The sequence below is a fragment of the Pinus tabuliformis genome, chromosome Q, assembly GCF_031772625.1.
Source record: "Pinus tabuliformis cultivar Carrire ecotype Pingquan chromosome Q, CPIR1, whole genome shotgun sequence".
Lineage (NCBI taxonomy): Eukaryota > Viridiplantae > Streptophyta > Pinopsida > Pinales > Pinaceae > Pinus > Pinus tabuliformis.
This window is the reverse complement of record NC_142296.1, coordinates 1,015,017,276-1,015,089,364: the sequence shown is the minus strand read 5'-3', so window position 1 is coordinate 1,015,089,364 and position 72,089 is coordinate 1,015,017,276. Positions and strand designations below refer to the sequence as shown.

General features: G+C 39.3%; 1 protein-coding gene across 1 annotated transcript; it reads right to left on the bottom strand.

Annotated features, from left to right (window-relative positions):
- Positions 1-44,099: 44,099 nt before the first annotated feature.
- On the bottom strand, positions 44,100-52,563 carry LOC149222942 (putative arabinosyltransferase ARAD1). The gene is made up of 3 exons (XM_089387724.1): positions 52,398-52,563; positions 44,894-45,918; positions 44,100-44,689 (listed from the first exon to the last, which is right to left on the bottom strand). The coding sequence occupies exons 1-3, from the start codon at positions 52,561-52,563 to the stop codon at positions 44,135-44,137; spliced, it is 1,746 nt and encodes a 581-aa protein (XP_089243850.1). The 3' UTR covers positions 44,100-44,134.
- Between the last annotated feature and the right edge of the window lie 19,526 nt (positions 52,564-72,089).

Genomic DNA, 72,089 nt, shown 5'->3' with positions numbered 1-72,089 from the left:
CTAATGAAATGACCGGTGTGGGCACTTCATCCACACGACACTTTCGCATTATCTTTCCTGCTAATATTTGCGCTGCAAACTGTACCGCCTGGTATTTTATGGAGCAGATAGAATATCGGGGCGACATGGAAAATTTTAGGCGCTAATATTTGTAGGTGGGCTAATTTTCCATGATTTTTCCATAAAAAACATTTTCCAATTTCCATTTTTTATAAAAGTGATTCGCCCAAGTTTTTCAATATAAAATAACTTTACATTAAAAATCGCCAACATTATATAGAGACTATATATAAAATTATTATAAATTTTAATAATTTTACAAATATATCAATAAACATTTTATAGTTTTCATATTAGGGACTAGTGTGATTCGCCAATATTTTTAAATTTCAAGATAATTTTCCATCCTTAAAATTTCCCCTACTGGGTGATTTCTTTACAAGCCTGAACTCACTCTTCATGCGATTTGCGAGTTGCTTTTCCTTGCTTTTTCTCGCAAACTCCTTTACCTGGTCCGCTCCTTTATATGGTAGCTTAGTAATCTGATGGATTAACATATCCGTGATGGGGATGGGCTCAACTAGCCATAAAAAACCATCATGCACTAATGCCAGCAACTAGCACACACACATCGTATTGATGTTGGAGCAATGAAAATGGGGTATGAATACCATGTGCAATAGTCCCGTCAACTGATCTACTCTGACCCATTTCATCGTTTCCAACTTCATGACCCCTGTCTCTTCATAGTATATGCGGGACATATACTGATTTGTTGCTAAATGCGAGAATTTCTCTTGACCGGTAAGGTCCTAGTCTTCCATCTTTAACACTAGCATGCAAGCTAAAAGCGCACCCTCAATTACAACGTCATCTAGGAGTAGTGGCGTAGAAATTGTAAATTTTCTAGAATCAGGGTCTTTGGTCACCTTCTTCTATCCTCTTCACGGAGGCACATATGACGGAAGCATAGTGATTGGTTCAACATCCTTCGCATCCAACTCCTCAATCCCCTAGCAGAGTTCCTTTTCTTCTAGATCTAGAGAAACAAAAGATTTCTTTTGCTTGTCCATTTTTACCTTTTGCCACACCTCTTGTGGATTCTTTCATGGTGTTTGGCACACTAGTTCTATGGCTGACTTCTTTTTCTTTGGCTTGGAAGCAAACTACTTTGGCCTAGCTAACCTTGGCATCCTAGGCACAGCTGGTGTAGATTCTATGCCCGCAGCATCTGGAGCTAGGGCATCAGACGCCTTGGCCTCAAAACTCATAGGCTCAGATATCCTCTCCAAAAAAACTCAACGAAATGTTTCATAATAATGAGCTAGCCCTGGGTGCTTGATCAAAACCTCCCAATCTTCTCGGTGCATGCAAGAAATTCATAGACAAAAATGTGTTTCTTTACAGACCAACAAGACATACTTATAGTGATTTTTGGAGTCAAATCCAACCTTTCCCTCCATAAATTTGTCATAAATGTGACTTTGGCAGTAGATCTTCAAAGATTTTTGCATTAATTGTCACCTAACCAATCCTCCTAATGGGATTTTCTCACTGCAATCAGCTACAGTGACTATAACGACTATTTTTGGGTTGGGCTACATGACACCTTACTCCATGGCATAACGTCCTAAACACAACTTCGTCTATTACACCCTTGTCAATCTTCATGTAGCATGTTTGTTGTCTTGTCCCCCTAGTCAAGTAGTGTAGTTTGTAGTCCCACTCTCTCTTGCAATTGCGTGGAGCACTAAGACTATCCTCCATTCATATAGTCATTACGTAGGGGCAGGATCCCCCATATATAGCTTCAGTCGACTCCCATTCACTTTTCTTGGAAAAGGTTCACCATTCAGCTTCGTGAGCTGAACTGCACCATCCTCTGTAATTTCCTTGACAATATACAGTCCTAACCAATGCATCTGGAATTTACCTAGAAATTTGGTGAAATGTCTATCGTATAACAACAAAAAATCATTTATCTTGAAAGTGTGAATCTTGATATGGTGATCATGCCAAGCTTTTTGTCTTCCTTCTACACTTGTTGGTGGAATCCCACCAAAAATCGGTCCTCCTCTAACTCCATTAGCTGTGCGAGATATTCCTCCAAGGCCTCGTGATCCACCATGCATGTCAAATCTTTTATGCACAAACTAGGTACAATGTACTCCATAGGCATCACCGCTTCGACCCCATAGACCAATCTAAATGGTGTTTTCCCTATCAACTTCTTACAGGTTGTCCAATAGGCCCATAGTACTGTAGGTACACACACATCTGAGTCATTCCATTGTGCGTTACATACCTTTGTCAATGTGTTCTCCAAAATTTTGTTAAAATTTTCAACTATCCCATTTTCTAATGGGTGATATGGTGTGCTCTTCAGATGATAGATCTAAAATTCATCTATCATCACGCTAATCATTTCATTCAGAAAGTGCCTTCCCCTATCACTCATTAATACTTTCGGGCATCCAAACCATGTTAAGACAAATTCAAATAAGAACTTTGCTACAGTAGCCACTTTACAATCCTTCACTGGTTGTGCTTCCGCCCATTTGGTTAAATATTATATGGCAGTGATAATGTAGTGCGCACCCATTTTCTTTCCGAGTAGCTGAATTAGCCCAATAAAATTGCTCACCCACTTCTCAAATTCCTACAAAGATACCTGATGATGTAGTGGTAGTTCATCCCTCTGCGATGGTCTACTAATCTTTGACATGCATCACATCCCTTACAATATGCTTTGGAATCCTTGTGCAATGTTGGCCACCATAATCCCACGTGCAAAATCTTCTGCTTAGTTGCTTTCCCTACATAATGGCCTCTTGCAGCTCCCCCATGAGCTTTAGTGAGAATACAATCACGCTCAAATTCCAGCACATGTCTCCGCAATATTTTGTCTACCCCCATTTTGTACAAATGTCTTGCAATGACCGAAAAATCTGTTGTGCGAACTACTAGTTCTTTCTTTTGTTGAGTTGTATATCCTTCAGGTGCCATCCCTGTAGTTAAGAATTGAATAATGTGAGCAAAATGGTCATCTGCTACACGTACTATAAAGAGCTACACGTCTCTCAACCCTTCCTCCAAAGTACTAGGTTCTTTTCTTGTTTCAATCCTTGACAGACATAGGCTTGTTGACCAGGTAATTTAAGGTAGAATTATCTGTATACATCTTGAAATCTCCCCCTAATAGATAATTCTTGAATTTCTGCAGTACATAGACCATGGCCAACCCCTCGCACTCTCTCATTGTATAATTTTTTTCAGCCTTTGATAACTTCCTACTGTGAAGGCTATAGGATGGTCCAGGTCGCCTTTTCCTGCCTGTGTTAGTACTGCACCCAATGCAATGCAAGAAGCATTCAAATGTACATGAAATTCCTTCTTTTAATCGAGAAATACCAAGATAGGCGCAGTCACCATATTTTATTTTAACACATCTAAGTTGCGCTGAAATTCCTCATCCCGAAAGAATGTTGCATCCTTATTCAATAGTTTTTCCATGGGCGCGGTAATTTGAGCATAGGCTTTAATGAATTTTCTATAGTATCTAGTGTGCCCTAGTGTCACAAGCAGTTGCTTGATGTTCCTAGGGACCTCTAAGTTAACAATTACAGTGATCTATGTGGGGTCCACCATCAATTCTTTCTTACACATGATGTGACCTAGCAAGATCCCAAAAGGAACACAGAATATACATTTTTTCAAATTCGGTGAAATCTGGTATCTTCAACATGTATCCAACATAAGGCACATACTTGCTACATGGCATTTTACCAATCCAAACACATCTAGTCATTGAATTATACTTCTAGAAACTTATGACTGAATTCTTTGAACGCTGCTATGACTACGCGAGAAAATATTGCAGGCACATTCTTTAATCCAAAATGCATAATAGTGTACTGAAAGCAACCCCACTCTGTCGCAAAGGTGGTTTTTCTTTGATCCTCTGGTGCGATATTAATTTGATGATAACCAAAAATCCCATCCGTAAAGTAATAAACCTCCTACCCTCCAAAATTGTCTAACACTTCAGATGTAAATGGGGTTGGAAATAGATCATGGAAACATACATCATTCAGCTTCTGCAGATCTACGCAGATCCTTATTTCACCCTTTTGTTTCTCTTCTTGGACTACCATCGAGCTCACCTAATCAGACTCTTTAATATGTTATATAATGCCAACATCTAGCATTTTATCCAGCTCTTTGCGAACCTTCCCCTTATAATTAGGATTAAGGCAATAAGGCCTCTGTTTGACAGGCTTCACATCCGGCTTTAATGTGAAACACATAACCCAAATCACCAAGTATGCCCTTTAAATCTGAAAACTTAGTGGGGAAGAGATACTGGTACTCGTGGTCCTTCTATTATGCGATGCCATTCTGTTTCTAGAATATTGATATTCCTTGGGTATTCTTCCTCCTCTTTAGCGGTCCAATGTGTGGCGCAGCTAGGTGCTCCAATGCGTGGTGCAACTGGGAGCTCCAATCAGGTTGGGTCCATTCCATAGGTTCCTTCGGCATCTTGAAGATAACCACTTTAATCTCTTGAAGTGATTCATCGATGCTTTCAAACCCGTCCTCGAAGATGAAATTCAATAAGAAAATTTCTCTCAATACATCCCATTTTGTAGTGCCGTGGCGGAGCTCTGTTTCAAGGTACCAGTTCATGGGGAATGTATCTAAGGTATGACAAAATATATGTACCCATTATGGTTGTGGTTCCATCCCCCACGCCTTAGTCCACTTCACCAAGTCATCGCACGAATCATCCTTCCCACTATACTTCTCAGCCATTCTTGTATTAGCATACCCAAATCGTAACTTCATCATTCGTGTTTGATCCCTCCATCTAGAAAAACTTTCCTTATGCATACCCCACCATCATGTAGGTGCAGCGCCAATTCCAATGCTTGAAAATAGTGGTCCTCAGGGACTTCACACTAAATTCATTTAAAAAGATATCTACATCAGTCAAACCATCATAATAAGGTATCTTTCTTACCTTTGACGAAACACATCGCAATGACTTCATCATCATATCGCAGCACAATGTGGATACTTCATGTAAAAAAATTTGTTAATGCTCTAATTCCTCATCTGAGTCAAAAGTGAATGAACTCTTCTGGTCCCATGCAATCTGTCTATCTATTGTTGGATTGATCCAATTCTGATCTCACAGTCTTATCTTATATATTTGATTCGGCCCATCGTCACTTTCTACATAATCGTGGACAAGTTCGGTACTCCTTCCGCAAGATCCAGTGGCACCACAACCCTAGGTGACTTCTTGTCAAAGTTCATTTTCCTCTTCATCAAATTAATGACCCTATTCATATCAATAGCCCAGTTGATTCCTAGGAGCACAGGGTAGGGATTACTGCCATTGACAATTTCTATAACTTCGAAGTTTGCTAATGCACTCGCACCTTTAATATCAACAGTCACTTCATACAATCATCCCATCAGGATGATTTGCTGCTAATTCGCCATTCAAAGCTCAATCGGAGACCACTACAGTGTAGGTCTCCATGTCCTTTCCCATGTCTGTTTTAGCAAAACATTCACATCAGACCCCAGATCCAATATTACCTGGTCCATTTTGTAATAGCCAATCTATGCTATTAGACTCATCTCATGTCCTGTTCATGCCTTATGGTTACCAATATTTCTTACCAAACATTTTTCATCAAGGATATTTTCTTTATTGGCACATTTATTTATTAATTCTTACAGTACTTCCATAGCCTTTCTGTCACGTAGTAACTTCATACAGGTGTTCAAAAAAGTAGTGATTACAGAAGGATCAACCCAATGTGTTACACTGGTCTCTGGTGTCTTTTCCTGGCTTCTTGAGGTGGAGGCCTCAACGAATATCTTCTTTTCTTCCATGAATGTCTCCTTAGAACGATTAAGGTCAAAGATTAATTCTTTCTTAGGAGATTTGTGGACCCATCTGTCTTCCTCAGACTACTTACCTTTATCTGCATTGATCATCATACCACTTCTTAGTACAATATTAATGCTCAGATCTTCCTCGCAAGGATCATCCCTCATCATTTTTAAATTCTACGTAGGTTGTTGAGGCTGTGTTTTCTCCTCTTTCATTTTAGCTATTAGAACCAGACAGTCTTCTATGGCATGGTCGAATTATCTACAATATTGACATGAAGGGTGTGCAGGATTTGGGTAATCTCGCGTAAAGTGGCCCGACTCTCCACAGTTGTAGTAGATAACCTGGCCACGACCTCTACCAGGTCCTACTCCTCCTCCTCCTAATCAAACTTGAAAACCCCCGCACACTCCTCCTGTGCCTTGATCTAGAGGTCGAGTTTCTACTTGCATAGGGTAAGTAGGGGTTCCTTCCATTATTAACTCATCACTTCGATAATGGCGCTCATCATGGACCACAGATTTATAGAAATTGCAAACAGTTGTTGGGGTGTCTGAACGAACTTATAAAGTAAGTGGCAGTTATTCGTCACATGTTGCCTAGTAACTTGATAAATGGCACACCATAGTGCAGTTCCTGTGTTCAGCTCGGCTGGGGCTTCTAGCTTCAGGGGGACTAGCCCCCCTCCGATAAGATAATTCGTGTATACTGGACAATGATCTTTATTGTGACCATGTCCCTTCCACTTCAACCACCAAACCTCTGCACACGCTTCTGGCTTAGTCTCTTTCTCTTTCTTTAGACTCTGTAATTCTAGGTGCAGGCTCTCTAACTATGAGTGGATCTATTGTACCCCCAGGTTCGTATCTAGAATAGGTGATGTGTGAAGCCTCATCACAATACCAAAGGATTTTGCTTGCATTTCTATCTTTTGCTGTGATAGAGGTATTCTTAAATGTGGCAAAAGTGATGTTATAAACCAGTCACAATGTTGGGTATCTAAGATTTTCATATTAGCTTGCCTGATCTGACACTTCAACCTCTGATCAAAGTCCCAAGGAATCTCATCAACTCTCATTCGGATATCCTTAAATTCAATTAATGACTACTCCTAAGGTTTAGGATTACTAAATTCTTTGTTCAGAGTTGTCTAAGTCTCTGCTAACAATGCCTGAGGATTATCATGCAATACTTAATGTACCAAGTTAGCGCGCAATCCTACAAGGCAGTAAGCAGTTGCACCTTCCTTATATTATCATCGATGATTTGTTTCATTGTCCATATAGTGTTCACAACAAACTAGAATTTCTTTGGATATTCACTTCCTATTCCTTTGAATATCGACATCTTCATTGTGTTTTCCATGATGAAGGGTGGAGGTGGAGGTGGAGGTGTAGGTGAAGGTGTATGCGGTGGAGGTGTAGGTGGACGTAGAGTGGATGGATGATGTGTCTTTGAGAAGCCTTGCTCAATCAACTGTACCACACTATGCGACGTACCTTGGTTGGTTTCTTCATCATTGCTTAAAGGGGGTTCAATAAATGGACTATACTCTGGACCTGATCTATCACTTCTAAATAATCTTCCAATTCACGTAGCTCCGAATGTTAAGGTAATGGAATTACCCGCTTTTCACATAATAGCATTTTAATCCAAGTATTCAATGACCTTAAGTACTTACCTCACGGTCCTTTGAATAATATTTGCTATACCTAACTGATGTGTCAACTGCAAATTCAGTAACAAATCCTCCCAGAATTCGATCAAGCCAATGATCAATATCCCGCGCAATCTTTTTTTTATATGCCTCTAGTCATCGCACCAATTCAAGAGTCCACACTATAGGACTATCGAGCTTCCACCTCTCTTGACTGTCTGCCAATTTAGCCAACCACTCATATAATTCGCATGGAAAACTGCAAAAGAAAATTTGGTGTACCTCTGTATATAGATATCTATTCAACCAATCTGCCTTCGACAAGTGTCGATTCCTGTTTTATTGAGCTGCAAACTAATGAATCTTCTGATCTAACCACTTTTCGATCTCTTTCTTAGTCGGATTCCAATGATACGACATCATTCATCTCTTAGGTATATCCAAATCCTGGCAATAGACCCATTTGTTGGCTTAAGGGGTCCTAACCCAGGTTCAAAGTTAGTTGTGCCAACCAACAAAACCCTACATTGCTGGCCCTTTTGGCAGCAACCTACGTAGCGTAGGCCACAATCTCACCTAAAGCAATATTGGGGGATGCAAGAACCAAGTTTCCGCATCCAGAGACTAGTGTGATGTCTTTCAATGCCTTAGATCTACCTCCGCACATATCTAACCTTATGATATAGTTAAAACTCCTCATTTGGCCCTAGATACCTTCAATTCTTTGCGAGACCAACCAATTGTATGTCTGCTACTTTTACGCAATTGAACATGTCTTCTAGGGCTTCAGAGATCTAGATCTATCGTCACGTATACCTATCTTAATTATCTGAAACTAACCCAAAATAGATTTAGATCTTCGTGAATATCATTAAATCATCTTGTTAAGCATAAACATGTTCAATTAACCCGATTCGCGTAGAGTAAACACATTGAATTAGAGAAACAACAGTGGAAGTGAGATAACAATTAAATAGATAGGTGCAAGCATTTTCAACCTATTGTAACAGCTACAATGACCCTCCAAAATTTTGACTTAACTTGGTTTTGGAGCCTCGCTACCAACCTTCCTCAACAGCATGTCTTGCCTTATCAAGTACACAAGCTTCACTGATTTTCTAGCATACTTCTAGCCTGTGCATGATAGCTTGTTGTATCCCCCTCACAGGTTGTTTTTCTAGACTTGGTATAACTACAGGCCGAGCATCTCCCTCAAGAAATTGCACAATTCTGGAGGAGAAAAATCCTTCCCTCCAGAAATTGCACAATCATGTCTGGTAGCCTGTTGGGCTCCAGAATTGCACAAATCTACCCGTCACCATTCACTGGAAAAATTGTGCAATCTAGCCAAGAAAGAATGCTCAACGCAAAAATTGCGCAATTCTGGGAAGCAATCAACTGCTCAGCCCAAAAGTTTTGCTATCCTTCTAGGAAAAGAACCTAGCTCCCTCCTAGAAATGCGCAAATTTTCCCCTCAATTGAAAAGGTTGTTGCATGTGCCATTGAGTTGATTAGTTCCACCCAAGACCGAGAAAACTTGACTTGCATGCATAGGCTGCTTTTTCCCATAATAGCAAAAGAAACATGAAAAAGGCATCCCTTGATTCAGGGATCTATTTTTAGCAGCTGGAGGTTACATGCAATGGTCATTTCAGAAATCTCTCGCCAAGTGTCGCTTTTCCTAGATTTGTGGCATGCATGCCACAACCTCGATTGTATCAAAAATCATCAACCGGACATTGCAAAGCTCATTCCTCACATCGACCTTGCACCTCTGACATCCCACATTGCATCTAGGAGTCGATGACACATTCAGCTCATTTGTTTCAGGGTAAGCCTTCTTTTCACGTATCGCACTGCATTTCTATCACTTTTTGTGTTTCGCTTCATGTGAGTGTCATCTGCTTGATTTTAGTAAGCACTTGCTGTCATTTTGATGTATGCTAGCTTGTAGAAGCACCGTTTCAGTTTTCATTTGCATCTCACTACTGTTGCATGCATGAAATTGGTTTTGCATGTACGGTCATCATTGTGGTGACTCGCTTCACACACATGCATGATTTCCCATTTTCTGAATCCTGCACTTGCTATTTGCATGTATGATCATTCACTTGTTTGCACTCATCTCATCGTGCATTCAGACTTCTCATGTTTTCAACCCCCACCATCCAGTTTGGGCTTCCTTGGTTTGGACTGTGCCTTACCCAGCTAGAACTACACATTTCCGAAAGTGAAGGCTCTGCCTTCCCTCCAGAAACTATGCAAGTCTGGCCCCGCACTGGCCTCTAGGATTGTATTTCACAATTCTTGGAGGCAGTATCTTGTTGGCCCCAAAAACTACGCAATGTAGTTTGCTGGTTGCATGTCACTGCTGACTGGAATTATGCATTGTGCAGTTTCGGTCCTCAGCGGGCCAGGCTAGACTATGCCTTGTGTAGTTTTGGCAGTTGGTCTCCCAACCTCCCGATGGACATTGTGCAACGTTCACGTCCAATCACACATGTATGTTGCAAGTCAGAACTCAATTTTGTTGTGGTTTTCAACTGACAGATTTCTTTCTAGGAGTGTTGCTATGTCTCTAGGCATCATATGTTTTCATCTATCTCTCATCAACACAAGTACAATGGCTTCTAGGAGAGCAGAGTCAAAGAAATTGTTAAGAGTGCAAGTGGGGATGCAGTCAACCAAGTGTCTATGAACTTGCCTATCCTTGAAGACATCAAGTTTTTCATGGACAAGGATATCAAGATCAATGGCAACAACATCACAACGAGCAGCACCATCAATAGCAATAGAAGGTAGCACACCCATGCACGAATAATGCAAGAGGAAATTTGTTGACAACATAGAGGCAGAGCAAAGATGCCCATTCAAAGAAGATCCACTCATGGCGAACGAAGCTTTGGAGATTGAGGATATGTGATGACGGTGCGACATGAAGATTGCGCGAAGGTAGAAAATGGAACAGAGAAGGAGTCTCATGTGCTGAAGAAACAACTCAAGGAAGAACAGGAGCTGCATATATGAGAGAATGGGTTGTGGCAGGAACATGTATAGCAGGGTGCGCAACATGCACAGGTAGATGAAATTGTTCCCATACAAGTTATAGATCCATCCCAGCAGTTAGCACAGAGTAGACAAGGTGAGTAGTGTTGTTGATCGCACGCAAGGGAATTCAATAGCATGGATTTCATTGTCACACAGATGCGATCCCACCCATTTGGCACACTCACTAAGGCAAAGACAAGAAGCAAGTCCAACTGGAGCTGAACATGTATTTTGACAAGTTGATGTGCACGATCACTAGCACATGCTTGGAGATCAATGTAGACACTATGCATCAACATGTTTTCGGTCCAGTCGCACCCAGGACAACCATGTGCATGATATCAGACGAGTGGGACGAAGGAGCCATATCAGTGTACCTGGATGCAATGGAGAAAGCAGTCAGTCAACCTCCTCACAGCCCGAACTATGCCTTGCGTAGTTTTGGCAGTTGGTCTCCTGACCTCCCGACGGACATTGTGAAACGTTCACGTCCAATCACACATGTATGTTGCAAGTCAATCCTCAATTTTGTTTTGGTTTTCAACTGACATATTTCTTGCTAGGAGTGTTGCTATGTCTCTAGGCATCATATGTTTTCATCTATCTCTCATCAACACAAGTACAATGGCTTCTAGGAGAGCAGAGTCAAAGACACTGTTAAGAGTGCAAGTGGGGATGCAGTCGACCAAGTGTCTATGAACTTGCCTATCCTTGAAGACATCAAGTTTTTCATGGACAATGATATCAAGATCAATGGCAATGACATTACAATGAGCAGCACTATCAGTAGCAATAGAAGGCAGCACACCCGTGCACGACTAATGCAAGAGGAAGGTTGTTGACAACATAGAGGCAGAGGAAAGATGCCCATTCAAAGAAGATCCACTCATGGCGAAAGAAGCTTTGGAGATTTAGGATATGTGGTGACGGCGCGACATGAATATCGTGCGAAGGTAGAAAATGGAACATAGAAGGAGTTGCATGTGCTGAAGCAACAACTCAAGGAAGAACAGGAGCTACATATATGAGAGAATGGGTTGTGGCAGGAACATGTATAGCAGGGTGCGCAACATGCACAGGCAGATGAAATTGTTCTCATACAAGTTATAAATCCATCCCAGTATTTAGCATGGAGTAGACAAGGTGAGTAGTGTTGTTGATCGCATGTAAGGGAATTCAATAGCATGGATGTCATTGTGCACATGCATGCGATCCCACCCATTTGGCACACTCACCAAGGCGAAGACAAGAAGCAAGTCCAACTAGAGCTAAACATGTATTTTGACAAGTTTATGTGCACGACCACTAGAACATGCTTGGAGATCAGTGCAGACACTATGCATCAACATGTTTTCGATTCGGTCACACCCAAGACAACCATGTGCATGATATCAGATGATTGGGACGAAGGAGCCATATCAGTGTACCTGGATGCAACGAAGGAAAGAGTTTGTTTGAGAAATATGTCATCATTGAGCACACAGACGCCATAATGGACGACCAAGCTTGGCATTAGTTTGCCACCGTTGACCATCACAAGGATGTCAAAGAGTTGGTCTCACTAACGATCCGAGTGTTAGTGATGTCCTGCATGACTTGCTCAAGCCATTTTGTCTCACATGGGTACATGTGCAAAATGTATGTAATGCCTTGTGAAGTGGAAGTTCATGTGTTAATAGTTGGATGCAATAGTCATAGAGTAGATAAAGAGTCATGAGGGTAGATGAACTATCACAAAGGGTGTGATGTAGGTAATGTTCCCTCTACGGATAGAGGCAATCCCTCTAGCCCTAGAGTGGGTCTAGTCACAACAAAACAAATACAACAGCTAATTTCCTTAAATATTCATCATTGAAAGAAATTATCTTATGTCGGTGTTTGATGCAGTCTTCGTTATGCTACTCCAGCTATCGTTCCCTTCTCCTTGATGAGCGATTCACCTGAAACAACTTAAGAGAACAACAAAACATGTCATAGAGCACAACAATGAACTATTTACTTACAGAGTCAAGGAACCATAAGCTATCAAATATATTTCATACAAGATATAGGAAGTAACCATTGATTGTATTAGTATGAGCAAAAGTAAAGCTTACAACCATGCCTTGATGTCACAAGCTTCCTTGAAGGGTCTAGTCAGTATGTCTCCAAAAGCATTCACTCTCAAGGGTCTCCCAAAAAGGCTGATGACTCTCTCTCTCACCCAAAAGCACTAGTATAAGGCTAAGGCAATCATAACCAAGCTTCCTTCTTATAAAACCATTTCAAACTAACAATCCACAACCAGTTGCTAGACTATCGGCGATTCACACTACAAACTATCAATCCAACACCAAGAACTAACTAATTTTCTCACACGCAAAAACTGCTAAGAACTCCCAACTAGCTGATCGTAGCCATGGAGGATGCTTTTATAAGAGGAGGAGCCTCCATAAATGAGGGGATATGAAGCTTATCTTCATGGGAGGTTACTCAAAAGGCAGAACCACCATCTCAAATGAGGAAAGGCGAACTTCCTTGACCCAACACCCAGTTCCAAAACCACCCACAAGCATTCTGTTTGAACTAATTCACCATATCTGGATCGTCGCAAGTCAAACACTAGGAATCAGAGACGACATTGCGGGGCAACAATGTATTTAGAGCTATCATCACAATAAGGACATTTAGGCCTTGTGACGAGCCCTAAAATCTGACCGTCGCAGAGAACAAATGTACCCCTGCAACAACGTCACAATGTTCTAGTTCATTATAGGAAATCATCGCAGGCAGAATGAGGTTTACTTGCGACGATCCTGAAACATGGGTAAAAGGGTCAATCTTCAGGATTAAAGAGAATTTGTTGATTTTCTTGAATGATTGGGAAGATGTGGACACATTTATGTGAGGTATGACACAGAGAAGATGTCACTCAGGGACTGACTTTATCCAAGATCAGGGGATACAAGGTCACTGACAAATTATTGTGTAACAAAGGGGAATGTCAAGGGCCATCCCTCCCTTTGCGATAAATAGTCCCTTATAACTCATTGTATGGGCTTTTGGTCAACCAAGCTTCTGATAGAAGTATCTTAGAGAGTGCTTGAACAAAATTGTAACGAGCCTTGGCTTCTCCACTATGTAGAGCTAGTATATCTCTTTGGAGGAGTAGGTGGTTTTGACTGTAACATTCCATTGTCAAAACTAGTGGTTGGACATGGATGTATTATATGACTGGAACTTACAATTATTAATATAATAGAGCCAACACTTTTCATGCATATGTCTTATTTTATTCCATCTATATTCTTTACTCTAAATGATATATGTATCTGTTTTCTTACGCATGCATGTATGGACTATGGTGTATAAGTATGTATGAATCTTACTGAAATGTTTTGTTGGTTTATCCATCACTTTGGATTGTTAGCTAACCTGCTTTCCAGTTTGTGATGCATCTTCGCTCGTGTGTCACGTTCCAAGTTGCATTCTATCATAGGTTTCCAAGGGGTGCGCTCACCCCACTTTCCATGTGTTAGAACCATTCATGCACCTTCCTTGACTCACCGTAGCTGTCACACCCTTGCTACCAACAAGGAAATATTACTTTCCTCTGTGAAAACCATGGTCAAGGCAATACCGTATGAGCCACCGTTGGGACTCCTACACCAAATGGTCTGTTGTCTAATTGGGACTTCTTACCAGGCAGATCCCTTGACATGTTGGTGGGTCGAGCACCGCCAACATTTCTGGCACTAGAAGGAGGGCTAGTTTACAAGCTGTGGCCTCTCATCCTGTTTTGAACCTTTGTACATCTATCATGGATTCTTGCACTCTCAACACTCCATGATGTTTTTCGCATGCCAAACCTGTCCACATCATGAGGGAGTTTTTTGATCTCTTGTCTATATACACGTATGATGGTGAAGGCAAAGTGGCTTGGCTTGTGTTCTTACATGACTTCCTTGCCATGCTTGATGAGGAAGATGGATGTTGTGACAAACAGGCCAGTCTGTTCCTTGCATACACACTTCATGAATCCCCACATCGGTGGCTGTGTAGCCTACCGGCTGACAGCGTGCACTCACTTGAGAACTTTTGTGATCTCATTGAATATACTTTCCATCATTTTGATCCAGAAAATATTGACCACAAACTTTTACAACAACAGAAGGCTCCGCATGAATCACCTAATGCCTTTTGGCAGCCCTTCTGTGTTTTGCAGTTTCAAGCTCCGAGAAGCCAGATGAAGTTTCTATATCTCATTGACAGAAACAAGTATTGCCTTATCAAATATATCAATCCCAAGAAGGAATATGTTCCCAAGCCTCGCTCGCCATAGTTCAGTGATGTAGCTGCACAATCACAAATGGATACAGTCACTGTCACAAGTGACTATCTGTCATCCCCTCATCAAACAGCTCCACCACTGTAGAGTGATGCAGGAGAACATACACACACATCAGTTCAACTATCACATCTTCTCAACATTACTTCGCTTAATTTTTGTGTAGATTTGGTTGTGATTATGTCGTGTTGTCATATGCATTATGTACCACAACCTCCGTCTTCATACTCTAATGATCCTCTGGATGATATTTCCTTGTGTTCTTCCATTCTAGACTCTACACTTGTTGTGAATGAGGATCAGGCCATTCGTGGAGTTGTTGTTGTAGAACCAACTTTCTTTGTCATTCATGAAGAGTATGACTAGGAGCTTGAGTATCAACACTTGATGAAGGATGGCTCCCTTTTGTCTGAACCTTCTCTGTTATTTCTTGACATCTTTGGCGAACCTTCCATCCATGATTTCGCATGTGTACCTTCATCTATGGATGCACTCTTTATTGATCACTCGTAGGAAACACTGGATGTCAGTCCATCATCCGACAATGGAGAGGATAAATTATTCATTGAAAATCCACTTGACTTTTCATCTTCCATTTCTAGAAACACAGAGGATGAATTTGTCCGCTTCTCATCTACCCCTATGTTTGATTCAATAGATCATGAGGATGTCGATGAAATTGTTGCTTTTTTTATCGTAGCTATCGTGATCCATTTACTCTCGTATTCGATCACGATCATGATTCTATCACAATTGATTTTTTAAAGCCACCTGTTTATGATGATATATCTGACGATGAAGTTGAAACACCACAGATTGTCGTGGCACTTCAGCCCAAGACGATGGTTATGTCAGGCCCTCGCTGTCATGATGTTGGTTTTGCTTCCGACCAGGAAATTGTTCAATCACCCGAGGCTCCTCATCACTCATCTGTATGCATTGAAGATCAATCTCATACACAGATCATATTTCCTCCACTTGCACTGCATGATCCCATCACTCATGCATTGGAGGAATCTTACATGATCCCATCACTCATGCATTGGAGGAATCTTACATTGCAAGCACATGTGCATGATGCAAGTTGTCTTTGTTTCTTTTGTTTGCTTGCATGTCATAGTCAAGAGTATGAGTATGCTTCATAGTATCACATAGTGTCGCACAACACTGGGATAATTCCATAGACTACATTTCATGTACTTGCACTCACTTATGTTTTGTGGACACATTTAAGCTTGAAGTGTGTTTTTCTTCATGGTTATATATTTCTTGTTTGTTGGTTTACAAAACCAAGTTTCTCGCAGACCAAGCCTTCACCAACATGGGTCAACCAATGCACCAGTGGCTGCATTGGAAATATCACTTCACATGATCAAGCCCATCCACCATTAGCTTAGGAGTAGGATTAGTGTTTTCTTTCACTTTGTTTGCTTGCATTCTTGTTTGCTTACTTAATTTGCATGTTTGTTTGTTTTTTTGCTTGTTTTATTACTCTCGTTTCTTTTAATTTTGCTTCTTCTTTGCTTTTTTGTTTGTTTTCTTGTTTTGTTCATAGGTTAGTTTCACATGAAACTGTGAGAAACTCTCGAAACAAGCTATGTAAAGTACAAGAGGTCTTGTGTAGCTATCACTACTTGGTTATCTGATGTCCTGCCTCTATATGAAGAACTTGTTACTTTTGGTCCATTATATGTCGATGGAAAATACATACTGTTCGAAGTGAACCTTGGTGAAAACACAACTCTTGCACGCTAACTAGTGTCACATACACTAGTCAATTATTTTTGGGCTAACCCTTGGCAGCTCAGTCAAGTAGAGTAAGGTGAGGGGGAAAACTGGAACAAGCACGTCAGAGGTATATATAAACTACTTATATGAAGGAACAATCTCTTCTGCTCTCAATAAGTCAAGATCCCTCTTTCGATTCTGAAATGAATAAGTGTTATGCACAGTTATGAAAATGAAAAAGTTAAAAGTGAAAATTTTCGAAAAAATGAACAAGGCAAAAGAAGAGAAAGGCTTCATGTGTAGAGAGGTGATACAAGTAACTCCACTGGGGTAGTGACCAGGCTCACTGGCCGCAGAGAGATGCTTGTGTTCCTGCGCGACTTTGTCGGGGTACTGTTCAGGCCTGTTGGTAGCGGAGCAACACCAGAGATGAAACTAAGACTTTGACAACTATATTGGTTGTGCACCAATATACCCCTCAACCCTAATCAAAAAAATTGTGTTGACTTGGCTTGGAATGTGTGTCGACCAACAAAGAGCTTGGCAGATGCTACATCTTACAATCAAGAAAGTGTGTAAACCAAGATGAACTGAGAACTGAACAATACTTCCGGAGGTGTTATACTTTCTTTTCATGAACAAGGTCCATTTAGAGAGCTGGAGTTCTACCAGTGTGTCACCAAGTGTTGTAGTGGCTACAACCACCATCCAAAATTTTTCTTTAGCTTCATTTTGGAGCCTCCCTACCAACCTTGCTCAGCAACATGTCTTTCCTTGTCAAGTACACAAGATTTAGCAATTTTCTAGCAGAATTCCAGCCTGTGTATGATAGCTTGTTGCATCCCCCTCATAGGTTGCTTCTTCGGACTTGGTCCAGCTATAGGCTAAGAGTCTCCCTCAAGAAATTACTCAATTCTGGAGGGGAACCAGCCTTCCCTCCAGGAATTGTGTAATCCTCTCTGGCAGCCTGTTGGGCTCCAGAATTGCGCAAATCTTCCTGTCACCCTGATGAGCACCAGTATTGTAGCAAGAATGTTGCAACTCGTGGGGCTACCAAATTTACTTTATCAACCCGGGGTTCATACAATCTTGGAGGTGACAGTGTTGTATACACAAGCAGATGTGATGGGTCCACTCTTTGTCATTGCTAATCTGGCAATAGACCACTATGGTTTCTCAAACCAACCTTCTATTGATTCAGAAGAAGCTTGATTACCAATGACGAAAAGGTAAATTTTCACTAACTGAAATCTTGTCTACCATAGTAAGGAAACACTGAAATCAAATTCTTAAACACACCACTCATCTAACTAATTTCTAAGAGGGTTTGCCTCAAAATAATGATAAGTTAACATGTATGTAATCCTAGTGTCCTAGGCATGCAATCTGAAATAACCAAACACTCTATTGTTGTGCATGTAAATGAACATAATAACTCTTTTTCCCTTTTGTCCTTTTTGCATGAAAAAATATGAATGCTAAATCCTCTTGGTGATGTGGCAGGTAGGTTAGAGATGGTGGTGAAAGGTCAAATGGCTTGGGAGGAAAGTAGGGGTTTTCTCCTATATTCCTAGATTCTTTTTCAGAATTCAGCCTTAAAACAGGCCACTACAGGTCATCTTATAGGATGTCTTAATTCTTCCTACAGGATGTTCTAATGCTCCTACAAGATCCCCTGTATTCCTACAAGATCCAACCGAGAGAAATAGGATTGATTTGGAAGGTGGTGTAGGGCTTAGGGAAGCTGAATGGTGGGAGAAATAAGGCAAGGGAGTGACTAAGACGTCTTTAGAACTCAAAACAAAGTTTGTAAGATGGTTGGATTTGCTCAACAAACCTGGAAAGTTGTTCTTAGGGAAGGATGAATTGTTTAAGGGACTTAGTTGAACAGTTAATGATCATGGATGTATGAGGTTAGGATGGGGTTGCTAGTCATGAGATCTCCCTGTACCATTGGAACTCCTTCACTGCATCAATCATTGTATTTATCCATGAATCATGTGAAATAAGAAAGATTTTCAATCAACTAAAGAAAACAGAATTTTGTTATCTAGTTTCTTGGCTCATGCATGGAAATACTTGCAGAATAATGTGAAACACAATGAGATCTAATACAAGGTTGAAGATATCAAATATGTCTATTGAATCCTATTCTTGAAAACTAAAAATATGTTGGCCCAAGTAGCAGAAAACCCTAAAATCCATGAGAAATTAGAATTCGGTCTTTTTAGGGATGCATAGGAGTTCTTTCCTCAAACCATGGTCCCTGAAGGGAGGAATGAGGCTAATTACACCTGCTAATATATTTTTGGTGTTCATTTATCTTTCTAAGATACTGCTAAAGTAAGACACAAATGGAAGCAAACTAATCCAAATTCACAACTACTTGCAATGAAATAATACTGAAACCAATTCAACCATTAATCTATGAAATCAACTAAGCATACAAGTACAATAAGAGGATCCTTTGTTGCTAGGGTTGGGCCCTAACCCAAGAGCTTCAGTGCTCTCTTTCAATTTAGTGCTAGATCAAGCAAATGGTCATTCTCATTATCATATCATAAAAATTACATAACAATGTCTTCCACAAGTCTTGAACTCGAAAATTCTTAGTGCTATTACATAAAAAATCCAAATCCTAATGATGCTCTAGCCTTCTTATTTATACAACTGAAGTCTCCAACAACCTCCTTAAATATAGGGAGGCCTGGCTCCCAAACTCTGGATGAACTGGCTCCTAACTGTCACTGGCTTGGCTACCTTTTGACCTTCATGACTTGGCTGCTTGCAACTCCCAGATAGTGTGATTTGATGGAGGAATATTCAAATGACCAAGATTGAATGAGGATGATCTATCTCCTACTATCTCTCCTCCTTGTCTCATTCGAGTTTCTGCACTTAATTAGCCAAAATTTCCATGATTTTTTCTCAAAAGCCTGCAATCAATGCACATTAGACCACTAGAAATTACATCTTACTCTTACTCATATCATTAAGAAAAATATAATTAAAATATGTAAGGAATTATGAGAAGAGTTGGTTTTAATAAGCTTGGAGGTGTATTAAGGTCCACATAGTTACCCAATGATGAGGCTCATCACACCCTTCACTGGAAAAATTGCGCAATCTATCCCAACATGACTGCTCAGCCCAAAAATTGCACAATTATGGGAAATAGTCAGCTGCTCAACCAAAAATTGTGCAACCCTTATGGGAGCCAACCTAGCTTCCTCCCAGAAATGCGCAAATTTTCCCCTCAGCTGAGAAGGTTGTTGCATGTGCCATTGAGTTGACTGGTTCCACCTAGGACCGAGAAAACATGACTTGCATGCATAGGGTGATTTTTCACGGAATAGAAAAAGAAACATGCAAAAGGCATCCCTTGATTCAGTGATCTATTTTTAGTAGCTGGAGGTTACATGCAAGGGTCATTTCAGAAACCTCCCGCCAAGTGTCGCTTTTCCTAGATTTGTGGCATGCGCGTCAGAACCTTGATTGTATCCAAACTCATCAACCGGATGCTGCAGAGCTCATTCCCCACATTGACCTTGCAGCTCTAACATCCCACATTGCATCTAGGAGTCGTTGGCACATTTAGCTTAGTTGTTTCAGGCTAAGCCCATTTTTCATGTCTCGTGCTGCGTTTCTATCGCCTTTCATGTTTCATTTCATGTGAGTGTTGTTTTCTTGATTTCAGTGAGCACTTGTTGTCGTTTTGATGTATGTTAGCTTGTAGAAGCATCGTTTCAGTTTTCGTTTGGATCTCACTGTTGTCGCATGCATGAAACTGCTTTTGCAAGTACGGTCACTATTGTGGCGACTCACTTCACACACATGCATACTTTCCCATTTTCTGAATCCTGCACTTGTTGTTTGCACGTATGATCATTCACTTGTTTGTGCTCGTCTCATCATGCATTCAGAATTCTCATACTTTTAGTTGTCCATCGGTCGGTCTGGGTTGTCTTGGCCTAGACAGTGCCTTCCCCAGCTTGCACTGCGTATCTGCGGAAGGAAGGCTCTGCCTTCCCTCTAGAAACCGCACAAGTCTAGCCCCAACACTAACCTCGAGGATTGCATTGCACAATTCTTGGAGGCAGTGTCTTGTTGGCCCTAGAAACTCCGCAATGCAATTTGTTGGTTGCATGTCACTGCTCCCTGAAATTGCACATTTCACAATTTCAGTCTTCATTACGCCAGGCTGGACTATGCACTGCACAGTTCCAATAGCCAGTCAGCCTCCTGATAGCCTGGACTATGCCTTACACGGTTTTGGCAGTTAGTATCCCCACCTCTCGGCAGAAATTGTGCAAGATTCATGTTCAATCAGACAGGTATGTTGCAAGTTAGTCCTCAATTTTGTTTTGGTTTTTAACTGACATATTTCTTGCCAGGAGTGTTTCTATGTATCTAGGCATCATAGGTGTTCATTTGTCTCTCAACAGCACAACTACAATGACTTCTAGGAGAGCAGAGTCAAAGACATTGTTAAGAGTGCAACCGAGGATGCAATCGATTTCCTATCCATGAACACATCAAGTTGTTCATGGACAATGATATCAATATCAATCGAAATGGAATCATAGTAAGAAGCACCATCAGCAACAACAGAATGTAGCACACCCATGCGCGATGAATGCAAGAGGATGGTTTTTGACAACATAGAGGTAGAGAAAATCTGCAAGTTCAAAGCAGATCCACTCATGATGAAAGAAACTTTGGAGATTGAGGCTATGAGGTGATAACGTGACATGAATATCATGTGAAGGCAGAGAATGGAACAAAGAAGGAGTTGCATGTGCTGAAGCAGCAAGTCAAGGAAGAACAAGAGCTGCATAGACGAGAGAATGAGTTGCAGCAGGAACAGGTATAGCAGGGGGCACAACATGCATAGAAAGATGAAACTATGGCTGTACAAGTTGTAGATCCATCCCAGCAGCTAGCATGGAGCAGCCAAGGTGAGTAGTGTTGTTGATCACATGCAAGGGAATTCAGTAGCATGCATGTCATTGTGCGCATGCATGTGATTCCACCCATTTGGCACACTCACCGAGGCGAAGACAAGAAGCATGTCCAACTGGAGCTGAACGTGTATTTTGACAAGTTCATGCGCATGACCACCAGCACATTCTTGGAGATCAGGACACACACAATGCATCAACATGTTTTTGGCCTGATCGCACCCAACATAAACATGCGCATGTTATCAAATGAGTGGGATAGAGGAGCCATATCAGTGCACCCGGATGGAACAGAGGCAAGAGTTCGTTTTAGCAAGATGTCACCATTGAGCGCATAGACACCATCACAGATGACCAAGCTTGGCATCAATTTTCCACCATCAACCATCACAAGGATCTCAAAGATTTGGTCTCACCACAACGGTCCGAGTGTTAGTGATGTCTTGCATGGTTTGCTCAAGCCATTTTGTCTCACATGGGTACACGTGCAGAATGTATGTAACGTCTTGTGAGGTGGAAGTTCAAGTGTCAATAGTTGGATGTAACAATCACAGAGTAGATGAAGAGTCATGATGGCAGATGAACTTTCACGAAGGGGAATGTCAAGGGCCACCCCACCCTTTGCTATAAATAGTCCCTCATAACTCATTGTATGGTCTTTTGGTTAGCCAAGCTTCTGATAGGAGTATCTTAGAGAGAACTTGGACAGTATTGTAATGAGCCTTGCCTTCTCCACTGTACATAGCTAGTATATCTCTTTGGAGGAGCAAGCGATTGTGACTATAATGTCTTGTTGTCGGAACTAGTGATTGGAAATGGATGTATTACAGGAATGAAACTTACACTTCTTAATATAACAGAGCCAACACGTTTCATGCATATGTCGTATTGTATTCCAGCTATCTTCTTTACTCTAATGATATATGTATCTGTTTTCTTACACATGCATGTATGGACTATTCTGTATAAGTATGTATGAATCTTACTAAAATGTCATGTTGGTTTAAACATCTCTTTGGATTGTTAGCTAACTTTCTTTCCATTTTGTGATGCATCTTCGCTCTTGTGTTCCCTTCCAAGACGTGTGCTATCATAGGTTTCCAAGGGTGCACTCACCCCACTTTTTGTGCCTTAGAACTATTTATGCACCTTCCTTGACTTGCCACAATTGTCACACCCTTTCTACCAACAAGGACATCTTACTCACCTTTGTGTGAAACCGCGATCAAGGCGATACCGTACGACCCATTGTTGGGACTCCTACACAATACGGTCTGAGGTATAATTGGGAATTCTTACCAAGGAGATCCCCTGACATGTTGGTGGTCCAGCACCATCACCACAACCCAAAATCATTCTTTATTAATCAGAATCTTTCCAGTAGATACTTCAACTACCATGTGCACTCAGTTGTGGACTCTTCCAGGCATCCGCGCACTCAGTTGTGGAGCCTTTCCTTCACTTACTAACATGAACAGACCTTCTTTTCTATCAAACCCTTACAACATCATTCATTTTTACTTATCTCATTCTTATCATTATCATTCTCTAAGGCTCATCTATTTATAATCTTTCTAATACAATACCATGGCACCTGACTCATGGGTGAGTCCTCAAAACTTCCTATCATTTACCCAGACAAGGGGCTAAGGCCCTTATGACTCTTGACTAGCTACGCGCTCTGCATCCATATTTTTCGGAGACTTTACATTCTTTACAAAATTATTTACAAAAAATGACTAAATTAATTCAATTCTACCCCTCGGCACCCAATCCCGACATGTTGTAAGTAGGTTTATGCTTTTAAGATTAGGTTGGAAGGATTTTCTTGCAAGGGAGAGGGTTGGAAATTGTAGAAGGGACTTGAAACATCAAGGATATATGGCTGTAAGGATTTTCTCCTGTTTTATGAATATAAAAGAAATTCTTCTTTTTCAATTACATCTTCATTGATTTTATTTGTAGGATTCCTTGATCACCTACATGGATTTTGGTTGCATATTGATTTGTTTATGATATATAGTTGGTTAATTAGTCTATTTATCTCTTTGATTATATGTTGCATGATTTGATATCTTGTTTGTCTCTGTCTTTGCAGATCTCTTTCAATACAGTATGAAGTGTTGAAAATTTTAATTAGGTTTGGTCTTCATAATGACATGCAATTGTGATTTTATGTAAGAGATGTAAAGAAGAAAAATAAAATTATTGTAATGATTCCATCATGGGTTTAATGATGAAGAGATTTTATTTTCGTATAGGCTCCCATTGATAGCTGCTAGGAATTTTTTCATCTAGTCATAAAATTCTAAAGAGTCATAGTCATGTAATTAAGGCATGTTACACATTGTAAAGAGTCATACTTGTCTATGTAAATTCATCCTCCAAGACCTTGTTACTAGCCCTCATCATGTCAACCTTCAATGAAGATATTATTCTAGAAGATGAAGTCAGACTTCTCCCAAGTACATGTTGGCCTAAACCATCATGATCAATGACTATATATACAAGTTCTTATGCTCATTTGGACACAATAAATTGGTTGAATAAAGTCTACAAGTGAAACAAAAAAGACACTAGAAGAAGCCTTTATATTAGTGCAACAAGGAATAAGGATAGAGAAGATAGGTGTGGATTGTTTCGATCTAAAGTTAGTAGATCTGAAGGTGTCAAGAGATGTTCAAAATATTACAGCTTCATTGACATGATATTATTTGGGTAAAATACCTCACTAGAATGAGCCTAGTAGAAGTGAAATAAGTCACTCTCCTAAGGAGACTACTCAAGGAAGCAAAAGTAATCTAGGGTTTTTGTGATAGGGTTGTAGATCTACAAGAAGAAACTGATATTCTAAAGGATTTCGAGAAGAACAAGAGGAAGAGAAGCATTGGAGTGAGGGCTAGTGACTCGGTCTTGTTAGGAATCTAGTGTCAAGGGTCTTTGTCATGGTCTTGGTATTCGTCAATTGAAGATCCATAAGAAGAATTTCATTTTGGTTTTCCTCTCGAAGAGTGAGAAGTTTTGGCCCTCACTAACAAGCCTATATGTTGTGTCTCTTGCCTCCTTATTTTCATGATTTAGTAATTGTATTGATGAAAATAACATAATAATAACTCAAGAAACAAATATCACAATCAAGAAGTAAAAACACTATCACAAGAAATTATCATAAGAAGAGAAATCATCTATACAATCAATGCCCTAGATTTCTCAACATGGTATCAGATCAAAGGTGTTAAAGCCAAGGAGGAGCATATAATAAAGAAGACACATAAGGATCGAGGTTCAAGAAATGGATCAAAGAAAGACAAAGAATACCAAGCAAGAGATCAAAGAAATCTACTTCAACAAGATCCTTGGAATCATCATCGAGGAGGAAGTAAAAAGAAAGACCAAAAACCCTAAAAGCATTTCCGAAGATCATCACTCATTCATCATACTTAGAAGGGGTTCGTAAAGAAAGTTCTTTCTCATCAAATAATACTTCAAGGAATAATCCTCTACTATCAAAATTAAGGAGTAAACAAGGGAAGAAATCATCATCTACTCAAGTATATGACTTCATCTAAATCTATGAAAATGTCTTTTTGTAAGGAGATCAACAAATTATTTTGGGTTTCAAATATCCTTGCATGGAACAAAAGAACAGAACTAAATCTCATTGAGAATGAAGTCATGGATCACATCAAGGGGTCAATTTCTATAGGGATTATTGTACTGGTGTTTGGTGATGTAGAAAACCCTCAAGGATCTTCCTAGATCCTTAGTAGACAGCCAGATTAGCTGCAGCTATCACAAAGATACATGCATATCTATGTTTAATAGATGAATATCAAAGCGAGAATGAATTATTACCTCGAGTCTTAGTGTGGTGTTGCTGGAGAGCGTAATGCGTCTAGGTGGAAGACCCCTGAGCCAACTCCAGATCAAAACCTGTACATAGCAAAGACAAGCATAATATCATAGCATAAAACCTTGATAAACAAATGCATGAACATATAAAAGATATCCAGTTGCATATAACTAAGCCACTCATGCTAGAAGTTATTAGATAAGCATATAAACAAGTTATAGTACCAACATCACGGAGTGGACAACACAAATGCAGTTCTATATTGATGTAGAAAGAGTGATTACAACCATCAGTTGCATCAGCCTTCCCTTACCCCTCCAGCTCCTCTCTCTCTCTCCCTTCTTAACCTCTTCTGATGCCTTATTCTGAGACTCTGCTCGATAATCAAATAGGCAATCCTTTCAAATGGTTCGACCTCTTTCACAATGGCCCAAGCCTTGCATATATAGCATGTAGGGTTAGGGTTTCCAAGTCCTTCATGAGTTCCATTAGGAAAAATCAGTGATGTTTCCATGCTTTAGTGCTCTTTCCTATTTTCATACTCCATTAGGAATTAGTAATTCCACCAAATAGGTCAAGTTCTGATTTCTCCCTACTTTTATGAGCTGACATAGGAGAAAATCTAGGGATATTTTCTCAGTCACTTCGCTCCTTTGAGCCATAGAAACTAATTAGGGTCACTAATGTTGTTCCCGAGGTAACAAGTAGAGTTACCCTAGGCACTAACACACCCTTAGGCATGCTGATAAGATTTATAAAGCAGGTTGATATTGTCTAGACATCGTTAGCTTAAGAACTGGGCCTGTGAACTTGGTTAGTCCTTCAGTCATCATGTATTTATCCTCTGAGCTGATGAGGATGTCATTTTCCTGTATAAAAAATGCCCCCTAAAGTGTGAGATCAGAGGCTGTGACGATGGCTGAAATGCTTTATATTTAATTGTCCTTTTCTTTGGAGAAAAGAGAGAGAGTATTGGAGCTTCGGGCAGTACGAGAAACCTGATACAACACACACACACACACACATATATAGATATATATATATATATATATATATATATATAACAACTAAAATCATGTATTGAGTCGAGCATTCCCATGCTCAGTATCTATGTGACAGTTATTTTCTCAGAAAAGAGATATGACGATGTTGGTTGCCGATAAGCACAATGCAGAACCTATTTCATAATAGAATCATTCTAATAAGTTGTCTCCAAAAAATAATAACCGCAACTCAGGAGAGGAAACAAGGTTGAGTGATGCAAGCCTCTACCCAAGGTCTTGATTTTCGCTTCACCAAATAGCATAGATTGATACATGTGAATATAGGTGTTGATGTTGAACATGCATGAAATCATCTGATTACCAATCAATAATGGAGACCGTTAAGAGATGCGAGGATGGCCACCGATAATGGCGATGGTCTCCAAGATGCACAATACAATCTAGCGAGTGTGAAAAATGTTTTTGTCATCAAACAATCGTAGAATCGTTTAACCAAGAGCAAATAATGAAAACCCCTTATCAAGCACAAGGTGACCTACCACTGATGTGTGCAAGTACCAAGGCGTTGAAGTATTTTTGGGTCTTCTTCCTAGATAGAGTGTTGAAGTTGATAGGAAGAGACCTGTTGAAAGGTAGTCAATAAGGTGTCCTACATCAATCGAAACGAAACAGGACAAGAATGATTGTTTTTTGAGGAATCTTTTGAGCATTGGGTCAAAGCGACAGAGGGCATGATGATAGGATATGCTTGATGGTTTGATGGAGGAAACAGAAGATAAAGGTTTTCCCTTGAACAATAGAAGGCACGACAACGGTTTTAACTATGCAGCATTATACTCATCAACACCAAAGAGAGTTAGGATACAGAGATGCAAGAACATCGGGGAATATAGGCTAAACTCATAGGATGGTAAGATTCATATTGAGAGGTCGTCACAAGTAAGGTTTATCTGAGGGAGTGCGATGTTCAAGGGAGCGACTGCAGCCAAAAAACTCTTTCAAAATATGGAACATAACGCAGTTGTATTGTCCACTTTCCCCTTCTTATTAGTTTAGTGAGTCCAAATGGGTAAACTTATCGATCTTTTCATGTTTTAAGAGTTTGAAAAGGACCCTAAAACATCGACTCTATGCCCTATCTGATTAGTTTAATGAGTCTAGACAGGCAAACTCGTCGATCTTTTCATGTTTTAAGAGTCTCAAAAGGATCATAAAAAGAGCGACTCTATTCCTCATATGTGTAATTTAAAGAGTCCATAGAAGACAACTCGGTGGTCTTCTCATATTTCGAGAGTCTAAAAATATCGTAAAGAATGAATCCAAGGTGGTCCCTTTGTCATAGTTGTTAACTGGGTGCGACAAAAGTTGAATAGTATACCCAGAACGGTTCCTTTTCCATGAGTTAATCTACTGAGTCTGGATAAAGAGAAACCTATGCTCAATACATTTTTGCCTCGTTTTCTTACGAGTACGAGGAGACGAAGTAAACTCAATATTCGTCGTGAAATTTTAATGAGTCACACAATGACAAACTCAATATCTTCATCGAATTTTAACGAGTCAAATGAAGAAAACTTAATGTATCTTTTTCAGTTTAGTGAGTGAGGAAAAGATGTAAAAGAACTGCTCATTCCTTCTTCCTAGATTTAACGAGCCCGAAGAAGGGAAAAACTTGGGGATTTTTCTATTTAAGAGCAAGAAATAGTCCCAAAAGAATAAAGTGCTCATATCGTTGTCGTAAGTGTTTAACGAGCACAATTACGAAAACTCGGGGTTTTTTCGATTTAACGAGCAAGAAAATTTCCTAAAAAGCATGCTCGGAGCTTCTTCATAAGTTTTTAATGAGCCTCAAGAAGGAACTTAGGGTTGTTTCAATTTTATGAGCGAGAAAAAAGTCCCAAAAAAGAATGCTCAATCAATCTTTTTCAGTTTAATGAACTAGAAAAAGAGGGAAAAAGCGTTGCTCGGACCGTCGTCGTAAGTGTTTAACGAGCCCGACGATGAAAAACTCGGGGATTTTTCAGTTTAAGAGCAAGAAAAAGTCCCAAAAAAGAACATGTTCATATCTTCTTTGTAGTAGTTTAACAAGCCCAAAGAAGGAGACTCAAGGTTTTTCAGATTAACGAGCAAGAAAAATACCATAAAAAGAATGGTCATTCTACTTCGTGGTAGTTTAATGAGCCCGAAGAAGGAGACTTGATGATTTTTCGGATTAACGAGCAAGAAAAATACCATAAAGAGAATGCTTGATCTTTCTTGATCTCATGCTTGACAATAGAAGGGTATATGTCATGCATTTCCTCATAAAACCAAGGGAAAACATCGTGGAAGTCCTTAAAAAGGCAGGTGAAGCTTGCAATTTCTTTAGGATTACAATCTGTTCCAACTAGATATTTTCTACAATGCATGTCGTGATAGAAATATCGATGAGCAATGTCTTTGAAATATTTCCCATGTTTCCCTCCGAGTCCAAAGTTTTGATAGTTGTGTAAGGTGAGGAAACGATTTCAGGTGCATTAAATTATAGGATTTGAAGAGGCATCGTGTTTGAATCAGATATCAACACATGATGGTGAGAGTCCCCCCCAAGGTCGCTCTTATAAACACATGAACCCTCTAATAGCTTCGTTTGTAGGTAGTACTTGATTGATGAGATTGAAAGAAGGAGCAGTTATGGGAGGGGAAGTGGTACCTTTGGCTGTGACCAAATTGACCAAAGATTATGGTGCAGATTAAATGGCCTGGTAGGCCAATTTAGCTGGTGAGAATGGCATTTGTACTCCGTAAGTTTCAATTTCTGAAGTGGTTGGTAAGATCCAAGGAAGGTCAGTTCGTGAGGAATGGATGAAACCATATTGACCATCTGTGGAACCATTGGCAGCAGAAGAGGGAAACAACCCATCAGGAAAGATCCCTTCAATAGACCAGTACCGATACTGATGTAAGAGTCAGGTACACCACCCACTAAGGGTATAGAGCCATTGGGTAATGGGTAATAATGAGGGGTGCAAAAGGACAGATGGTCCATTGTGACTATATTTACATCTAATGGAAATAAGATGATGCGAAATACAGTAGACACAATGGCAGTCATGACTAAGTCCAATTGCAACCCAACAATAGATTATAGTTGAGGTTTCTATGTATGACTTCGATGTCCACCGTTATTGTTTTCCCATTAAAGGTGATGGGGTAGCTAGCTAGGTAACCTTTTGGGATGAAAGTGTGGTCGTTGAAAGCTTTAAGGGAATTCAACGACGGAGATAGGGTTGGAGAACCCAAAGTGAGCCAACATGAAGCCGACATTACGTAGGTTGAAGCACCTTCGTCAATGACAGTTCTATATATTCCTTTTCCTTTCGAAAATATTTGCACCTAAACTGTAAGCTAGTCTGAAAGGGGAGGCTTAAATTTTTCCATGTCGAAAATTGCAAGCATGGAATCCTAAGGGTCAAGACCACCAATAGCCGAAAGCAGAGCTTTACTTTATGCTGGACAAGTTTGTAATACTTCGAGCAGCAACATAACTGATGTAGCTTGCGCCAAAATCTTCTATAATACTGTAGTTTTGGGCGGCACGTACAGATGTATTGTGCGTTATGCAACGAAGTGCCCCTTTAGGGGGGAAAATCACAAGATCAACAACCGACCTTTCGATATGAATATCATTAGGCGATGGTGGGTTTTGACTTGAGGAGGGTTCCTCTACATGAGTGACTAGAGCTCCATAATATTTGGTTCTGGTTTGTAGATCTACCATTTCAAAGGTGTAAACAGTTGTTCGCTTTGTGGGGCCTAACCTAGGTTCAGAGTTAGTTATCCAAACAAATTCGGCATCAGCCCGCCAAGCGCGAACTGAAGTCTCACCCGAAGCAGTATGGGGGGATGCTGGAACCAAGTTTCCACACCCTAAGATGGTCGTGATGTTGGTTTTTACCCTCAACCCCTACTTTCGTGCAGGTCACTAAGCCTTAGGGCTCTGGAAGTCTACCCCCTTATTCTTCCCTTCAGTACCTCCCGAAGGTGTACGATTGACCTTCACGCAGCCTTAACCCATGATCCAGGTACTTCTGCACAGCTATGACAACATATTGTATAGGTTCCCAAGTTATCTTAAGTGTTCTACTTATCTTACTAATCAATCACAGTTAGCACCGTGTAAACTGATATTCTTACTTGCGTTCAATTAACCAATATAATCACATATATTCACGCATCACATAAACATTGTAAATTAAACCCAAAACAAAATATAAGCAGATGCATTAACAAGAACTAAATACACTGTAATTGCAAAATACTTCTCTTTATTGATATCTTTAAGTTAATACAAACTCTATCCGCCCTGCGAACTCAAATGCAGGGGTCCGCGCACTCAGATGCAGACCTCCACCCTAGGCCTCTGCACACTTAGCTACAGATTCTCTAACTATGCTAAGACCCAAGAACACTTAGACTCTAATGCTTAACTCCTCACTTCATTCTTCGCTATCCCATCTTGAGCTTACTTAGTTATCTCTTTTTATACAATCTCATGGTCCGCAGATCATGGGTGGGTCTTTACAGCCAAATTTACACTTTACAAAATAAGGGCGGATAATCCTTTATGACCCTTGACACCTTCGCGCTCCGCGACCACAAAATGTGGAGACTTTATAAGCTTTATTGCAAAATTGTCCCAAAACATGGGTTTTTAGCCCCAAAACTGTCCTTGGGGGAACCCGTTCCCAACAATCGTAGATGGTGCTTCACTAGCTGAAGGATGTGACAAATTTCCATTTCCAACTTGTAGGGGTTGGGGTTAGTTTGAAATAAGGTGTTGCTGTTGTTGAGTAGGGAAAGGATTATTAACGACAGCAAGGGCCCTGCCAATGTCCTTTTTAGCAATGAAATATGTGCACTCTTGAAGACACAGACAACGATAGGTCATGTGGCCTTCGGCATAGATTTTGCAAGGGAATCTGATGAGTTTATCCTTTCCATCATCAGAGGGTTCAACAACCTTCTTCTTTGGGTTGTGCTTCTTTGTTGACTGCTCTTTAGAAGGAGCGGTCTTTTTCTTATTATCCTTGTTTTTACCACCGGGTTTTTGTGTAGACTGCACAAAGTTTATCGCATGTTAGGAAGAGTAGTCGATTTGGTAGAGGGGTCAACTGAAATCTAGGCAATGTGATCGCTGAATTGTTTTACAGTAGCCCTGAAGGTTGCGTCGATAATCCCATCGATGTGCGCTCCGGGTTTCTGAGTAGCAAGAACATTGGAGTTGTGAGTGGCATTGGGAATTACATCGTATAGAGTTCCAGACTGTGAATATATCATATCTAAGTGTCGAGCATGACGAATGGATTGGTCTTTTGTGACCACACCACCTAAGGCGACATCTTTAGTGATTTTGGGGAGTAGAGACTTGCGGAACCAATCCACTAATAGATAGTCTGGGAGGGGAGCTTTGACTAACCTCCACCTACATATCCATTCATGTATATGATTAGAGATGTGGGTGGTGGTATCCTAATGTAATGAAGTGAGGAGTTCCATCCCAGTTTCATAGCGGATGGGTAGTGGGAAGTGCTTTAAGAATTCCATCACTAAAGCGCCGAATATATTGACTGACACGCATGGTAACTTGATGTACCACTTGACTACATTGCTAGTAAGGGTGTGGGGAAAGAGACGTAGCTAGATACTATCATCCACCATGAAGTTAGAAACACACCATAGATGATAGTGGTGATGTTTGTACCCGAATCCTCCCCTTGTTCCCCTTCGAACTTCGGGATTTCTTTCGGTATTTTATGCATGATTGGCAGCCAAAGTAAGTCATGATAGATGGGGTCATTTGTAAGTTTGTACAAGTCGGGGATATCAAGCATTGCCAAGAAAGGCAAGGTGTTTGATGCCCCCGAATCGGACCAAGGCGATGACATATGACTTGAGGATCCTTGCAGTCCTCCCATCGTGTTGTTTCCAATATTATACACAAGTTGTGTGGTATAGTAAGTGCCTTGGGGTATGGTATTGTACTATGGGTTTCCATAGTGATTATTAGGCTGAGGGATGGAAGTGCCCCCAGGATAAGGAGTAGCCCTTTGACTCCTTTGAGGTTGTGAGTAGGATGCCCCTATGGATTGATTGCGACCTTATTGAGGGTTCTCGCTTGCCACATAACTAACCATAGGTCCTTGACTGACATAAGGAGGGTTCATGTCAATCAATGACTGACCATGCATACCTGAAAATAGAGGGGGAACTGTTACGCTCCCAGCCGGTATATGCATATTGGAACAATGCCCCAGATACCTGAATCTGGGGGTTAGAACTATACAATGGATGCCAACCATATTGTTGGTTGAAGGGACCCATGTTAACCATCCTATATTGAGTGTTATAAGGAGCGCTATATGTAGCACTTGTCGAAGGTCCAGGGGCTGACACAAAAGGGGAAAAACCAGAAATGTACTAGGTTCTACTCGTGGTGGGTGTCACCATAGGGTTTGAACCTAGGACAGATGGCATAGCGGGGTTTTCCATCAGAGGTGGGGTACTGACTGTCAACTGGGGAGGTGGTGGTGGGCCAAAAGTGTCCACAAAATCCCACGAACCGTTAGTGTCAGAAGGATGGGTGGAAATGTTCCAACTGAAGACAAAGGAGATACAAATGCAATGGGAACCAAGATTGGGCCCAACGGATTCGTGAGTAGAGGATTATATGGAGGAAGAAATCCTTCAGTAAAGAAATCCTCTGGTAAGCTTGAATCATGGGATGTCCAAACTAATTTTGTGTTATATCTCAAAGACTGATTTCCCGAAGACAGGGAATCTATTTCACTGGAGCTCAGTGGATCCTCCACAGTGAGTGGGGGAAGTCCTAACAACCATCTAGATTGACGAAAATGGCCGGATGTAGTCACAGTGGCCGATAATTTTTATCAGTAAAATTTACAGTGATGTTTATTAAAGTTTCGGTGATAACACTCTAGCACTTCAAAAATAAAAAATACACTAAGGAAATCAATCAACAAGTAGAGGTAAATGACCCAGTCTCATAAGCACTGATCACTGGAGATGAAACCCAGTATCAGAATGAATAACAGAGAGAGTTGGCCAAATGTACAATTACGATTACTCTTGAGCTTCGCCCAAACCTCAGATTAAGGGGCCAAGTACTCTCATGAAGATGAGCACCCTCCCAAAAACCGAAGATAGAGTAGGTTCGTTTGTGTTAGGTACCAGGGCAGCCCGCCCCAGTCACCTTGTGTTCATCCCTAAAATTATGGCCACTAAGGATACCTCAAATCATAGACACTACTGGGGGGGACATAGTCATAGATAGTACATTGTGTGGGCAGGATACCCGAGGCCCTGACTTAGCTCCGATATCCCCGAAGGGATTCCCAATACACAAAATACCCAAAGGAGATGTAAGCCAAGGTGGGCTACCTTCACTTACAGTCCGATGTTGTCCCGTATTTAGTTTTTCTTTTACTGGAGTGGTCCCGGATAGTATGAGTGTAGAAGGATTTCTCTCTTTAATGACACTAATTTCGGTGTATGATCTTGGGCAGTTAACTCACACTTCCTATCCCAAGATCCTAGCCTAAACTAAAGTGTGTTTACTCTAAAAAGAGTTTCTGATTGATTTTATTAGGTAGATTTTAAATGTACTTCGTTAGAGTCTTCGGTAGAGGTGTTCACATATGAAATTATATGGGACTCTGACTCAAATCATGTAAAAACAATGATTGTAAATTTTTAGTTTCGATGAATAAGAATCTTCTACAAAGGGAGAGTCATTCATACATCAATATTTATACCATGCATCTTATTCAGTAAAACACTAGCATAACCGACAAAACTTCAATTCTCACTAACAACTATTAAAACCAAATAAAGCAGATCTAACCAGCTAAGTAGAAAATAGTAAAAAAAAATTATTATTTTTTTTAATGAAAACAAAAACTTTAAGAAGTAAAGTTATTTTCTTAAAAAAAAAATGTTCAGGACACAGATCAGTCAAACAAGTGCAGCTGCAGATCCCTGATCAGTCTACAAGCAAATTTCCCAACCCATGAGGTCACAGGGTAAGTTGTTTATCAAGAAATGGCTGACTAACACTCTGTACTAGAGGCTACAGAGAGTTAGTTTCAGCACTAACGCTCTATTTGTGAGGGAACAGTGCTTTATAAAGCATTGTTTTCACTAGTAACCTATGTTAGTGAGGAAAAATACTCAAAAAATGGGTTGTGGGGATCAGATCTAGGGCTGAGCACTGAGAGAAGGGTGTTGTATGGTCCTGAGTGGTCGGAAAGGGAATGAAGAAGTACAAGAAGGCCTGGAAGAAAGAGAGATCTAGGAACTTTCTGGGAAAAACTGGGAACTAAGTGTAGTCCCTAGTGGAGTCACCAATTCTGCTATAGGGATTAATGCATGGGTGTTTGGTGATGTAGAAAACCCTTAAGGATATTCCCAGGATCCACAGAAGATAGTCAGATTAGCTGCAACTGCCACAAAGGTACATGCATATCTATGTTTAAGAAACGAATATCCAAGCGAGAAGGAATTATTGCCTCGAGTCTTAGTGTGGTGTTGCTAGAGAGTGCAATGTAGCTAGGCGAAAGACCCCTGAGCTAGCTCCATATTAGAACCTGCACATAGCAAAGACAAGCATAATATCACAGCATAAAACCTTGATAAACAAATGCATGAACATATAAAAGATATCTAGTTGCATATAACTAAGCCACTCATGCTAGAAGATATTAGATAAGCATATAAACAAGTTATACTACCAACATCATGGAGTGGACAACACAACTGCAGTTCTATATTGATGTAGAAAGAGTGATTACAACCATCAGTTGCATCAGCCTTCCCTTACCCCTCCATCTCCTCTCTCTCTCTCCCTTCTTAACCTCTTTTGATGCCTTAGTCTGAGACTCTGCTCAATAGTCAAATAGGCAATCCTTTCAAATGGTTCGACCTCTTTCACAATGGCCCAAGCCTTGCATATATAGCATGTAGGGTTAGGGTTGCCAAGTCCTTCATGAGTTCCATTAGGCAAAAGCAGTGATGTTTCCATGATTTAGTGCTCTTTTCCGTTTGCATACTCCATTAGGAATTAGTAATTCCCCCAAACAGGTCGAGTTCTGATGTTTCCTTGCTTTTATGAGCTGACATAGGAGAGAATCTAGGGATATTTTCTCAGTCAATTCGCTCCTTTGAGCCATAGAAACTAATGTAGGGTCACTAACGTTGTTCCCGAGATAACAAGTACAATTACCCTATGCACTAACGCACCCTTAGGCTTGCTAAGAAGCTTTATAAAGTAGGTTGATAGTGTCTAAACAACACTAGCTTGACAACTGGGCCTGTGAACTTGGTCAGTCCTTTAGTCATCATGTCTTTATCCTCTGAGTTGATGAGGAGGTCATTTTCCTATATAACATCAATAACCCAACCTCCCAAAGTACATAATCAAGCACCTGATAAATACATGAAAGGGGAAGTGAGAGCCAAAAGGATTCTCATAGAATCCATCAAAGACTATCTTATCCCATATGTATCAAAATTAGACAGTTCAAAAGAAATATATGAAAAATTTGTAGAGTTGTTTTCTGTAAGTACTACAGGAGAAGTTATCTCTCTAAGACAAGAACTCTACAAATTGAATATCTCAAGGGAAGAAGAAATAACCTCATATTTTATGAGGATTTTAGAAATAAGAGATCAAATTCAAGATCTCGGTGAGATAATTTCTATCAAATAAATGACCATTGTAGTATTGAATTCACTACCACAGGAATGAGGCAACTTCACTTCAAGCATTTATGGAAAGAAGGAAGCCACTATGTTCCAAGATCTATGGTCATTATGAAAGATTGAAGAAACTAGATTGAAGGCAAAAAAGGATGTGGGATCAAATGAGAAGAATCAAGCATATGTTGCTATGACAAAAGGAAAGGGAAATTTTGGTCCTCAAAAGAAAAGAAAGAACATAGCTAAGGTGCAGCGCTATGGATGTCAATAATATGGGAACTATAGAAGATATTTTCCTAAACATAAAAGGTACAATAACAAGAGAAACAAGGAAGAAGATCATATTATTGAATAAATGAAAGAACCTAAAATAAAGAAGCCTAAGAAGGAGGAAGTGAGAGATCTCTACTATGAATGAGATAAGCTCCTTCACTAAAAGGAATTCTTATATTGTGTAAATTATAGAGAGGAAGATTTGTAAATAAGATAGGATGCATCATATTAGAGAATGGCATCATGGTAGAAGAATTAGATATAAAAACTCATGACATAGATAACATGAAATATGTCTGGGAGAATATCTATATCTATGTAGTGTATATCTCTTGGAAACCTCATTTAATGCTCAAAAGATATTTATGGAAAAAGGAAGAAGTCATCTAATACAAGCCTCATCATACATTAGTCAATAAGATAACATCTCCAGGATAGGATATCCAAGATCCTTCAAATTCTCTAATGGCATCTTCATTGTAAGGTTCACCAATCATGTGGAGAGACAAGTGTTTCATTATGAATTCCAAAATTGTGGAATTCAAGGGATAATGGCATGATGACATAACAAAGAAGAAATTCAATGGAATGAAGCTCCTTCATTATGAGGAAGATGCTCCAAAACAACTAGTGATGAAACAACAACGAATGTTGGGAGTGCATCAAAATGTTTTAGTGATAGTGAGGATTCCAAAGGAATTTCTCCTCATCAGGGACGCACCAAAAACAATTGCTCAAAGAATGTTAGGAAATTTTGGGGGAGGAAGAACCATTTCAGTCACTACAACAAGGATGGACATTAGAAATCCACATGTTGCGTACTCCATGACTAGAAATAACCTATGAAGGAATCAACTGGTGAAATTGTTCAAGAGAGTTAACTATAGCAAAAAGAACCCTTCATTTTTTTGAATGAAAGATGGTGGTATTAGAGATATTAGACCATCATGGAAACATTTTGTAAATTACATTTGTGAGATATTTGTAATAGTGATGAAGTGTTCTCCATCACTTACGAGTGAAACATGGTGATATTTTTGGCCCTTTTAGTTGATAGTTTGGGTATTGGTTTATGTTATGATTTAAAATTGTCCTTAAGTGTGTTATAAACTCTTGGAAACTATGATGTTTTCTTAGGTCATGTTTGGTCTTATAAAAACTTGTATTTTTCAAGTTGTACTACATGTTTGCATAGATTACAGGTGTTCATTTATCACTTATGGCTCTAAAGTACAAAGGTGAAGGAGAAAGAAGTGAGGCCTGTCAGGGAAATTTTTATGCACATGAGGGGATACAACAAATTGTAGATTGTGTTCAATCTTTGGGAGGACAAAAAGCCCCTCAGTGGAGGGGGATGATCCAAAAGGATCCAGAAAGGCTAAATTTTTTAAGTCCTTGAAACTTAGAAATTTTTTTATCAAATTAAAGAGCTCATTGTTATGAATCCAACAACGTGAATGACACCTCAATTTGAAATCGTATGTGAAAGTTATGGCCCACTGAAGTTGTTGAGAAACAACTAAAACTTTTGCGGGTAAGACCTGAGGGATGCCATGTGGAAGCTAACATCAGTAGTACGAATATTGACATCATATGTATGGATGATGATGTAGTAGTATGGTAATCATATAATCAATCAGTAGATGACACATGGCAGATGACATCGATAACTTAGTCATCAGTACAGATGAATCAGAGTGTGCCACGTAGCACCAAGTTGGCAACTAATCATTTTCTTAATGAAGTGATGTTCCGGCGCTTTTTTGGTGAATGGAGATGTAGCTCACATTGGGTGAACACCGTTATCAAGTTTTGTGTTTATTTCTCTTGGTGGTTTCCTTTTATTTCCCTCTTCTGATGTGTATGCACTTGTGGTTACATGCTCTTTTAAATGCAATTCTGAATGCATCAATGAAGTAAAAAAAAATCGGATCACCAACAGGTACAAAGGGTCCACCATATATAAATGATTTTGGAGGTCCTATAACCATGGAATTTGTACTTATTTGGCTACACCTACTCTCAAGAGAAGATGGAGATTGATTTACATTTGAAGGTTCTGCCATGGATTTCCTAAGCAAGAAAGATAAAAGAGTGTGTAATCAGGGAGTTAACCTAGGTAAATAAGATAAAGGAGTTGTATACCAAGAATCTAGTCAAGAAGGAGATGTAATTTTAACAACCAAAAATGGCCCTGTAGTAAGAGGAAGGTTTGCAGGAACTTACTCTTTAGTAACATCTCTAATGCTTAATAGATTGGGTGGTAAATTATCTACTTCATCACTTGAAGTTGCAATTTCTTGAGACCTAATCGGTAGAGGAGTAGAAAATAAAACAAGCGAAGGTGAAACGTGTATTTCTAAATTTACTAGTTCAATGAACCTCTATTCAGGTATATCAAGTTCTAAAATTTCAGACTCAGTTACTTTAGTTTAAAGTTCAATTATTTCTGGTTCTAAAGTTTGAGTTACTTCAGGTTCAAGTTGAATTGTTTCTAATTCTAAAGTTTAGGTTACTTTAGGTTCTACTATTTCTATTTGAATTGTCTCAAATTCTATTAATTCAATTTTTACAGCTGCACGTCTCATAGTGTTGGATGTTTTAGGTATAATTTCAGGGGGTAAACCCTACGCCCTACAAGAATGTCGAGGTAAATGTGCCAGATTGAATTTTAATTAATAATTTTAACATGATTAATCAATAAAATTCACAATTTACACCTAAGGTATCACTAAAAAGTAAAAAAAAACAATATAACACACGCTACCAAATATAAGGATTCAAAATCATGCAAAAAAAAAACTCATAGCGAAATCACTAGTTGGTGATGGGACCCACTGTTGCAGAAATCGATGTGCTAGAGAGAGAGTGGGTGGAACCCATTACATTGAAACCTACTTAATGGTCATGACCTAGTGCAAGTAACTTCACATATACCATCTTGTGTGAAGTACCCTCCGAGAAGGCCCAAGTGAGTCTAGTCAACATTTGTTCTAGGTATAAGAGGGACTTCCCCCCGCTATCACCTTAACTAAGATCCCTAAGATTATGGTCACTAAGGTTACCACGTACAACAACTTGACCTAGGGGGACAGTCGCATATTAGACGTACACGCAAGGGTAGAGTGTAAAAAACTCAATAGTCTTGAAATATTCCTCACAAGGTGGTAGTACTTTCAAGTGATTCCCAAGTAGCTTTCAGTACCATCTTTAATGTGTGAAAACCACACTACCATAACCAATGAAGCATAGTTGATTACTTCGCTAGGTTCGAAATGATCTCATGATTAACTTCTATGTAAGAGAAACTTCCCAAAACCAAACTGTAATAAATGGATTTAGACCCTACCACAAGACACTATCGTTTGTTTGCAACTTTGGAAAGTTAACTCTCACTCATGTTCCAAAGCCCTACAACTAATATAATATAGGTCTAATTAGCACTAGAAGCATAAAAAGTCAAATTTATTTTATTAGCATTGTTTCTTAGGTTGCTCTTACTCAAAAGGTTGATGAAGTTGAAACTGATGATATTTGGACAAACCAAGTGCTAATGTAGCAAATATGATAATCCAAACTCTTTGATTCAATGAACTCTGATTTACGAGATGGATAAAACTTCTTTCAATTTTCAACAATGTAAAGGTCCTATCTTGAACAAATCTTCTTATACCAAAATCAAAGGATTCCAAAACCACTCTTTCAAAGAAAACAACACACTTTCTATAAAGCACGAATCAATATTTTGCTTTTATTAAGATAAAAGAAAATAAAACTCTCTGATGTACGAATTTTTCAGAATGAAACAATCGATGCAAATCAATCTAAGCACAATTTTTTTCTTCTTTTTGTGAAAAAGAAGATTTTATGTAATGTAATAATTCTTTTTCCAAAATACAAACAACAAAATTTTAAAGATGGTTATTGTAGATAGAGAAAGAAATATCCAATAGACCTAATAATATATAATAGTGACTCTTTTCTTCAATAGGTAAACAAAGAAATCAAATTAAAACATTATAGCAATGGAAAGTTTTACAATGAAGTCGTCAAATGAAACCAAAACAAAAAATTTCATTTACAACAAACTAGAAATTTACCCGTAAACCAAATTGATCCTTTGATTGAAGATCAAATAGACAAAGGCCTCGATAAATTTCATTCTTTTAAAGATAATTGTGGGTCAACAGTAGACACCATTGCGATGTTCACAACTGTTGATAAGAAAAGAACAATGTCAACACATTGTCTCTCACACCAAGGTGCAATGGGTGCAAAACTAAGAAAAAATTAAAAACTCTCAAAATATTTGATAGTTCTAGGTTTTCAAAATTAATGAAGGTTGACCAAAGACTCAAAACATAGTTCAACTTTTCAAAAATAAGGGAAATTGAATAGCATCTCGCTCCCTAGTGGAGTCACAAAATTATTTGGGGGAAAAATATTATCTTGTAGATAGGATAAATCTCCTTAGACTCGAAAACCAAGTCTAGAAAATAACATACAAACACATAAAAACATTTTCTAAAACGCTTGATGATGATCCTCATTGTTCTCCTTTTCTGTTTTCAACCTTTCTCTCTTGATTCTCCAGGAAGGGAATTACAAATACATAAACAAACAAGTGATCGAAGCATATACACATCTATGATTCAACCATAAACTATGTAAGTGATCAAGGAGTATTAACATAAACATCATGACAAATGTATATGGGAAAGAAACATGTGTTTGTATTAATAATGAAGAAGAATAGTTTTACAACTATGGCTTGATGTTGGAAGCCTCCTTGCAATGACCCTCAATACAAACCCTTGCAATCAAAAGAGCTCAAATGGATGATTGAACAATATGTAGCTATAGTTCAAAAGTCTAAAATGGCAACCCAACTCTCTTTTTTTGCATTGTACTTACAGGAAGGAGTGGAATTTGAGAGATCCATGAAGGGAGGAGAGAGATATATAATGAGTGGGATGGATCCACTATAGTAAGAAGGAGGTCTAAGATAAAGGGAGCTTGATCCTAATCTCAACCATTTCAAATTAGATAACAACCACAAGGTTTCTAGAATATGAATCTTCACTTACCTTTTATTTTTTACCTCTATAAGTACACCATCGCACCCTTAACATAGGAGAACTATGATGACGTCACTCGGTGTTTACTATTCAACATGCATCATTATATGTTGTGAACTAAAGGCCCGCGATGACCTCCAAAATTAGGGTTTCTTAGGTATTTAATCCAGGATTCTTATGCATTATGGAAAGTTATTTATTCAATCTTTCAATGAGATTTATGACAATAGTTCATTGAATAGCAAAAGATTCGAATTTGGCATCATTTGCATAAATGTGAAAAATTGATGTGTATCAAACACTAGAACCATGCCTTCCATAATCTCCAATATTATGGGTAATTTTTTTGAAGATGAACCTACTAGAGTAGTTATTCCTTGAAATTTTCAAAATGAATGATCTTAGAAATAAGAAAATCATAAACTTAATTGTAGTAGAGAAATATTACTTGACCTAGTGGGTGAAGTTCCATTCACCAAAGGAGTCTAGGTACTTACGATGGAAGGTTTTTCCTTTCCAAAGGCGAAGAATAAAGGTGGATCTAGACTTTTAATGCTCCTTTCAATAATAATATTATAAATGGGGTATCCTTATGTTGAACCACAAAGCTTTTATATAATATTTGAGATCCTTCATTGGTAGAGCTACATGCACATATATTTTTCATTACTAATTGAAAACCAAGATTTATTGTCCATAATGGATACATTACTCTAACAATAAACTTAACACTAAACTAAATCATAAATAGTGTCAATGAAAGAATATCCAACTATCCAATAATGAGACCTTTATTTGCAAAATTGTAATTTTATAAAACGAGTTAGAACTAATTTAAACCAATAATGTAGAAGCATTACTCAATAAAATCAATTACTTAAAAATTAAATAAATTAATTAATGATCTATTGATAGTCTAGTTTTTGACACACATTTCTCATTTCTGGATAAAAAAAAATTTCTAGAAAAATCTCTTCTATTCTTAACAAAAATCCAAATTTTTCTCAAAATAACTATAAAAAAACTCTCCTACCTCTTATGAAAATCTAAATATTTCTTATCAAAACTCTCTATATTATTAAATATATTACATATACAATCAATTTTATATATATAAAAATAATAATAATAATAAACACCTAAAATTGGTTTACAAACATACTCTTCATATATCCATAACTTATTGAAACCAATTCAATTCAATTCAAATATATATATATATATAAATGAAGAGCAAAAGTCTATTCTTAGACCACGAAAAAACCTTTATGTCTTGATAATTCATAATCTTTTCCCCTCACGCATTGCATTGGATTCTTGAAGTTTAAGAATTTAAAAATGGTGATACATAAGTGTGTAATATTAGTTGAGATGGAGGTGTAAAGATCGCAATGCTATTCAAGCAAGGAAATACCACACAATTTCGTAGATTGTTAATATATTAACATTGAATTAAATATATTAAAAAATTAAATACCGAGTGAGCTAATAACATATACCTAATATATATAATATTTAATTTTTTAAATTATAAAATATAAATCATAATAAAATGAAGATATGGCCCATACGTGGCACTTTGATATTCCTCATTTCTTTGAAGAGGAATGGTAAAGCTATCGGAATTTATTTTGCTAAACGGGCATCACAGTGTCAAAACGTGAGTTCGTATAGAATGGTTACATAGTGAATGGGAGGATTTGTGCTAAGAAAGCATATATATATATATCCAAATTTTTAAAAATCAGGTTTGTAGCTTAAAAGCTTATTTGTTTCAAAAATTCATTCTATTTTCCCTCTATTGTGAAACTCACCTTTTTAACATGAATATGAATGAATTTTGAGTTATAAGTGATAATGTTCATCTCAAAAATAAGATACATGAGAATGACCTGGCTGCATTTTTTCAATATACAGCGATCAAGTCCTGACTACATTTGCAAATGTAGAAGAGTACACCTATAATGCAAATGTAGAAGAGTACACCTATAATCAATAAGATACATGAGAATGACCTGGCTGCATTTTTTCAATATACAGCGATCAAGCCCTGACTTCATTTGCAAATGTAGAAGAGTACACCTATAATCAACTAGGGCGATTTATTTTCTCTGATACTGATATTTTTTGTGCATTTCTTCTGTTGGCAATGCACATGAAAGCCAGGAACTACAAATACAAGAAAAAATAACATTTTCAATCCATTTCATGATTGGAAACAATGCAATTTCCATCTTGAACATCGGACTTTTGGAAATAATGCAATTTCCATCTTGAACATCGGACTTTTGGAAACAATGCAATTTCCATCTTGAACATCGGACTAATTCAGACTATGAAACTGCACATGGCTCTCATTAAATCAGTTATAGTTACTTTGATGGTTACTCGTTGATTCTATCAGTAGTCATATGCTCGTCAAAGAGATTAAGCCATGCATTTCTAAGTACCATGGAAACGATGTGAGTTGTGACTACACTACCTTCTGTTTGGTAATTTCAAATGTGAATCTGAATTGCAGAAATCATACCCGAATCTAGGCTAGCCTCTAGCCAATTTTTGTAGACTGAAAAAGGAATCTCTGTGCTTTGCAAGCCAAGATCTGGAGTAGCGCTTTCCTTTATGAAGGGAGAGCCTGACAGAAGGTAGCTTTCTCGCAACTGCTTTCCAAATCATGTGCACAGCATCATCAGGCTGAGCTGGATATTGATACTCAAAATGGTGGCTGACTTCCTTCAACTTTTGCCACATGCGGGTCCATTCTTCCATTTTAACACTATTAAGCAATCTTATCAACAACCCTTTTTTGACAACATCAGCAGACTGTACAAAAATGCAAAATTCTGTATAATCAAGGACATCCTCATAAGGAAGCTCAATCTCATCGCTAATGATAACAGGAACGCAATGGCTAGCAATAGCATCAAAGAGCCGATTTGAAGAGGGTGTATCGCCTGCCATGTTTAGGCAAAACTTTGAAGACCGCATGCCTTCAGTTGCTTTTCTTATTCCATCCCTCTGTGTATTCCCAGAAGTAAAATGTACTTCCTTTTCATCCTTCAGAAGAGCATAGAGCTTTTGTCTAATATATCCACCCTGATAATTATAAACCAAGTCAGCAATGGACATTGAAGGTAAATTCAACGTGTTCGCTTTTGAAACAAAATAAATATGGAATCAAATTCATGGGCTTGTGGTGCCTCAAGAAGGGATTCCTACCAACAACAGGCTGCATGCAAGCACACTTTAAAGAGGCCAAAATAATGGTGGAAATAATTGCATTTGGATTCAAGAACTCACATGCTTCCTGTAAATAGCACCTTGAAAGAAAAGGAGAATGCTTCGGCTTTCAAATGATGAAGAATCCTTTGCAAGGGAAGGAACAACATGCTTGTAAGGAGCCACAACATCCTTCTCTACGTTGCCTACCAATGGTGAATATCGTCCAAAGTCAGCTACAATGAACATTGCCGACCGAAGCTGCTCCCTTGCTATTACCATGCTATTTGGATGATGCATAACTATTACATGATTCTTCCCCCCTGATCTCCTCCAGGCCTCCTGACCCATCAAAAAATGCACCAATTTCTCCTGCAAAAGTTCATTTTTACTCTTATGCCCACGGGTCTCAACTTTTGAATGCCTGTTATAACTCAATGAAGAAAAAAAGGGCACAAAGAAAACATCAACCTCTTTGGAATTTTCAACTCTCCGGGCACTGCAAGGAGAGTTTCTGCCTGGTATGTTCGAAGATAGTAGATCCAAGGTAAGCCAATATTCTGGACTGTGCTGCAAATTGAGTCCGCCCGGATATCGGGGGATTTCAGTGAGATTTGTCGGCCATACACTCTTTTCTGGCTTCCAATCTAACATACCAAAATGGAATTCAGGTGGCATATTATACATAAAAACCTTCAACACCGCGTCTTTCGGGTTGCCCTGTTTGTTATTTGGCTCTGAACCGGTGGGAGTTCCGTTCTTATCGCAGATCCCTGATTTTGGAGTTTTATTTTTGGCCCATGAACTCTGCAATACCCGCCTTCCAGAAGAACCATGACGCCAACTCCCCGGGTTCGAACAGTGGCGCGGGATCCGGCTCCTTCTAATCCTTTTCCCTCGTCTGTGCCGCAGTCCCCAGCGGCTGCCTCTCGGAATACTTGTTCGCGCCGAGCTTAACGTTTTCTTTTTTTCCTTCGATTTCAACACAAAGAACCAGAGGATTCTGAGACTGTCTGAACTCAGTCGAAACAAGCGGCTCCCCGGAACAATACACCGTGGGCTCGTCCCCAATCGGAGTAGCCTGTCAGGGGATGTCAGGCCCCAATCTGATTTTTTGTCAGGCCGTGGCAGGAATGTCAGAATTGCCTGGGAGGGTGGCGGAGAAGCGGAGAAGGAGGGTGGCGGAGGGCGGAGACATTCCCGGTGGCCGGAGCCCGACGATTTTCCGGCCGGTGCCGGAAAACGGGCCATTCTACCGCCTAGGTAGACTACTCCCTTACTTTCTGTCGTTTTCGTAGTTATAAACCTTTCTCAGGATTCTTTTCAGTCTAATCAACAATGTTTTGAGTCAAGTCAACCAGGAAACCTAGGTTGTTTTGAAAAAACTAAAATATCCATCTAATCATTGAAACTAAAATATCCATCTTAACTGCGTTTTACTAACCATGGATAAGTATTTACCAAATAAATAAAGTGAAGTATTTTTAGTGAGGTATAATGTATTTTTTGAATGAATAAATAGATATAATATTTTTTTTAAATATTTTTTAAAGTCGATTAAATCAATTAAAAAAAATTGTTTTTAATAGTCAAAATATCTATAAATTAGATTTTTTTTATATTTAAAATATCTGAAGGAAAAAAATAATTTTATAGAATATAAATATTTTAATATTACTTTAATATTTTGAAATTAAAAATAGCCAATTTATTATTAGTTCATTATTTCTATTTTAATTTTTCTAAGATAATAAAAGTTGTGTAACTTTTTTTTTTAATTGGTAAATAGAAGAATTATTATTCACTTCTATCCACAATACATTACTTTTATATCTGGAAAATTATGTCACTTAAAATAACTGATTAGTAATAAACATTTACTTGTTTTAGATTTTTTTGAGCCTTGGGCAATCATTTAGTTTCCTTATATTTTAGAAAGATGAGATCTTATTTTGTTAAAACATCTTAGATTCATCTTGACTCTCGATCTATAGCAGGGATCAAATCTCCAAAGGTGCAAATATTCTATAAGAGGGGCTCGAATCTCCAAAGGTGCAAACCTCTCTTTTAAGTGTAAAATCCGAGGAAAGGTTTGCACTAAGAGAGATTTGATCCTCTCGATGCCTGTTAGATCTAGAGTTAAGATGGATCTACAGTGTTTTGATTATTAATACCAATAACATCACATAATACTAATGTAGATCCATCTTAACTTTAGATCTATTAAGCAACACATCAAATCTCCTGAGATGTAAACTTCTGAAGAGATATTTGATCCATCTCAATGCTTGGTAGATCCAAAGTTAAGATGAGATCAAATATCTTGACATGAAAACCTCTGAAAAGAAATTTGATCCCTCTCAAGGTTTGGTATATCCAAAGTTAATATGAATTTAGGTTGGTTTAATTTCTTGTTTAAATAGTGTTATATTCACACCAATACCATGAGCCAATACCACGGGTTGTCAAAACCTAGAGCTCAAAAACCATTGGTAACTCGACCAAGTCAAATTTACCTTAACTACATTACAAATAATAATAATAATGTAGAATTTTTGTTTCTATTGTTTTAGGAAGTTTTTTTTGTTTGTTTGACCCACGAGGTGAATCTCATGGTTCACATAGTCCTTAATAACAAGGCAGTCACCAACTAAGTTGCCAAGTGAGCTAGTTTTAATTCGTTTTCATTTTAAGAAAAGATTTATTTTATTTTATTTTGACAAAGTCAAAATGTTTGGAAGAGATCACAACATGTCTACCATATTGAATTGGAGAATGTCTCTCTATGCAGTTACATCATCTCTTCCTTACTAAATTAGAAAGAAAAACAATTAGTTTAACTTCTTACTCCAAAAACTAATAAAATATAATTTTAATCTAAAAAAAACCTTAAAAAAAAAAAAAAAAACTCCCATCTAGTAATTGCTAAAGCTACATTGAGTCTAGCAATATATAACCTTACTCATCGCGTAAATTTGCATTTGAATCTAATGCACATATGCTTATTTAGATTACATTATGTACTTTATTGGCTCCAACATTCATCGTGTAAAATTGCATTGGAATCTAATGCACATATGCTTATTTAGATTACATCATGTATTTTATTGGCTCCAACATTCATCGTCGTACTGCTTGGGGCATAGAAAAATGCCTCTTAAGCAGTTTCTTTGCTATGATGCGTTTTGTTCTTCAATGCAGTGTCATTGCTGCGTTAATATTTTATGGTATTTTGGCAATGGAATTGTTTGGATATGTGAGACGGCACTGTTGGAATGCTTTACTCACTCGGCAGCGCGAAACGTTCGATGTTGTTTTTAAATGGTGAACATGGAAGGTAAGGGACCCTCTTTAGTCAATTTCTGGTTCAATCTAGTTCAACAATTCCTTTTGCTAGAAGGTAAATTTCTGGTTCAATCTAGTTCAACAATTCCTTTTGCCAGAAGGTAATTTTATTTAGTTTAATAAAATTAAGTTAAGTATTCAAATAGTTTGTTGACTCTATTTTTATGTCTTGTAAAAAAAAAATTTAAATAAAGCTTAAAACAATAAATACAAATGTAACATTTTTGCAATAAATATAAATGTAACATTTTTGTAAATATGTTAACTGTTTTACAACTTAGGGCAATATCCAATTTTGTGCTAAAGTTTCCTAGTAAGGATGATGATTCTATGTAGCTTTCTTACATATGTTAAAGAAAATTTACATAGGTTTTACATGATATGAAAATGATATTTAAACTTAATATTGAAGGTAAAATTTCAATTTAAGTAGTATAGCTACATAAAATATGCTTGATTTAGCATAGATTATATAAATTAATGTGGGTGTGCTTTAAATATTATAATTAATTATATGGTTTATTAATATTTCATTATATGGTTTATTAATATTTGATTATGTATATGGCATAGTTGTATATATATTTTAATAATTTATATAATATATATATTATTCATATATTTAATAATAATCAAAGTTGGTATGATACATATATTTCTATAAATTAAGTATTCAATTAGGGGTCTTTTGTCTGTATAAAAAGAAGGTATCATACATCAATTTGTTGTTTGATAAGCTTCTAAACCTAAATTAGATATAATTACTTTTATTTGAATAACAATATCGACAACGATGATGATGCTTAGGCATCTCCTAAGACTAATAATGTATATTAAAGAAAATTGAATTAAATATGATAGAAAAATTAATAGAATAGAACTTGTATTCTAGAATTCAAGCATATGTTTTACATTGAGTAGTCTACTTCTTATAGGCTTGTTCAATACAAAATGTGGTAATATTTAAGTTTGACTATGTCACCCTCCTTTGTTTAATTATATTATACTATTATTATTATCCGCTAACTATGCTACATAACATATTATCTTTGACTTCTTCGGGCCTCTCATATTTTGTATGATTTCATCTTATTTTAACTGGATAGTATACCCATTTTTCTCCACCTTAGGAGAGTTGAAAATGAAAATGAATATTCAACCAAAACAATATAAGCATAAAATGTCCCCATCCCCATGAGGCATGTACGTGTGCTAACTTCTTGTAGCAAGGATGAGAAAATGTAAATAAAAGAACATTGTGATTCAAGGTATGCAAGGAACTAATACAAGATTCCAACCAACCATGCACCAACCAACAACATTAGAAGGAGTGTCATAAATTTGTGTACAATTTATGAACAGAAGTGGATGCCTTGTACTACACATTTTCCTGATGGGATTTCCATAGTAAACCAATATTGAGCCTTGTAATCATTATTATAGGTAGCAAAATGCTCATGATGCAACGACTGAGGCAGCTAATGTGGCCATTTTATAGCTCTATGCTCCCCCTTGAGTTTCAATGGGATCTTTGATTTTACATCTCATTGAGTGCTCTTTCTTGCAACTTCACTACACACTACATCTAATGTACTAACACCATAATCGTTTTCATAAGACTTTCTCATCAACCCGCTATGTGAATATCCAATAACTTAGTTGGTGGAAGCAACTTTAATTTCGGTTCCTCCAAAATGTTAAATTTAACATGAACTAAAGCATTTCTAGCACTGGCTAGAGCCACATGTTTTGTTTGTTTCTTTAGTTCCTTTTTTCTTTAAATAATTGTGGTTTATAGTCATCTTGATAGCGTTAAATGGCCTGCACTTTTAGTAGGGATTCTCCCCACTAGTACCTCACACTATTTGGAATCAAGAATTCATACGACTTATGTTCTAACAAAGCTTTATATGGTTTTGAATGGTGTTTCCAATTTTGGTTTGATTACAGTTAAATGTATTTTTTAAATGAAATAAATGAGATGTAATTGATCTAATACGGAAAGTTCAAAATGATGCCTTGAATAACTAACAAAATTGATGAGTTAAAGATATCACCAACAATTTTATTATGTTAATATTTTAGTACAAAAGTACTTAAGAAAATAAAAGCAATAAATTAAAAAACTAGTTGCATTACAAGAAAGTATAATAATGATTAGCTGACTATAGTATTATGCTTAAGGCTACAAATAAAATGTTTGTGAGATAAATTAGATAAAAAATGTTTCATATAAGTGAGAAAAGTATACATTGTATTGATAGGAAGAAAATATTTTCTTGCAACGAGGGATCATCACTCGATCAATGTCCCTATTGTACCTTTGTAGACAATTCTAGGTTAAGGAATTATGCGAGAGCATCTAAAATGTTTTGTTTTAATTTGGATTTTTAGATGTCCAATGCTTTAAACTTTTTTTCTTTTTTTTTTTTGTAAACTTGGCAGTTACTCTATTTATATTCCTTTTTCAAAAACTTTAACAACCATTTGCACTAGGTGGCTTACCTACCCAAAGGAAACCCTGTCCAAAATTTAAAGAGGTTTATTGCTATCCATCTAGCATCATTGTTTTGACTGTCTATACTACTGTTTCTAGAAATCAAATTAAAATTAAACATGTAAATCCATTTCATCAATCCTCATCTAAAGATATTACTGGGGCTAGCACCTTGGCACTAGATCCTGGCATCTCGCTCCGCTGCTCAATTCTCCACTTCAGGTCTTTAAGAGTCTGTTCAATTCTACCCAGGGCTAGGTTGTTTTTGTAGGTCTGTATCTGAATTGTCGCTATCTCCCTGAGTAATTCTGCCCTGACTGGGTCCTTTTCCTTGTTCTTCTCCTATGCCTCTGCTCCTTCACCCGTTGTTTGCTCTCAATGTAGGGTCATGGCCCATGCCACCACATTCTTCATTACCCAGTACTATTGTATGGTTTGCCTGAAAAGGGAATGCCTCCCACGAGTGTTCATGGGGTCCGGCACCATACTTTCCCATTCTTCCATGGGGATATCCCGGTGCTTGATACTGTCGTTTAGTTCTCTCTCCCAACTCGTGATCTGGGCTCTAATGTCTGGCAGATTCCCGGCCATGTAGGTGTCGATGATTGTCTTCATATGTTCACCACCTAGTTTCCTGCCTCTTTTCCTCGTTGGTCCACTTGTTCCTTCTTCCGTTTTGGTTACTCTCTTTCCTTTCCTAGGGGCCATTTTTCTCCCTGTCTGGATGCAGCTATCTTTTTCCTGGTGTTCTCTGTTCTGTTCACTATACTTTCCCTAGTATGTTAATATACCTATCACAAAATCGATGCATTTATCAGAGTTATAATATTGAATCAACGCAATTTCCCAATTGCTCATTTTCTTTCCCTTTCCTGGGTTTACTACCTTCGGGTTTTTGGTTAGATTGGGTTTAGAGCCAGTCCTTTTTTTGGTCGAGGTTGGGAATTTTCGTGGGTTTCTTCCCTTTTTCCACCCCTGGCAGCAATCTATGCCCTACCCTTCCATTTTAGGCAACCACATGGGTTCCTCCCCGGCTGAGGTCTAATTTTGTTTCCATCTTTCCCAAGGTCTCCCTGTCTTGTCTACAGGTTTCCTGGATCTAACTCTCCTACCCTCCCCCCCAGATTGCAGGATTGCGTGGATCCCTCTAAACCTTAGGATTTTTCCCTCCCAGGTTACTTCCCATTTGTCTACTGGTTCGCTCCCCTTCATTCCTACAGGCCTGGCAAGGGTCATGTTCTTTCGGGGAATACTACAGGCTTTTATCCCAGGATGGTCCTCTCCCTTCCTGGGTGCGAGACCCTTCCTCCCAATCTCCCTGCCCAGGAAATTTAGATGCTCTGCGGGAATGGTTTTTCCCTTGTCGCAGGAAGTTCTGATATCCTTTATTACAGTCTTAAGCATGTTCCAACGTGGACTTCCTATTTTCCTACTGAAAATACTTTTGAGTCTAGCAAGAGTGTGGAGCGAAAGGACTACATACCAACTTGTCGATCTGTTTCATCTTCCTTTGACTGCCTACTCTTCTATCTTTTTCCACCTTCCTTCTCACCATCTTTCCTCGTCTTCGTCTGTATGCATTTTGTTGTATTCATATTTTCGTTAATTTTTATCCCTCTCTTCCTCCGGCCCCTTGTCTTTACCACCACCTGTCTGGCTTTGTTACTAGCATGGATCCCTCCACCCTCATCTTTGGAGGTTTCCCTTCTATCCTTTCTATCATTATTTCTCATTAATCCACACTTTCTTCCGGCAACTCTTGCCATGTTAGTACTATCCTTTTTTTGCCACTTGGTATCATTCTTCTGCCCGCCCGCCTGCTCTCTGCCCTGCCCTCCTCTCTGTCATTCTCATCTGTCACTGCCCCCGTACTCTCGGGAGGTGTACCTTCTCTGCCCTGCTCCGTCATCTGCCAGATTACCTGTCTACTCACTTCATTCTTCGCATCTATCCTTTCCCCCACCTGTCCTCTTCCTTCCCCTTCCCAGCCACGCCTCCCCGGTCTCGCTATATTTTCTATGGTGTTATTCTCTCCTTCTTTGTCTTTTTTCAAGGAGTTGCATCAAGTTTTCCATCTCCTCCATCTAAATTAGCTCGGCCTCACTTGCATCCAATGACCTTCCTCCATTCCTGCAACCCCAATTTGCCAGACTGTCAACTGGTTCGTTGCCCTTCCTTCTCACATGGGTGGGAAGGATGTAGGCTACCTGTCTTAGTAGTTTACTTATCTCCTTCACCAACTAGGCGGTTCTCCAGCTACGACTAATTTTTTCTGCTGGTGTGCCTTGTTGTAGCTGCTTGACTATGTCCACTACCAGTTTTGCATCTCCTTCTACCTGAAGCTTTTGGTATTCCTCCCTTATGGCAATTTCTAGCCCTCTTTTCAGTGCATGAAGCTCTGCTTCGTTGTTTGTTGTGTTGCCGCAGTCCATCGCATAGATCCTGAGCATCGTTCCCCTGTCGTCTCTGAATACTCCGCCAATCCCTGCCTCTCCTAGATTTCCTTTCGCTGCCCCATCAAAATTCAACTTGATGAACCCCTATTGAGGATTTATGTAGTGATTGACCTCTTCCACCTCATTATTGTGGTGTTTCCTTGCTATCATATTTTTCATACTAGGCTTTAGTTGCAGGTGTGTCATTATTCTTGTCTCTGTTTGGTCAGTTTTCCAATCCTCCTCATACCACCTCTCTGTGAGGATGGTCTCTCTTATATTCTGGATGATTTGGTTCCATATCTCGTTCTTTTCTCTACCATCCTCCTTGAAAATTAGGTGGTTCCACTCTTTCCAGATGTTCCACAGAATGAATCCTATTGATAGTTTCCACGCTCTGTTCAGAATTGTATTCTGGTAAGGTTCGTTCCTCCAATTCTCTATCATTATTTTCATGTTGTTTATTTCTCTATCATTGATTTCCAAGAGTTGCTAATGTTGTCTCCACAGGTTGTCGCTGACTTTGCAATCGTTGGTTAGACACTACATGGTTTCTTCCTGTTCTCGGTGGAGGGCGCATTGTGATGGGCCTTGCATTCCTTTTTTCCTCATCTGGTTCCATGTTAGTGCTCTCCCGTGGCTCAAGAACTAGGTAAAGAATGCTACCTTCAGCCATGTTTTTCTTTTCCATATGTTGTCCCAATTCTTTGTTTTTGGGTGTCTATTGTATCTTACTTTTAGATGGTATCCTTCTGCTATTGTGAACATACCTTTGATTCTAGTTCCCCATCTTAGAGTGTCTGTCCCTTCTTTGACCACTACTTTCCTTGTTGCCATTTCCTTTTCATATATTTCCCAGTTAACTACTACAGGTGCTTCTGGCCAGTTTTCCTTTTGTTTCCATTTTCTCGAATATCCATCCAACTCTGGGCTCCAGTAGTTTCATACTATATCGCCCTCAGTTTGGATGGTGAACTGGTGGATCTCTTGGAGTAGAGGTTGTTGGTTGAATTTTTCTCTCTTTTGATACGCCTCCCCCCAGAAATTCACTTTGTCTCCCTCTCTTACTTCCTAGAAGCTATGCTTCCTGATCAAATCCCTATTGGCTCTTACCAAGTTCCAAATTGCAGAGCCTTTCTTCTCAGTTTGGCTTCTCAACTTTCCTTCTGGAGACCTGGCCATCTTGTATTTTCTCTCCCATAGTTTTTTCCACAAGTCGTCCCCTCCTTATATCTATCGCCACCACAACTTTTCCCCCATTACTTGGTTCAGGATGTATGGGTCTCTCAGGCCTAGTCCTCCTTTTAGGGATTTACTTAGACAAATCTAGGATAGAAGCGTCCATATTTTTATCTTACTCGACCCTTGCCATAAGAACTTTTTAAACATATCTACCATTTTTTGGCAAATTGTTTTAAGTGTGGCTTGGCTAGTTAGTTGATAGATCGGTATGGATTGGAGCACCGATTTGAGCAGGATTATGCGGCTCGGGATGTTCAGTGCCCTGAATGTCCAGTTTTGCATTCTGTTTTGAATATTACCCATCAGGATTCCCCAACTAGCAACTCTATTTTGCTTGTCATTTAGCAGGATGCCTAAGTACTTTGTAGGGAATTTCCCGACTCTGAATCCCATGGCTCTTGCCAAGAAAGCTTGGGAGGAAGCTTGGGTATTGAAGAAATAAATTTCCGATTTTTCTTTACTTATCTTTGTCCCTGAGACCTTTGTGAATTCCATGAGAATTTCCATTATGTTTTTTGCTTCTTTGAGTGTTTGTTGTCCATATAGTACAACATCATCAACAAATTGTTGGTGGGTTAGAGGTAGGTAATTTCCCCATAGTCGTAATCCCTTCAGTTGTTCGCTATTAACTTTAGCTATTATTAGTCTTCCTAGTCCATCCGCTACAAGGATGAACAAGAACAGGGATTTTAGGTCCCCCTGCCTGAGTCCTCTCGATGGATTGAAGGCTTCTGTTGGTGACCCATTTAATAGTACTGACATAACTGGCATAGTTAACATTGACATTACCAAGTTTATCCACCTGTCATCAAATTTTTATTCCTTTATGATTTGTTGGAGGTATCCCCAACTAAGTCTGTCATACGCTTTAGCTAGGTCTAGTTTTATCAGCATCCCCTTGGTTTTTGAATTTTTTAGTGAGTGGATTGCTTCTCATGGTACTACTATGCCATCTATTGTTTGTCCGCCTTTGACAAACCCCGTCGGTTCCTGGGATATCAACTCTAGTAGTATTGGTTTTAGTCTATTCACTATTATAGTAGCTAGGATTTTATATATATCGTTGTATAGCGCTATCGATTGGAACCCTTGTGGATCTTTTGAGTTCTCAATCTTTGGAATCAGAGCTAGGAATGTAGCATTCAAGGTTGGGTGCATTCTTTTGGTGCATTGGGACTCTTCTACTGCATTCACTATTACTGACTCATGAAGCTCCACGTGGCTTCATAGAATTCTGAAGTGAATCCATCCGGCCTAGGTGCTTTATTCTTTGCCATCTTTTTTATTACCTCCTCCACCTCTACTTTCATTATGACCCTTACGATTTCCAAGTTCTAGTCTCTAGTCACTATTTTGGGGATGTGTTGACTGATTTTATCAATGTCATCCTCCATTTTAATATTGGGTTCTGTGAGAGTCTCTTTAAGATGTTGTACCATCCAATTCTCCATTTCTGCTTTCTATGTTATCCTGTTGCCTTGGTTGTCTTTCAGGGAGAATTTTCTATTTTGTTGTCGATGCTGCAGCATTGCCTTATGGAAGATTTTCATATTTCTCTCTCCTCCTTTTATCCATTGGATTCTTGATTTTTGTTTCCATAAGATTTCCTCTTGTTTTCTTCTTTCCTCTAGTTTGTTTATCACCACTACTTCTTCTTCTGTTAGTTCTTCACTTCTCCCTTCATCTATAATTTTCTGTTGTATTCTTTTCATCGTTATCTAGAGAGTCTCTTATTCCTTTTGAATATTTCTGAATTCTTCTTTGTTCCACTTCTTTATCCTTCCTTTTAGATCTTTTAATCTGAGTTGGACAGTGTGCATTTTATTTCTTCCTTCCATCCCAGTCTTAGTCTCCTTCCACCAGTTCTTCATCTTTTCTATGAACATGGGATCTCTCAACTAGAATGCCTCAAACCTAAAGGGTCTATTCGGGTTCTGCTGGTTCATAACTATTTCTGATTTGATGGGAAAGTGATCCGACCCTAGACATGGGGTGATTGTTGCTTCGTAGAAGATATATTTTCCTATGAAGTGTTCTGTTGCTATGAATCTGTCTATTCTTGAAGCTATTTGTTTGCTCCCTCCTCGTCGATTGTTCCATGTCGATTTTCCATTTATGGATGGGATATCTACCATTTTCAGTTCTACCTGAAGCTCCCTGACTCTCACCTTTTATGGCTTTTCCCTTTGAATTCCTCCTTTCTTCTCATCTTTTGATGTTGTCATGTTAAAGTCTTCTGCTATCAACCACAACTTTTCTTTATGAAAGTTCCCTAGCTGCTGAAGTTGGAGGAGGAAACTTCCTCTTTCTGTTGGTGTATGAGGGCCATATACTGCCAATACTAGAAACCATTCTCTATTTTCTATTAACCGAAGCTTCCCTGTGACTATTCTTTTCATACCTATCCAGTAGTCTGCTATGATTTCTGCAAGGTTCCATAGTATTGCTATGCCTCTAGCACTGCCTTTCGCATCTATGGTCATGCATTCATATTTTGGTTTGATTTTGTTTAGGATTTCCTCCATTTTCCTTTCTGATATTTTTGTTTCCTGTAACAACATTAGTTGGGGTTTTTCTTTTCTTAGCCTTTCTGCTAAGTGTCTTTGTTTGCCTTTACTATTCAGGCCTCTTATATTCTAGGATGTGATTATCGTTAGGGTACTTGATTTGACTGGTGGAATACCACGGAGAGCAGAAATACTCTCCCAATGTTCACTAACATTTCTCCCATGATCTGTATCAATTCTTGTATATTCTGCCTGCCTCTTTTTTTCCCGCCTTTTGTTTTGCTTTGATGGTCTTGAGTATTGTCCTATTAGAGACCTAGTTGTTCTACCATTTCCAACTTTCCCTGTCCCTGTTTCACTTGGTATTGGTAGAATGTTTCTCTATATATTATTTTTTTCTCTTCTGGAATGAATCTTTCATCCATATGTATCCATTCATCTAGGTGTTTCCGCAATACTTGTTCTTCCGATCTTAGTTCTTCTCCTCTACTTGTGTCAATTTCCATTACTGCATTGTCCATTTTCTCCCTCACTTCCTTTTCCTCCTTTTCTGTTGGTTCACTTTGTGCCTTTCTCTTGGTATGTGATTTGCCTTGACTTGTGCTACTTTCCTTTCCCTTTTCTCCCTGATAATCCATTGTTTGGGTCTCATTATCTTCTTCTTCTTCTTGTAGGATTTCAAAGCTATTTGTATTAATTGGCTGGGTTTGTTGTTCTTTCCGTCCTTCACTAGGGTTCTCTCTTGTGTGTCATCTTTTGCTTTTTACTTTCTAAAACCCTTCCTTATCTTCTTGATTTTTCCTTTGTTGTTTGTTTCTTCGCTCCTCTTCTTCTATTGTGAGTGGGCATTCCTTGAACAAATGTCCATACTCATGACATCTTCTGCATCTGAATGGAATATGCTCATAGTCAAGGGTTTGTTTCCATACTTCCTCATGATACTCTAACTCGATTATATCTGGAATAGGGTTAGCTATATTCATATAGACACAAATTCTAGCATATGAGGTGTATCTTCCCTTTTTTTTAGTTTCAGCTATTTTAACAAAGCTACCTATTGTATTTCCTATACCCTCTAGGATTTCTGGATCCCAGAAATCCATTGGTAATCCGAATAACCTTACCCATACCGGGGCTGCTAAGAATTTTTCCTTATCTGGGTTATAACATTCCTCCCATTATCTCATAAAAAATTCTGCATTATAATGGAAGTATGGACCATTTTCAAACACTTTTTCTTTATCTTGGAAGCTCAAGAACATTATCATGAAGAAGCCTCTTGCTCCCAGGGTTAGCTCGATGTGGCCTTAGGTTTTCTGTTTTTACTAGATCCATCTGGTGAGGTCCTTTTCTGTCATCCAAACTCCAATGAATTTGCAGATTAGCACATGGTCTTTCATGTAGCTTCTGTATCACTCCAGTTTTTTCATTAGGATTATGAATCTTGGTTTGTCCGCCGCACATGATAAACACTTGCCTTTGCTGCCTGCCTGCCATCATGCTCCAAGGATAGGTCTCGATTTTCTTGTTTCTTTTTCCTGGTTGTTGTTGATCTGGCCTTCCCTTGCCACTGCATCTCGATAGGAGGGATCTCTCCCCTCCTTTCCTCCTCTATCATTGTTGTTGGTTCTAGGTTTTAGCATCTGTCGCTTGCTGTATTTTTTGGTTTTCCCACGCCGCCTAACTCATGGTCACCCGACCATTAGGGTTGCAGATCCCTTTTTTGAAAATATTTGTTTTATTGACATTTTTCCTCTTGATCCAATGCTTTAAACTATTAAACATGTGTAGCCTCTTAATTATTTATGCTTTATTAAAAGGGTTGCCTCTTCACCTTTATCAAAATTTAGCATTGAAAAGATGTGTAAGGTTGAACTTAAGAAAATATATGATTCATTAAATATTCAATCAAAGTATTTGACTAGTCATATACAGTTGATGCATGTAAAATCCTCTTACAAGAAAACAAAATATATTTAAAGCTTAAAGGGAAGTGGCAATAAAAAAATGTAGAGAAATTAATTAAAATTGAAAGTTTGAATTAACTAATATTGTAGTTGATCATAACTTCATAGGGGTTTTTAGATAGATTGACATTCAATATTATTTTACCCATGTTTCCCATTAATTTCAAACATATGTAGAATTAAACAAAATGAAAACATAAGTAACATTGATAAAAAAAAAAGTGTGATGTCAACGCATTGTCTCTCACAACAAGGTGCAATGGGTGCAAAAGAAAAGAAAAAATTAAAAACTCTCTAAAGATTTGACAATTCTAGGTTTTGAAAATTAATGAAGGTTGACCAAAGACTCAAAACATAGTCCAACTTTTCAAAAATAAGGGAAGTTGAAGAGCATCTCGCTCCCTAGTGGAGTCACAAAATTATTTGGGGGGAAAATATTATCTTGTAGATAGGATAGATCTCCTTAGACTCAGAAACCAAGTCTAGAAACAAACATACACACACATGAAAACATTTTCTAAAATACTTGATGATGATCCTCATTGTTGTCCTGTTACACTAAAAAATGTCACCATGGCTATTTACAGTTAGTATGGCTCCATCAACAGTCATGCTATCCTCCTGGGAAAGTCTCATGCCTCTGCTCTCCATGTCAAACTTCAAGAAAGAGAGAAAGTCTTTGTAAATGTGTTTATCTCTGGGTACGCAGGTTCTCTCAACCTTACCTGCGGATACGCACCTAATGTTCACAAAAGCTGCGTACTTGTACGCTCTGTATGTAAAGGGGCAGGTGCGTACCCCTATAAAGGTCAAAATGCGCAAGTTTCATCTTTAAAAAGTTACTTGTGGTCATTTCTAGAGCATTCTAGAAGGTTGTTCGACGTGTATTGAGTGCCTCCAGATGGTTCATGTACCCCTACCAAAGAGGAACTTATCCCATCAATAAGGGAGTTATCCCATCCAAAGAGGGGATGATCCCATTGATGGTGGACCTGAATAACTTCCTCTAGAGCACTATAAATATAGGCATTGGGCCAGAAGGAGGATAGGTTGGAAGCTAAACATTTCTAAGGGTAGATGCTGCTGGAATTAGGACTCCCATTTAGAAGCTTGTGAGGAGAGATTGCCATCTTTGCTTGTTCTATTTGGAAGTGGGTGAGCTTTGTCAAAGTAAAGGAGAACTCTTGATGGACCCTGGGAGGGACTTGCACAACACCAAGGCTCAGGTTGTAATTGTTCCTTTTGTTTCCTATTAATGCAAATGAGTCCATTCTTCTCAATAACTTGTTATTTATGAGTTGTTTCATGTACTCCTTGGTCTATGTGTTAAACATGTTTTATTTTATGAGATTATCAAGTGCTATTTAATCGTTTGATTGTTAGTTAATGCAGGTTTCGAAGTGAAGGAGGAGCTCATCCGGATCAGCGAGGCTGGACTACTGCAACAGCGTTGGATTACAAGTAGGATCTAAACACTTGATTTCTTATATAGTAAATGCATGTTTAGAGAAGGATTGCTCTTGTTTGTCTTGTTTGTCACTAGAGAGTCTTAGGCTCCTAGGGAGGTTGGTTGTGTCCGCACTATCGACTCTTTCCGCCTGACAAAATGGCGACTCCGCTGGGGAATCCATTGATGTGAAAGTCTTTTCCTTTGTATGCAACTTTCATTTGAGAAAAGTCATTTATTTTCTGGTTTTTGGCTCTGTGACTTTGTATTTGGGTGGGTTAGCTTAGGGTTAGATTGAATTTAGTTTTTCTTGGTTTTTTCAGTAGTACGCACCCTCTGAGTATTGCACAGTGCGTACTTGTACGCACTGTTGCTGTGTGCACAGAGCAGGCCCGCACCTGGCTTAACAGGTTGCCTGCGTACCCTGCTAAAAATTAAGAAATTTCCATTTTTTGCATTTTTCCTCTTAGATTTTGCTTTTTCTTAGTTTTTACTGCCCAGATCCATTAGCCTCTTGTCAAAGATCTTCACCTGAACTTGTTTCGATAGCATTGAGTGTTTTAGTGGATTTCATAGAAGTTTAAGCCCTAGGGTTTGATTTTTGAGTAGGTCCTGTAGTGACTTTGGCGGTAGAAGTGTTACACTAAAAAATGTCACCTTGACTACTTACAGTTAGTATGGCTCAAATCAACAGTCATGCTACCCTCTTAGGCAAGTCTCATGCCTCTGTTATCCATCTCAAACTCAAAGAAGAGAGAAAGTCTTGTAAAAATTATGTTTATCTCTGGGGTCGCAGGTTCTCTCTAGTCTTACCTGCGGGGACGCTGACCTTGTTCACAAAATCTGCGTCCATGGACGCTCTGTATGTTAAGGGACAGGTGCGTCCCTCTGTAAAAGGCAAAATGCGCGAGTTTTATCTTGAAAAAGTTACTTGTGGTTACTTCTAGAACATTCTAGAGGTCGGTTTGATGAAATGGATGCGCCTCCAGTTGGTTCATGTATCTCTATTAAGGGGGAACTTATCCCATCAATAAGGGAGCTATCCCACCCATAGAGGGGGATGATCCCATTGATAGTGGACCTGAATAACCTCTTTACAGCACTATAAATAAAGGCATTGAGCCAGAAGGAGAGGAGGTTGGAGCTATACATTTTCTTTGGGTAAATGCTGCAGGATTTAGGTCTTCCATTAGAGCCTTTGTGAGGAGAGATTGTCTTCACTTGATTCTACTTGGGAGAGGGTGAGCTTTGTCAAAGTAGAGGAAAACCCTTGATGGACCCTGGGAGGAACTTGCACAACACCAAGGCCAGGTTGTAAGAGTTTCTTTGTTTCGTTATTAATACAAACTGGTTTATTTTTCTCAATAGCTTGTGTTAATGAGTTATTTCATGTGTTCCTTGGTCTGCATGTTGAATATATGTTTTATTATATGAAATGCAAGTGCTTGGTAATTGTTTGATTGTTTGTGGTTGCAGGAATTGACTTGAAGGAGGAGCTCATCCGGATCGTCAAGAACGGACTTCAACAACAGCGTTTTGGAATAAGGTAAGCCTAAACACTTGTAGTTTTCATGTTGTAAAAGGTGTATTTAGAGAAAGATCACTCCATTTTGTCTTGTTTGTCATTAGAATGTCTTAGACTTCTAGGAAGGTCAGTCGTGTCCGCACCCTTGACAGATTCCGTGTGACAAATTGGCGACTCCGCTGGGGAATCCATTAATGAGAGAGTCTTTTCCTTTATATGAACTTTGCTTTGAGAAAATCATTTTTATTTTCTGGTTTTTGACTGTGAGAATTAGTATTTGGGTGGCTTAGCTTAGATTTAGTTGGCTTTAGTTTTTCTTCCTTTTTCCAGAAGGACGCAGTCTCTGTGTGCTGCACAGTGCGTCCTTGGACGCGCTGTTGTCGACTGCACAGTGCGGGGCCGCACCTGTGACAACGGGTGGCCTGCGTCTTCCTGTAAAAGTTAAGAAAATTCCATTTTTGCTTTAAATTACTTTTAGATTTTGTTTTTCCTTAGTGTTTTCTGCCCAGATCCTTTAGTACCCTGTCAAGAATTCTCACCTGAACTAGTTTTGTGAGCTTTGAGTGTTTTAGTGGTTTTCAACGAAGTTTAGACCTAGGGTTTGATTTTGGAAAGGTTTGTAGTGACTTTGAGCTTAGAAAGTTGTCCAGCCTTAGATATCTCTGGTTAGTCAACCTTCTTAGAAGTTGAGCCTGTCGTAAAGTCTCCTTGTGTGAGCAACTTGCCATTTGAGTTGTTTTGGGTCAAATTTCGAATTACTTGTTTATAAAGTATTGATTTCCATTTTACAAAAAGAACAAAAAGATTAGAATTTTGTTTTGGCTAGTTTTTGATTCTGCAATAAGCTAGTCCTTGATTTGATTGTGATCAAGTAAAACACCTTAGAAATAATCATTGTTAGTTTTGGCCTCGTTAAGATTGCTTAGAGTAAATTTGCCTTTAGTTTGCTTATGAGTGCATTTTCATAGATTTTAAGAGTTGTTAAGATTGATTTTTGGTTATATTAGATTTACTTGCTTTATTAAAAGAAAAATACAAAAACATCTTCTTAAAAAGTCTTGTTTCAAGTAGCTTTTTGTTTTCAAAAGAAGAAAAGAGTTTTTTCGTGCATGTAAAGAGAAGTTATGTTTTTATGCTTGGAAAAGAAAAACGAATTGTTTCTTTGATTGTCTTCAATTAAGAAGTTGCTTTTATAAAGATTGCATTCTCTCAACTTTTTAGTTAAGCAATTCATCGAAAAAGTAAAGTAGTGGATAAATCATTTTAGGTGCATTTTGTAGTGGTTTCGAGTCGAGTCAACACACCACTAGTTTCACTTCCATCACCTTTTGACTTAAGAAACAACCTTAAAAGTAACGCTTAAATTAAAATCAATCTAGTAATCTTTATTTTTCTAGGGCTCTGAAGCACCAACATAGCTTAGGCTAGGGTCTTGGAGTAGGTGAGTACTTAACTCTCCAAGACTACAAAACCAAACAGATAGTCTATCTTGAGTAGAACAAATCCAATTGTTTCAGTTACATTCTGGGAAAGCTCCTCTTAAAGGAGAAACACGAGCTCGTGTCCGAACCAGTGAGGGGATCATTCCTCCCTCGTTGGGAACGACGCCAGGCAGTACGTATTACAAACGGTAAACCTCGGATTAACCATTGTCGAGGAGCCAGGGGTCACTTATCGGTAAACCTTGGATTGTTGTCAAGGAGCCGGTAAGGGGATTGGAGCTTGCTACTCTGCCCTTGCGTGCTGTCGGAGTTTAGACTGTTCCCCCAGGTGTAATTGTTGTGATTGGTAACCTTAGTGGCCATAATATCTAGGATTCTACCCAAGGTGACGGTGGAGGGAAGGTCCCACTGTACCTGGAGCAGACGTCGGTTATACTCACTTGGATTTTCTGGGGGGTTCGCTTCACTTCGAGACGGTTAAAGTGGAGGAACTTGGTCCAGTCTATTCATTAAGCAGGTTGCCGGGGTAACTGTTCCACCCACTATTTCTGTACTGAATCCTGCGAGGTTGGGCCTAATCACCAACTAGCGCTTTTGGTCCGGAAGACTACTGTTTGTGTGTGGTTTGACGCTCTAGATTATTTAGGCGTGTGCTTCAAATTTGATTGGTTCTTTAGAAGACTTTAGGTGGTTTGATTTGAAATTTTTTACTTTGTTTTCGTGTGTTGTAGTTAAAATCTTTAATTGTGGCGGAATTACCGAGAAGGTCCCGTCGACTTGCGGGCCAGTCTCCTGAAGTTGTTTCTGTGGCCGAATTGTTGAGAAGATCCCGTGAACTTAGGGGTTCACCTCCTCGAGACGACCCCAGTCATTTAGAAGGGTTTAAAGGTCCTTGTAACTCCTAGTGGCAGTAGAGTAGGTTCACCTGAAGAAGGAGAATCTTCCTTGGTAGTCCATCCAGATTACCAAAGATTAGAAACAGGTTACAATCCCGAAGCTGTTACAGTTTCCGAGCTTGCTGGTAGTTTTTCATCTGCCAGTGAAACAGGCGAAGAACCTGAAATTTCAGAACCTGTTACTCCAACTCCTAGTGTTCCTGATTCACCAAGAATAGAAAGAATTATCACCGAAAATCTTCCTGTTGGATTAATTGCTATAGAAGAACTTGTTCCAGAGGAAGAAATAGGCGTTTCTGATTCTGAAGATCTAATTACCCTTGATCTAAGGGAGCGTGAATCCATCTTTTACAGTCCTCCTAGAAGTGAATCTTGGTACCTTGCATTAACCAATTTTTTAGACAACTCAGTAGGTTTTTCTACACCTCGTACTCCGGTTCCACCTAGAGGAATTCATTCTCCTGTAAATATGTCTGGTCAGTCATCTGTGTTTTCACAAAGTCCTGAATCATTTTTACATGGCGGTCCTTCTGTTCCTACTGGGTATCAATCACTTTCTGGTACCTTTGCGGGAGCATCTCCTCAACCCATTGATCATGGGTTATTAGTTGGAAACAGTGGTAATGTACCATTGAGTATAGGTGAAGTTTATATGATGTCAGGTTCAACTCCCATTAACCAACCTCAAGGTGGCCAATTACCGCCTGGGGGGCAACCTTCGTTAATGCCTGGGGGGCAACCTCAAGGTACTTCATTCGTGACTGGGGGGCAACCTCAAGGGTATCAACCCCAAGGGTATCAACCCCAGCCTCAATATGTACCCCAAAGTCAACCTCAGTATCAATATCAACCTCAAGGATGGCAACCTCAAGGATGGCAACCCCAAGGGTATCAACCCCAAGGGTATCAACCTCAAGGATACCAACCTCAAGGTCAAGGTCAACCCCAGTATTCGTATTTACCTCAAGGTTATCAACCTACGGGTCAATACCCTGGTCAAGGTTATCAACCACCTCAAGGGCAATCATATGGGACTGCACCTTACAGTTATCAACCCTATCCTCAATACGGCTATGGATCTCAGTATCCTCAACCTGTTACGAGTCAATACCCTGGAATGTTAACATGGGATCCGTCACAGGGTCAACAGATGTCGCAACCAAGTATACAGTCGGTACCTCAAGCAGGACAACCTGCAGTTCCTGGTCCACCCCAGCAACCGCAACCTGTCCAGTCAAGTGTTCAGACCCCTGTAACTTCTGTAGTTACTCAGCCGCCAATTGCACCTGGTACTCCACCTCACACGGCTGCAGCAACTACCGCTTCATCTACCATGCTTACTTCTGGAGTATCGGCAGCTCCGGTTTCTACTGTCCCTGTAACCACTCCTCAGACATCTGTACCGTTGTCTGGACCCACGGTTCAAACCACAGTCCAGATGCCTGCAGGCCAACCTGGTACAAGTACGGTTGTTACTACTCAACCTCAATTTGTTCAACCTCCGTACCAGGGACAGTATCAACCTGGGCAAGCTGCCCAACAACCGGTTTACCAGTATCAACCGTATCCTGGGTACACTTATCAACCACCTCAGCAACCCCAGTACGGTCCGGTTAATCCTGGTTTTCCAGGAGGATATAATATCCCAAATGCGACTCCTGTTCCTAGTTATCCTGGATATCCTCCTCCTGGGGCTGGTATTGTGACTCAGAGTTTTAGAGATCCTAACCGGCAGTTACCGTTTATTGCGACTTTAGATTTACCCGACTTGACGCGCCTAACGAACGATCCAATTCAATATCTTCCGTTCTGGCCGCCAATGCCAAATAAGTTGCCCAGCGATATACCCAAGTTCGAAGGTAAGTCTGGAGAGGATCCGTCTAATCACGTGATGACTTACCACCTCTGGTGTGCATCAAATTCCATCTCAGATGATTCTATCCGCTTACGTCTTTTCCAGCGTACACTCATTGGTCTCGCAGCCAAGTGGTACATTGAGTTACCACGGGCCTCTTTTTACAACTTTAGCCAGTTAGCTACCTCGTTCTTAACTCATTTTCAGTTACCAGTCAGATACGATAATGGTACAGAATTATTAACTTCGCTAAAACAATCGACATCCACGTACATTTCTGATCACATCCATGAGTGGAGACGTCGAAGAGATTAGTGAAAGTTTTTATCCCGGACCAAATCTTAGCTGAATGGTTTGTCAAATCATTATTACCAAGAATTACTGAAGATGTAGCTAAGGCCGGAGTAGTTACTGAGGAGCAAGTCATTGCTCAGGCACAATACCTTGACTTAGTTTACACTCAGTCGGGTACGTTACACGAGAAAATTCCGGATCTTCCAAAGTCAAACCAAATCGCTGCTGCTCCTTCGGGATCTCATGCCGCTGATGGTATGATCGGTATCGTGACTACGAAGAGTAAGAAGAAGTCTTCCAAGGCCTCCAATACTCCAATTATCACTTTGCCTGATTCTCCGACAGGAGAGTCTTCTCCTCCTGAACTTACCGCCGACATTCACGCTGTAGAGTCATCTACGGCCAAATCCAAAAACGGTGGAAAGAAGAAAGGAAAGAAGAAGGCTAAAGCAGACAAGGCTCCAAAGGAGAAAACGGAAAAGTCGGAAACCAATGACGAAAAGCGCAAACCTCGTTATCCTTGTCTTATTTGTGAAGAAGATCATTTTACGAGAGACTGCCCTCATCGGGCCGAGGTAGTGAAAATAGTCAAAGGTTCTCCCACTCCTGCTGTGTTAAAAAATCCATTTCCAGAGCAGGAATAAGATGATAGGTTCTTCTTCGAATGCCAGTGAAGAACCCATTTTGATGATGTCTCATGTCAGGATTGCGACTCGATCGCAAGATTATGGTAGTAAGGCTCCTGTTGATGGTAAAGAAGCAGAATCTTCTCACTCTAACCCATCAACCTCAGCTCCTGGTTCCGATCCACTACAGATCGAAAAACCTAACCCAGACTTAGTGATTAAGCCGCCCGCCAAGGGTGTACTTCGAAGGTCTGCTTTCAATCCACATGCGAGAGCAGCCCAGAATTACAACATTGTTGAAGACTTAGCTGTTTCACCTTCAGCAATGTCGGCACTCGAAGTGCTGCAATCATGTCCAGCGCAACGAAAATTGCTTTTGTCGGCTATTGGAGCTGTCGATGTTCAGGACCCGAACCTAATGATCTTTGATCTAGAAAGTAGTACACCGCGTCTCCCCCATCAAATGGCTTTCCAAATTCCAGTGATAGTCAAAAACAGGCCTATTCATCGGACTGTGATTGATGAGGGAGCTTCTACGTGTATTATGTCGATTCAATGTTGGAGATCGCTTGGTTCTCCTTCGTTGAACCAATCCCCCACCATCCTTAAGGCCTTTGATGGCCGTGGGTTCCGTCCGTTTGGTATTCTACAAGAATTGCCTATAGGGGTCGAAGGTAAAACCGTTAGTCTGGATGTGGAAGTGGTTGATGCCCCTCTAGACTACAACCTTCTTTTGGGTCGAAGTTGGTCATATGCTATGACAGCGGTCGTTTCATCGGTCTTCAGAGTCATTAAGTTTCCACATAACGGTAAGATCGTGACTATTGATCAGCTGACATACTTTTCATCCGACCCAACCTCTTTAGAAACTATCCAGCATGTTGGTAAAACGACAATCCCTTATAGGGACATTGGTGTAGGTTTAGTTAAGGATTCCGGTTTACTGGGAACTTTTCCTCTCCCTCCACTCAATGCAGACCCTTCGTTTGCAACAATTCATATGATCACGTCAGAAAACATTATTTATGATGATCCTTGGTATGTTCCCTCTGACTCTGAGCTAGACTCACTCGGTGATGTTATGCCGTTGAGTCCGTATGAGATTGCTTATGAAGCTCTTATGTCTTTTACCGACTTTCATTCAACCGACCAAATGAATGTGGTCAGTGAAGAGTCACTTTTCACCTCACCCTTAGAACGGATAACGTTTCCCGAAGAAGTGTCATCTGACGAACAACTTCGCGAAATCCTAAGTGTAGATGATCTACCATGGGAAGATCTCCATCACAGATCTTCGTTTTTACCTAAGGATGATGCATTTGAAAATGATTTTTCATCTATCTTTACCGCTGAATATGTCAAAGACGCTCAGGATCCAACGAAACATTCTGATTCAGAGCTGAATTTAGGGAATATTTCTCGTACTATTCCCATTGATATTTCAGTGAAGCCCGGAATCGAGGAGAACATTCATATAGGTGCCGCATGTACTGAAGAAGAAATCCAAACTTACAAGGCCCTATTCCAAGAATTCCGCGACGTGTTTGCCTGGTCTTACGAGGAAATGCCGGGAATTGATCCTGCCATTGTTGTTCATGAAATCAAAACCTACCCGGATGCTAAACCCATTCGGCAACGGTTGCGTCAGATTCACCCTCGAAAAGCGGCTGCAATTAAAGCAGAAGTCGAAAAGCTGTTGAAAGCAGGTTTCATTTATCCGATCCCGTTAACGGATTGGGTATCGAATATTGTTCCCGTCAATAAAAAACAAGGAACAATAAGAATCTGTATCGACTATAGGGATATCAATCGAGCTTGTCCAAAAGACAACTATCCTACGCCTTATATCGATCAAATTATTGATGATTGTGCCGGAAGTGAGATGTTTTCCTTCATGGATGGTTTCTCAGGCTATAATCAAATCAATATTCTACCTGCCGATCAACCAAAAACGGCATTCATTTGTCCATGGGGGACATTTGCTTATTGCAAATTACCTTTTGGACTTAAGAATGCCGGGGCCACTTTTCAACGGGCGATGTCTTATGCATTTCATGACATCAAGCACATTGTGCAACCCTATCTCGATGATTTGCCTGCTCATTCTTTACAACGAGCTGATCACCTTGTCCACCTACGAGCAATCTTTATGAGGTGTAGGCATTATCGAATTCGGTTGAATCCCCACAAGTGTGTTTTCTGTATAGAAACAGGTCGATTGCTGGGATTTGTTGTTTCAAAAACCGGCATTCGCGTCGATCCCTCGAAAGTCGAGGCTATCATCAAATTGCCTCCTCCTTCGAGTTTGCGCCAACTCCAAAGTTTGCAAGGGAAAGCGAACTTTTTACGCCGATTCATCCCAAACTACGCCGAGGTCACTAAAGGTTTTACACGGTTGTTGAAACAGAACGCACAATTCTTTTGGGACGAGATTGCCCAACAATCTTTTGATGCACTGAAACACGCGTTGACCCATGCACCGTTATTGCATCCTCCCAACTACAACCAGGACTACTTCTTATACCTCGCAGCTTCGCATTCCACCATTGGAATGGTGTTAGTTCAAGAAGATGAATTCAAAGCAGAGCATGTGATATATTATCTTAGTAGAACCTTAAATCCCACTGAGTTAAAATATTCGCATGTGGAGAAATTGGCCCTGGCAGCCGTTCAAGCTGTCCAGCGTTTTCGTCACTACATTCTTCTCCGCAAAACTACAGTTATTTCGGATTGCAACCCTATGATTTATATTTTGACAAAACAACTGCTAGGGGGCAAGTACTCTAAATGGATTGTTATCCTGCAAGAGTTCGACTTGGAGTTCGAGAAGTCCAAGTCTAAGAAATCTTTAGTTTTTGCGGAATTGATGTGTGATTTCCCGAGTGCTGACACAGAGACTGTGGCAGAGGAGTCCATTGCGGACGAATCTTTGTTTCTTATTAGCACTTTAGATCCGTGGTATGGGGATATAATCATCTATCTCCAAACCCAAACCTTTCGGCCTGAAGCTTCCAAGGAAGACCGTCGAAAAATTCGGTTTCGATCCCAGCAATACAGAATTATTGGAGATACACTTTATCGCGGGGGGCAGACTTAGTTTTTCGACGTTGTTTAACTCACGAAGAGGCTGAGAGAGTTTTGAATGATTGTCACTCTGGAGCATGTGGCGGTCATATGTCTGGGTATGCCACAGCTCAGAAGGTGTTGCGCGCTGGCTATTTCTGGCCGTCTATGTTTAAAGATTGTATCCTTGCCGTCAGAAAATGCCACAACTGTCAAGTGTTTGATCGAAAGATGCGCGCTCCACCTGCTCCTCTCCACCCTATAATTGCCGCTGGTCCATTCGCCAAATGGGGCATTGACTTTATTACTTGTAACCCTCACTCGGCCGGGGGGCATGCGTATATCATCCTCGCGGTTGATTATTTTACAAAATGGGCCGAGGCGATGCCTACATTCGACGCAAGCGGCAAGACAGCTGCAGTTTTCGTATTCAATCATATCATAACTAGGTTTGGTGTCCCACAAGCAATCATTACTGACCATGGGAGCCATTTTCGAAACGTCATGATGACTGAGCTTACAAGCCAGCTTGGTTTGCGCCACGATAGCTCTACTCCTTATTATCCGCAAGCCAACGGTTTGGTTGAGTCAATCAACAAAGTTCTAGTCATCATGATTCGACGGATCATTGGTATCCATCGAACGAATTGGCATAACATGTTATTTTCGGCGCTATGGGCATATCGAACTTCAGTGAAAAATTCAACAGGTTTCACCCCTTTCCAGCTAGTTTATGGCTTAGAAGCTGTGTTACCTATTGAATGCGAAATCCCATCACTTCAAATGGCTGTCGAATTACTTCCAGCTACTTCCGAAGAGGAGAAACGGTTATTATACTTGGCTAAATTAGATGAGACTCGACGTGACGCTACTTTAGCTATCGAGACTCACGCGAAACGAATGAAAGCTCAGTACGATAAAAATGTAACCCCTCGAAGTTTTTCGGAAGGAGACCTAGTACTATTATATGATCAAGCTAACGATAAGCTAGGTGCCGGAAAATTCGTTCCCATGTGGCATGGGCCCTACATTGTAAAGCGAAAGCTAGCAAAAGGGGCTTATGAGTTAGTTGATTTTGATGGGGACTCTTTGGGTAAACCCAGAAATGGACTTTACCTAAAGAGGTATTATGCTTAAAATGATGGGTATGGAGAAATTTTTAGATAGGTTAGATTTTCTTTCTAGCTAGCAAGTGTGTTAGTTTAGTCAGTGTGCTTAGCTTAGCAAGTGTGGTTTTTCGTCATTATTCTGGCTTATCTTGGTTTTACTCTTGATATTGTAGATGTCGACGCCTCTCCAAACATACATTGGATTTGCTGATGGTGCTTGTCGTAGTACACGGAATATCTCTTCCGCAGCTTGGGTTATCTATTCGCCCTCTGACGAGTTAGTTTCTATGCATGGGGTAAGCCTCGGTCAAACAACGAATAACATTGCAGAATACAGTGCAGTGGTTGAATTATTATCCGAATCTATTTCATTTGGAATTCGACGTTTGATAGTGAGGTTAGATTCTGAACTTGTTGTATTACAGCTTAATAGAGTTTATGCCATTAGAAATCCTGTGTTATTAAGGTTGTTTTTGAGAGTGCGTCTCTTGGAACGTGAATTTGATTACATTGAATATCAACATATTCCAAGGTCTTTGAATACATTAGCAGATGCAATTGCTTCTCGAATGTTGGACAGACATTTACGATAATCATGCAAGTAAATTTAAAAACATTTCATCACATATGTTAAACAAGATAAGCCGGTAATAGTGATATATATAGATAGAAGTGTGTCAAAAAATATATACATCGTCTTCGATCATAGGTTTAAAACACCTTATGATCGGCAAAATGATAGTACAAAAAGTCAAAAATGTCACATGTGACTACAAAAGTGACTAGTCAATCACTGGTGGTGCTCTCTGTACGACACCACTGCGCGGGCTACCTTACGCAAAAATCTCCTAAACGGTCCAGGGACCGCGACTACGAAGCGCTGAAGCCTGATAGGAATGTCGTCCATAGTAGTCTCAGGTATATCTGCCGTGAGACGCTCTAGATCATGCTCCAACTCAGCTAGTACTTCTGCTGTCGCATCCTGTGGGGCCGGTACCGGTGCAGCTGGATGTAGTCTATCATAAGG

Excerpts from the sequence above, each read along its gene's own strand:
- LOC149222942 (XM_089387724.1), bottom strand. The coding sequence starts at position 52,563 with ATGACGGAGCAGGGCAGAGAAGGTACACCTCCCGAGAGTACGGGGGCA. Across the intron at positions 45,919-52,397 it reads GCAAGAGTTGCCGGAAGAAA|ATTGGGGCCTGACATCCCCT; the intron begins GTGTGGATTAAT and ends ACAAAAAATCAG. Across the intron at positions 44,690-44,893 it reads GTGCTATTTACAGGAAGCAT|GGTGGATATATTAGACAAAA; the intron begins GTGAGTTCTTGA and ends TATAATTATCAG.